The following is a 72,089-nucleotide window of genomic DNA, read 5'->3' as shown; positions in this document are numbered from 1 at the left end:
AATTTTAATTCTAGACAAATAAAAAGCCAATAAAAGCTGTGATATTTTATTAATTATATGATATAGCATGTTGAAATGAAATGTTATTGTTTTTATTACGGCTTTGGAAGATTGCATTCCTTGTAATATTGTCATATGCTTCATACTACTGTCCCTCCAGTGATACAGTGGGAGGTCTGCGGATTTATGACGCTAGAGAGCGGTTTACGATACACGTGGTGAGCAGATCACAGATAGTCGATTGTGTAGCTGTGTGCTTAATTCAAAACAACTATTACAGAACAGTAAATTCATAAACGAAAAAGTTTCAAATACTTGGTTCGATGTATAATGGTGATTTAGGCACGAGCACTAACATTATTAAAATGCCTAAATTGTTTTAGGTTATTTTATTGGTGATTGAAGGGAATTTAACCTCCCATCCCTCCATTAATGTCGTACATTTATTTTAGTGCCTACGCTTGTTTCCACATAGTTTACTTTTTTGCATGTGACATATATTGTTAACTCTGTATTGCTCACTTTCCGCCTGTTCTTGAAACTTGTAGCGAATTTTATAAAGTGAAAATCAACAATATTTGTTTGAAGAAGAGGCGTGTGAACAAAGTCGAAATTTCTAGAAACACGTGTGATTCTTATAAAATCAGTCGGTGAGATACAGTCAGTGTGCTACAGGCATAGGAAGCTATAACGTCTCTCTGGATGACGAGAAACCCACTTGAAATAAAATTGTATCTCAGAACGGCTGGTATTGGTATTAACACGTTTAATAAGCAGAGAACTTCTATTAATCGGAAAATTACAGAATTGAACCAGGAACGTTAATTGGTTTAGAGCGTACCAACGTTACAACTTCAAGCCTTATTATTTCTATGGGACATCAAATATCTTTGCCGAAAGAAACGAATTAGTAAAGGTATGAGACCAGTTAAGACAAACGGTAACAATATGAACACAGAATAAATTTGTTGTGCGTGGACTGGGATCGTCGATACACTATTCATTTCGAAACCGGATATACGACTCAGTATTCTCTGTAAGTTTGTAACACTGTTGTACATAAACCATCATTTGTAATAACTGTTAGTAATGACCGTAATTATAAATTGTATAATTTTGGTGTTTGTACATTAAAATATATTTACGTAAAGAAAATAAAAGCGGAAATTGTATGTATCAATCTTGTTGACAAATAAAGTTAATGCACATTAACTACTAATTTCAAATTGAGTTTGTGTTTTCTTACAGCAAAGACCACATCGGGCTATCTGCAGATCCTACCGAGGGGAATCGAACCCCCGATTTAAACGTAAATCCGAAGACATACCGCTGTACTAGCGGGGGCGATTTCAACTCGAGCTTCCTGTCATTTGAGAATGTAATATGAAACGTACATAATATAATAAATCGGAGAGGTTGGTTGGATGGTTGATTTGATGTTTTAAGGCGCAAAGCATCTAGGCTATCTGCGCAAAAGAACCTGTAAAAATTAAAAATTAAATTGTTAAAATTCGTAAAAACGAGTCATTTTAAAACAAAACAAAGTCTATTTTTTTAATTGAAATCTTAAATGGAGTTTAATCCAATTTTTTACAACTAGTTTACAGCAGTAAGAGAGAAAATAAAGTCATAAATTTTAAAAGACATTATGTAGCATAATTTTAATTATTATAACTTGCTAGGGTGACTAACAGATAGGTTCAAACATCAGTGTTACTCATCTGAATTTGGCCTTTCCAGTCCTGGTCGAGTTATTTGACGACACTGCCATTTTCTAATTTTGTATGTAACTAATTTTACTTTAATTCGTAAAACGAAATCATGTTAAAACAAAAGTCTAATTTTTGAATTAAATACTTAAAAACATTTGTAAGGTGGACAGTGTCACCATCGTCAATGTCACTTTCCGGCATCAGGGATAGACATGTCATCCGAAATAAAATTATGATACGTAAGAGTACAAACTCTGGCATTGTTTAATTTTCGTTGTTCTATCTACGTCACATTAGGTTTTCATAGATATATTGTTGTTTCATTTCAAAACGTTCCCTAGGTTTGTTTCTATCATGAATAAGAACGGTTACTCAGAGCGTCGCCGTGACTGAAAAATTTAATAAAAACGTTTTATTGTATATAAGAGGATTTACACATCAATGGAAGAAATAATAAAAAAATTAAGGTTATTTTAAATTTTTCACAAAATGTGAACCATTGGTTAATAAATACTTCCAGTTCAACAACCACCGCACGTGCAATATTATGTATCATAGCAACATAACGGAAATTCGAAAAGGAACACAATAATTCTAATTGTGAGAAACGTTTAAACGTCAAAAGTGTTAGCACAAGAAATTATCGATATTATATTAAGTGGAAGTAAACACAAAATAAACAAATCTGATTCATAATTGTTAATAATGAAGGTAAAAACAAAATTATTTTAAAGTTTTTCGTTAAATACAAAATGGGTGTTATCTAAGTTGTGATATAATTAAGCCACGAATAAGAGACTCCTCTTGAAAGAGCTTTTACAAACAAATATCGACAGTTTAATCCAATGGAATGTTTGTGAATAAATAACTTGTATCAAAACTAACCACTAAACATTCATTACAAGGATGTATGCCTTTAACAAATGAAAATGAATCCAGGACAGTTAATTCATTAAATGTTAATGGATTAAAAACTGTTACAAGGAATTTGGCTGTTTTATAACTATGAGTTCTGATTGCAGAAGGTATAGGGCGTAAGGGATGATTCTGTTTATGAACATTAGGGAGACCATACATTATACAAGATCGTGAGCCATTGGTTGAACGCAGTGTCTGTTATTTTTTTGTTCTTTTGTTTTTTTAGTCATTTTGGAAGCGTTAAAGTTAAAGATTAACATCAGTATATTTTTCTTGTTAGTAACTTTACAAAGCTTTATAATTTTTGTATTTTGTAAATACTCATGACAAGCAATTTTTCCATTCTTACATCTAAAAATTACACACTAAATGTATAAAGTTTAACCAGGTAACGATGTTCTTTTAATCGGTCTTTCTCCTGTTAAACTTTGGCGTGATACATTTTTGTCGTATCTTCTCGAGTCCTTCCAGCAAGCGTTTATAACACTTATTGTAATTTGTAATATTACAGTTTAAAATTAAGGGACTTGGTACAAAAGTTTTAGTTTTACAAGTTGGTAGAAGACATATCTACATCCACGTTCTAAAGTTTGAAGTCAGATTTCTTCAGTGAACGGAAAGAGAATCAATATACAACCCACAGATTTTCTGGTGGGAAAACGTAGTTTTATAAGAAAAATTACAATTCTTGTAACCACAAAAACTAATAATACTTCATTGTTTCTAACTTGTAAAATGTTCATCACAGAGCTATACACATGAGTATACATATATATAAAGACCATGCAACGTTTTCTTCTTGTATTTAGGTCGTCATGATCCTTTCAGTTTAATCTTTGGTAAAATTGGAAGAAAAATCTGTAACGTGTATGTAATCATTGACTTAAAATATCTGAACATTGTCCTTTTGACTTCATGATCTTATTACTATTAGGTTTGTTTAAAGTTTTAATTACTTTGAGGTGAAAGGTACCGGCAGTTTAGGCAATAATTTAAATATATTTATTGACAGATACATATCATACATGTTTTTGTAATGTGTTTCGTGTGCACATGTATGTACAAATACATTCCTTTATCAATAATATTAGCATGATATCCACAGAAGCAGTTAAACTTCAAAACTATTCCAAATACAAATCATAAAATTATCAAGTTACCAGAGAAATCCACATTTATTGTGGTGACACCTCATAATTTATTTTATACAAATATAAATCTCACAGATGTTTTCCTAACTTACATAGGATTACAGTACAACAAAAAGCACTGCGTATGAGAGGTCCTGCTTTTTAATATTGTGTACAAAAGACATCAGATGTATAAAAACTGTTTATGTATATCTAATGAAACGAAGACAAGTCACTAAGTGTTAACCTCCCGCTTATCGTTTCCCACATGATTAAAGTTGTAGATAATCTTTGGATTGTAATGAGGAGAATTCACTACTTAAATTATTTGAATATTTCTTCAAGACCCTGGTGTGTCTATTAAATGTATTTGTGTGGTTTATCGAATTATATATAAAAACTATTAAATAAAATAGTTATGTTGTAAATAATTACTTTCTGTAAGATATTTAGGTCATGCAAACCTATCTTAATTTTATACCAACGTATGTATGTCATATTAACAATAATTCTCAGCTATGAAATTTTCAAAACATTTCATCGTAATGATTTTAAGAAACAATTAAATGAACTTGTCTTTTGTTGTAGATTTTAAATACTGATTTTATTTTTTCCTAAATAGTTTTAAATCGTTTCGATGATTGTGTATTTTTAGAACTACAATTATTTTTTTGTTTTCATTCGAAAAACAAAGTACACATTTTGACTCTGCACTGTGCCATTCGGGGCATACAGGGTTTTGAGAAATGAAAGGCGTTGATGGCGAACTAAAACTTTGTATGGTCGAAAGTGAAATGACTTATCTAACAATACATCATCTTGTTCCATAAAAAAATATGTATTCTCCCATCATAATTTAGTCTCGTAATTCAAATTACAAACAAAATGATCAATCATTATTTTCAAAATTGAAGAAAAGTACTATAGTTGCTACAGAAATTGTTCACAAATATCTTGTTTTTAATATTGTATCATGGAGTGAGCTTGTACTTCTCAGTGTATACCTAAAATTATATCCTTACTGAAATAAAACTCTCTATGATTTGAACAGATAGAATGGAAAACTTACATGACGCGTTTCCATCAGCAGACTATGAAATTTGGAAGTTAAAGTATAGGCAATGGTTTTCATCACAACAACCGATTTTGGGAAACAGCGATTGGCTAAAAACGCTCTTTTACTCAAGTTACAAGAACAAATTGTTGCTATTTTATTTCAAACTATTCTGTTTTTCCTGCTCTGTGGCTGAGGGTGTCATACAAAACTCAGATAAATAAATAATGTACAAACATTAATAATTACGATGGAATTGTACCTTAAATCATAAGTAAAATAAAAATTCGTGACTTTCATTGAGATGTACAAAATGGAATAAAGTGAAAGAATTCAATAAATAAATATTAATATGAAGTTTTTCATGTTTGTAAATACAAATTAAAGTTTATTTTCCACGTTATTTTAATTCACTAGTACAATTTTCCCCTCGAGGCTGTTACTAGTTCTTAGGGCGTGAAAGAAATATATATTAATTTCTTATATGAGTATAAATTATACCTTCCAATGTTTACCAAACATGTACAAATAACGCCTTGAGAGGGTTCATTCCAGCTATTCATTAATACAGAAGTTCACGTGAGATATCTGCACATAAAGTTCAGTTTGTGAATACATGTTACAAAGGGCCTCTCGTGTTCATTTAAACGTGGACTGAATGTGTTGTCTTGGTGAAACCATACCTTGTTTGGCATGCAGTGCACACAGACATGGTAGTTACTTCTCATTGTTGCTGTAACTTTCAGCCATCATATATTACAAGAACATGGGTTTACGACTAGTATCAAACCTGAAACATATTAACGGCAATAGAATAATGAAATGTGTGAACTTTGCTGTCGATACATATTTTAATTTGGTATGTGTCACTTATTGTGGAACGTATAGCCCTTCCATTCGGTCACGCTAATTTTCTCGTTTTTGTGGACCTAAGACTGGGTCAATTTTTACGCCATTTTCACTTGCAACTCTCTACGTTTCAGTCGTTGATGCTTGAAAGTGAGAAAAGATGATCGGATATATAGACTGTTATCATGATTTTAAAATAAAAATCCTTTGTTTAAGGGCACTTAAACAACTAAGATTAAAATAATTTTCCATCACTCATGGAAATATTGAAAAAAAATCCAATATCCAAAGTTTATTCTTGTTAGCTTGGTACATTCTGAATGTTTAATGTCACGAAGCGTGTATGGTAGAGGTAAATAGTAAACATACTTAACACATTCAAAACAGGAGATAAGTACTTGTACATCACCAGGAGATCTACTCAACGTTGTTGTTGTTGTCGATACTGAACGAAGATTTCCAGCTACACGAGGGCTATCTGCGCTAGCCGTCCCTATTCTAGTCGTGTAAAACTAGTCATCACTTCCCACCGCCAACTCTTGGGCTACTCTTTTATCAACGAATAGTGGGATTGAAGGCCATATTATAACGCCCCCACGACTAAAAGGGCGAGCATGTTTGATGCGACTGGGATTCGAATCCGCGACCCTCGGATTACGACCCTTAATACTGGGTCCATGCATTTCTGTCTATATATCATCTGCAACAACGCTATTTGTTCCATTATAATGTTTATTTGTTTGTTTTTGAATTTCGCACAAAAATACTCGAAGGCTATCTGTGCTAGCCGTCCCTAATTTAGGAGTGTAAGACTAGAGGGAAGGCAGCTAGTCATCACCACCCACCGCCAACTCTTGGACTACTCTTTTACCAACGATTGATCGTCACATTATAAATACAACTATGATATACATTTTATATAATATTTAGTAACAGTTAAGTAAGCTTTTTAAAATACAACCTTGATATACATTTTATATAATATTCAGTAACAGTTAAGTTAGCTTTTAAAATACAACTATGATATACATTTTATATAATATTTAGTAACAGTTAAGTAAGCTTTTAAAATACAACTATGATATACATTTTATATAATATTCAGTAACAGTTAAGTTAGCTTTTAAAATACAACTATGATATACATTTTATATAATATTTAGTAACAGTTAAGTTAGCTTTTAAAATACAACTATGATATACATTTTATATAATATTCAGTAACAGTTAAGTTAGCTTTTAAAATACAACCATGATATACATTTTATATAATATTCAGTAACAGTTAAGTTAGCTTTTAAAATACAACCATGATATACATTTTATATAATATTCAGTAACAGTTAAGTTAGCTTTTAAAATACAACTATGATATACATTTTATATAATATTTAGTAACAGTTAAGAAAGTTTTTTTAAAATACAACTATGATATACATTTTATGTAATATTTAGAAACATTCAAGAAAGGTTTTTAAAATACAACTATGATATACATTTTATGTAATATTTAGTAATAGTTAAGTTAGCTTTTTAATATACAACTATGATATACATTTTATATAATATTTAAAAACATTCAAGAAAGCTTTTTAAAATACAACTATGATATACATTTTATATAATATTCAGTAACAGTTAAGTTAGCTTTTTAAAATACAACTATGATATACATTTTATATAATATTCAGTAACAGTTAAGTTAGCTTTTTAATATACAACTATGATATACATTTTATATAATATTTAGTAACATTCAAGAAAGCTTTTTAAAATACAACTATGATAGCCGATCGGTAACACAGTGCCACGGAAAAGTTAATTCGTTCTCAATAATGCCTAACTTCAACGCTAGATTTCAGAACCATACATGCATTTGACCTACTTACAAATTGTTTCACTTTCTATCCACAATAGCGTTACAAAAAAGTTACAAAATGAAGAAGCATTAGAGTTGTATTGTAGCAGCTGAAATACTTGGCAGTCAACAGGTTAATGTATATGAAAATTAATTATCTACCGAAATAATTTACTCATATTTATGTAGCCATACATATAGATGGATTTTCTTTCATAGTTTTTATCCAAATAGTCACAACCTTTATATATTATTTGAAATAGAAATATAATATGCATTCTTACTATATATTACACAGCCTCTTGTGTTGTTTTTTTTCATCGAATAACACATTAAACTGTTTCCGTAGTTAAAGTAGGAACTTTCAACTAGTTGATTTTCCACGAACACTCGTGTGTTATTGACAAGAAACATCAACAGGTCCATGCTTATCATAAAATTACCCAATAGTCTGAAATTTAGTGAAATTCTTGAATCAACAAGAAGCGCACGTTATCGTATGAACTCATCAAAACAGAATATTGAGTTATGACAGAAGTATGACATAGATGGCGATACGTACTATGATGCAAGGATTATGATAAATATTAAATAAAGAAGCATAGCGTACACGTAGCGCTTTTAATATCTAAAACATTAAAAGTAATTAAATATATCCAAGTCTGTTCATATTAGAAAAACCACAAACGTTTCAAGTAACTTACTTTGAAAAGGTCCAACTTTGACGCAAACCCTGTAAAATAAATGCACGTTAGTAATATTTTCAGTGGATAATATCATGGTAATGGTTCAACTAACAATGGATAAATATGAGTGGCATTGTTTTGCTCACTTACGTTAATTGCTACTTACAATAGATTAATTACCTAAACTTTTATTAAAACTGTCTCTAAATATAATCGAAATGCTTAAATAATGTGTATTTTTATTAAATACACAGGCTTGTGATGGTTTTATTCTTTTGACAGGTTTACACGTATTATGATATTTCCTGTGCGCTGAATCCGAAAATCACATCCATTTTTCTCTGTCACTTATAAATTTTTATTATCATAACATGTATTGTTCCGTAAGTGAGTCATTTTCATCGAAATTGCGTCGTATTTTATTATGCTTAAAATATTGACAACCATTGGCTACGTACACATTTCTTTGGCCAGGTGGTTAAGACACTCGACTCGTAACCCGAGGGTTGCAGGTTCGAATCCCCGTCGCACCAATATGTTCGCCCTTTCAGCCGTGGGGATGTTATGATGTTACGGCCAATCCTAGTATTCGTTGGTAAAAGAGTAGTCTCGGAATTGGTGGAGAATGGTGATGACTAGCTGCCTTCCCTCTAGTCTTACACTGCTAAATTAGGGACGACTAACGCAGATAGCCCTCGTGTACCTTTGCGTGAAATTTGAAATAAACCAAACAGGTTTCTTTAGATAAATCGCCAAGTGAAAGTCTCATTGGTCGTTTTACAACCCAACAGAAACACACCCTTAGTATATAAACGGTTAACAGGTCACAGAATATGTTTAAGGATGCACTTTGACATTAATATTTCTTTAGTGCCATCAGTGAAGAACAAAGGGAAGGTTTGATGAAAGCATCAGGGAGATGGAGAGGAGGTAACCGGAAAGGTGAAACATTAGCATGATGGCTAATTGCTATTAGTCATTTAAACGAGACGTTCCGGACACAATATATAAAAGAAAAACCACAACGCGTACTTCTAGACCAGAAGATGTGGAGTTCGTACAAAATTCAGAATAAATAAAGAAAGATATTTGTTTAACATCAATGTTTTTAAACGATATTTGTTTAACATCAATGTTTTTTCCCCTTTTCTATCGTTTGTTTGTATTTTTGTTAATAAACAAAACAATAACAAATGTTCATTGTGGTAAACGAAATAATAATTTGATTCAAGTAAGTTTTATTTCTTCTCTATTTGTAGAAAAAAATCCTTACATGATAGAAAAAAAAACAAGGATATTATTTTAAAAAATCTACGTAGCTGAATAAAGGAAAATCCGTTATTAAAACAAAAACAACTTTAATGAAGTTTAAATTCGCGGGCCTGTAATATTGATCGAACAAAAGCACGTGAACGAGATTCTCTGTTAAAAAGTCTGTCATGGCTCAATGGTCAACATACCATGATGTAAGAACCTGGGGTTCGAAACATGGTAAGATCACACAATTTTAAATATGAATGCGTTTTTAAAGTGGCAGCTAGTCTTGTTACTCAGTTAAAAGAACTGGATAAAACTTGTGGTGGCGTATGTTACTTGTTTGTTGCTAGCTTTCCTCTCTACCCAGGCACCAGGGGGTTTTCTAACTTGGTCATTTAACCCATGTGCTTACAAAGTATCCTTCAAGTTGTAGATTAAAATTTCAGTTCATCGTCAAAACACCTGAACGTATTAGGTACTGATGATGAGAAAGGTATATTAGTCTGTTTGTTTCAGAACATCCTTTTAAAGTTCACAAGGGTTATATGCGTGGCCATCAATAACTTTAAAACCATGAAATATTCTTGTCTGACCGAACGATTGTATTTAACCACCATTCCTCTACTGGTTACTGTATAGCGGGGCAACGGGACAGAAACCACGAATGGTCGTCCCATATTAATAAGTATAAAAAACTGTGCTTACGTAACGTTCCACAGCGTATCTCACAAACGTTCTTAAAACACACACAAACTGTGATTATGCATACCATCTACAATGATTTTCACCTACTGTACAGATCTAGGTAAACGTATTATTGTTATCGTATTAAAACGTATGTTTAAGGAACTAATTTATATTGGTCAGTTTTTTTCAAACTTTACCGAAAACATCCCAGTGTCTTTTGAAATTCCAGGAAGGTCAAACGTCCGAAGTAAAAATTACATTTGTGATTAACACAGACAAAGACAGATACCAAAACATGTGGATTCACTTACACGTCTCGAACCTGAGTTGCTCTGGACTGTTTCCTGTGAAGGTTCTGGAAACTCTGACTCGTTCTGCTTGTTCAACAACATTGATGACGACAAGATCATATCAAACGTAGACTTTCTGAAAATAATATATGTAGTGATTAATGTACATGATCCATATAATAATGTTAAAATCCTGGATTTGATCCCCACAGTAAGTAGCCCATTTTGCACCTTTGCGCTTAAACAAAGAAATATTTTTGACCAACAGCCGATCTAGTTCACTAACAACAAACAGTACAATTAATAAATTGGAGTTCCTTCAACAATCCATATGCTATATTATATATGTAAAAACGGCTGGTTTGGGTTGAGAAAATTTTTTATGTAAAGGAGCGAACAACGTCATCATTGATCATATACCACATTAAACTAACACAGGTTTATTGGCTACATTCACTGTATTACTGGTTGCTTATACAGGTTTGTTAGTTAAGTTCACTGTACTGTATGTTACTAATACAGTTTTGTTTGCTCCGTTCACTAAGCTACGGGTTTATGGATTGTATAACATCTAGTGCTCTATAATGGAAACTGACTCAAAGATTCTTTTAACTTTTACAATAAGTATTTTACTCATTAAAAGATATCTCAAAGTCTTATAGATCATTTCTTTTCAACTTACCCGTTCAGGTTGCACACAGTGACAGCAGGAAACTCCAACTCCAAATTGTTCTCCACGTCCAAATTGACAATGACGGGATACTCCAAATATGACGTCACGTAGTTGATGCTATGATAGATGCAAAATCCAATATACAAGCAGAAAACGAAGACCCAGATGCAACGACGACAAACAGTCGGTGACTTGGCAATTTGAGAAACCCTGAGAGTGAAGACTGCCCGAATAGGTATTTACATCCCAAACACCATTTTCGATGGCTACTGACGTAGGCTCTATCAGTTCGGCTCCTGAAGACATCTCAACTGCGGAATTCTTGATTGTCGAGTTTAAATTATTGTCCAGTTCATCCTCTGGGGACTCATTTATCACAGAAACATTATGTGAAGATTCTTCTTCCTCCAATCTTGTTACTGTTCCTAATGTGAAAAACGAATCAGCCCCTGAATCTCTATTCGTCTAATTGTGTTTAATAACTATTATTAAGTTCTGAGAAATCTTTTCTTCCGCGCATTATTATCACACGTGATAATTCTGGAAAATAAAGTTGGTTTGAATTTTGCACAAAGCTACACGATCTTCCCTAGACGATTCTAATTTAGCACTGTAAAACTAGAGAAAAGGCAGCTAGTCATTACTAACCACTATTGTGTTACTCTTTTACCTAAGAATAGTGGAATTGACCGTAACATTATAACGTCTCTACGGCTGAAAAGGTTGGCATGTTTTGTGTGGTCGAATATCAAACCCGTGACTCTCAGATTACGAATCGAGTGTCTTAACCATCTTGCCATGCCGGGCATGGACAATAAAATCTGTTGTTAAAATAGAAACATTTACGACAGTAATTATCTTCTACAATAAAACCTGTTGTTAAAATAGAAACATTTACGACAGTAATTATCTTCTACAATAAAACCTGTTGTTAAAATAGAAACATTAAATACATTAATTATCTTCTACAATAAAATCTGTTGTTAAAATGGAAACATTTACTATAGTAATTATCTTCTACAATAAAATCTGTTGTTAAAATAGAAACATTTACTACAGTAATTATCTTCTACAATAAAATCTGTTGTTAAAATAGTAACATTTACTACAGTCATTACCTTCTACAATAAAATATGTTGTTAAAATAGTAACATTTAATACAGTAATTATCTTCTACAATAAAATATCTGTTAAAATAGAAACATTTATTTCAGTCATTACTTTCTACAACAAAATATGTTGTTAAAATAGTAACATTTACTACAGTGATTATCTTCTATAATAAAATCTGTTTTTAAAATAAAAACATTTACTACAGTAATTATCTTTTACAATAAAATCTGTTGTTAAAATAGAAACATTTACTACAGTAATTATCTTTTGCAATATCTGTTGCTAAAATAAAAACATTTACTACAGTAATTATCTTCTACAATAAAATATGTTGCTAAAATAAAAACATTTACTACAGTAATTATCTTCTACCATAAAATATGTTGTTACAATAGTAACATTTAATACATTAATTATCTTCTGCAATAAAATCTGTTGTTAAAATAGAAACATTTACTACAGTAATTATCTTCTACAATAAAATATGTTGTTAAAATATGAACACTTACTATAGTAATTATCTTCTACATGTTTTCAGTGAAAATATGAACACTTACTATAGTAATTATCTTCTACATGTTTTCAGTGAAAATATGAAATTAAAGAAGCTGTTCTAAACCTAACTGTTTCAAGTACGTATCGCTGCTTTATTAAAACGTAAAGAAATAAGAAAAGGTTTTTATTGATATCAAACGAAACATAGTTCATATGTTTAGATGAAAATAGAACTACACAGAAACACGTTGGAACTGTAACACATACGTATATATCCAAGTGAATACCATATGACGTATGTCTAATGCGAGTTGGAAATCTGATTTGTTGCCCACTAGGCCACGCCAGATCCATTTATTTGTTTTATACTGATATATGATACGGAATGTTGAACCTTATTTAAGTTGGATTGGTGACCACTTTAATTTTGCAGTGTCCTGCAATACACATGGGATAGGGACATTTTGTTTTAAGTATTATTTAGGTAATCGGTCGATTATTTACTGAAACTGAAAAAAAAAGTGTATGTATTACATGATGTATTAGTGTATTTACCGAAGGGTACGTATAAGGCTTCTCAGTTGTGACGGCATGTTATATACACTGTGTGGTACATCTTATTACATTACATTACTCAGAAATACTGTTTTAATTTTTGGTTTATAATTATAAGTCTGAACGTAAAAGCAATATATATATATATCTATTTAGTATGAGAAGTTAAACGTACTTTATAACGATAATGGTGGCTTGGTTGACTGAGGTAAGAGGAATCTGTTTCGTGCCTTCAGTTATTTCGGATTAACTATTTCATTTATCAATTGTTTGATATTTCTTTTATAAAGAAATGAAAAGAATCAGAGGCTAGAATGTTGAAAATTTATGATTTGTGGATGACATAGCTCAGCGTCCTCTACATATTTACTCTATCTTATGTAAATATAATCTATTAGATGCGTTTCTTAAACATAAACAGCACGTGAAATAATCCTAAATTACGTTTTGTGATTTACGTATTATACATAACGGTTCAAATACACGACGATGGCCTGTAAATACTAAAACTAAACCCTAAACTAATTACCCATAATTCAACATCAAAGCAATAAACATACATAGGCTAGCATTAAAACTTTGGCCAAGTATATAATGTGAATTAACCTGATCTAAATTGTATTATACAACGTCACAAAATTAAAACTTTTAATTTAGGATGTATTGATTCCCAGTTGGGTTCCCTCGCTATTAACGACACTTTTGGTCATAATCCAAATATTACCTCACGAAATACGGCCAGAGAAGAAAGCATAGATTATTTTAAATACTTATACAATATTAACAACACAAAACAATCAACATTAAACCAAGTGCAGACAGAGCAACTTTTCTATCTGAAGAATATCATAGTGGATGGTCTTGTGGTGTCTTGAATATATGTGCAAATAACGTTTTTAGAAAGAACTTAACTCAGGAGAATAACCCACGCAATGCACAAGACTTAGAACTTTTTGATCTATTTCTTACGGTTTTTTTAACGTTACGCCAACATCATGGACATACGAGATCTGTTCAAAAAATACGCGGACTGTTTGAATTGCGCGGCTCCAGTTGGTTCCAGGGGAATCCGCTTGGTGTTGTTAGGTCTTCAGCAAGCTCCCTGACAGTCAGACGTCGATTTGCCCGCACCAGGGTGTTGATTTTGTCGACGTGTGGGTCGTCAGTTGACGTGGAAGGACGTTTAGGACGCTCATCATCTTCAATGAACTGTCGACCATCCTTAAAACGTTCATGCCACTTGAAACATGCCGTACGCTTCATAGCAACATCACCTTAAGCCGTTTTAAGCATTGCAAAAATATCAGTCGCAGATTTTCCAAGTTTAACACAAAATTTCACAGAAAGTCGTTGCTCCTTCAGGTCATTCATTCTGAAATCCGCCAAACGAAAAAGTCGCACTTTACTTGAAACCACGTAGCTAATACACAAATGAAGATATCTGCAATCGGGAAATGGCGTCGTAATCAGCTGATCTGTGCAAACCCAGATCCAGCGACACCAAGCGGATTTCCCTGGAACTAACTGGAGCCGCGCAATTCAAACAGTCCGCGTATTTTTTGAACAAACCTCGTATATAACACTGTGACTGAATTACGTGTGAAAATTTTAGAATAATTTTAGGTCTAAAGTAATTTGTGAATCATTAAGGTCAGGCGGTCTTTAGCTATAAATAGACTTATTTAATGTAAAGGTCGAGATCTGAAGATCCTATAGTGATGATAGATAAACTGTTAAATGAAATATTGTGACCTTTGTTTTAGAATGTGTACGAACGGTTGAGTAGTTGGGTTTTAGTAGTAGATGGTTAGTTCTGTTATATACTTCTAAATGTCCACAGACACTAGTTTTTAAGTGTCGTTTAGTTTTGCCAATGTACGTGATCTTACAGTCGCTATTCGGCCCGGCAAGGCCAAGCGCGTTTAGACATGCGACTCGTAATCTGAGGGTCGTGGGTTCGCATCCGCGTCGCGCCAAACATTCTCGCCCTCCCAGCCGTGGGGGCGTTATAATGTTACGGTCAATCCCACTATTCGTTGGTAAAAGAGTAGCTCAAGAGTTGGCGGTGGGTGGTGATGACCAGCTAAATTAGGGACGGCTAGCACAGATAGCCCTCGAGTAGCTTTGTGCGAAATTCTAAAACAAACAAAGAGTACAGTCGCTACACGTTCATTTATACATGAACCATGAATGTATAGGTTTAGGTATTTGATCTTTGTACTGAAATAGGTGTTTGATACAGAGATTAGGTCTGTATTATATTGTATCTAATTAGGTGTTTGATACTGAGATTAGGTCTGTATATAATTGTACTGAACTAGGTGTTTGATACGAAGGTTATGTCTGTATATTATTGTACTGAAATAGGTGTTTGATACGGAGGTTAGTTCTGTATTTTATTCTAAACTGAATTTGAGGGTAGAAGGTTTTGTTAGAGACGAGAGTTGTTTTTTTTAATTAAAGGAAGGGAGATAATAAGGAAACCTTTTATATTTTGATTATATATTTATTAATTATATATAAATATATTTATTATTCTGCAGCATAAAAAATTACGGAAAGAACTTCTTATGTTTCTCTTTTAATTTATTACGTTTTAACAAGCAAAGATGCTACATGTCTAAAAGAGAGAAAAACCCCAACAAAATACTCTTAATAAAGAGGAGAAGGTGTCAAAGGCAGTCACATTTGACATATATCAATCTACAGTATTTCACCCTTGGTATAAAGTGAAGTATCATTTCACTGTACTTCTCCCATGGTATAAAGTGAGGTCTCAACCTATGGTACTTTGCCTTTACTATAAACTGAGGTATTAACCTATGGTACTTTGCCTTTACTATAAACTGAGGTATCAACATATGGTACTTTGCTTTTACTATAAACTGAGGTATCAACTTACGCGATGGTTGGGATGCCTTCTCTCCAGTCTTACTCTGCTAAATTAGTCCTCGTGTAATTTTACGAGAAGTTCCAAAACAAACAAACTATCCTCAATAACGTTAAGTGTCCAGTTAAAGAAGAATAACAAACGTTGTGACACAGGGTGGTTTATTTCTAATGTTAACATGAATTTTCGTTCCATATATATATTTTGAACGCATTTTGTTTTAAATTTATGACTAAAGAAAGACCTCGATCTCCAAAGATTCCTTGGTGTGCTAATTTAGCGTGTACTATCTCATGGTAAAGCCACATCGGGCTATCTGCTGACTCCACTGACAAGAATGGAACCGATGATTGTAGCGTTGTAAATTTGTAGACTCACCGCTCTACCAGTGGAGGACGTTAATTTAGCGTTTGTAAAGATCACCTAAATGTTGCCCCCACCCCGTGATATCTGCAGACTTGTACTGCTAGAAACAAGGTTTTAATATCAGTGATGACGAGAAAACCAACTTGTAAAGAAAAATATATACGTAAAAATATCTGGTTTAAATTTTCGCAAACCAAACAAGCCATTTTCACATATATATATAATGTTTCAATATCCGTGTTGAGGAAAGCGCAGAAAGACCATTGTGTAGCTTTGTGCTTAATAACAACAACAACAAGTGAATGTTTAGTTTCACTGAGAAAGGATTGGTTTGGTTTGTTTTGAATTTCGCGCAAAGCTACTCGAGGACTACCTGCGCTCGCCATCTCTACTTTAACAGTGTAACATTAAAGGGAAGGCAGCTAGTCACCCCCCGCTAATTTCATGGGCTAATCTTTTACCAACGAATAGTAGGATTGACCGTGAGTTTATAACGCCCCCACAGATGAATGGGCGAGCATGTTTGAGTGACAGGTATTAGAACTCGAGACTCTCAGATTGCGACTCGAGCGTCCTAAACACCTCATCATTCAGAAGTGTGTGTAAAGTGAAACGTTGAATATCCAGTTAAAACAAACTTAGTGCTATAAGACTGTCACACCAAACATGCTCGCTCTTTCAACCGTGAGGGCGTTATTACGTAACATTTAATCCCACATTTCGTGGGTAAAAGAGTAGCCCAAGAGCTGGTGGTGGGTGGTGATGACTAGCTACTTTCCCTCCAGTCTTAGACTCCTAAATTAAGTACGGCTAGCGCAGATAGCCCTCATGTAGCTTTAGGCTAATTTCAGAAACCAACAATAAGATTGTTTGCTTCTATTATTAAAATGTTTAAATATACACTACATGAATTATTTAAAAATCTAATTTATTTTGAATATTAAGCGCTAATCTGAACTAGTCTGACAGGGTGATTTTCTTATTCACTTGGTTTCAGCCAATCAACAGTGAGAAGCCAATTTCAACTTAAGCATCTAAAAAGTAATGTTAACGTAAGTAATAACTTGTTGGTTTATGTTTTGCTGTGAACTTACTGTAAAGCTAAGTTGATTTAGATTTAATTTCTATGAATTATCTTGGTTAGTTCTACAGTGATGGTCAAATGTTATTTAAAATAAATAAAATTCTGTCATTTTATTATGAAAATTGGTTTGTTTTGAATTCCGCACAGAGCTACTCGAGGGCTATCTGTGCTAGCCGTCCCCAATTTAACAGTACAAGACTAGAGGAAACGCAGCTAGTCATCACCACCCACTGCTAACTCTTGGGCTACTCTTTTACATACGAATAATGGGATTGACCGTCACATTATAACGCTCCCAAAACTGAAAGGGCGAGTATGTTTGGTGATGGGGATTCAAACCCATCACCCTCGGATTGCAAATCAAGTACCTTAACCACCAGGCCATACCGGGCGTATTATGAGGATACATTGACCATCTGTGAGTAATCAGAGTAAAAAATATATTTAATATTATTTTACCTACTTATAAATGACTTAGTAAAGCACAACCAGTATAATGTACGTTATATACCTATATATATATATATATATACATAAATTATATTTTACGTAACGGTTAACTTCATTGAGGAGAAATTATAAATAATTTTTAAAAAGAGGGTAAAAATGAAAAAAATATAATATTTTATCACAAAATATAACTAAAAGTATTTAACATATAATATGAAAATATGTTAATTTGTTATTTTGTTTATGGGTCTTTATGTAGTTAAGCACATAACTATTCAATGGGCTATCTTTATTACGCCCACGCTGAATGTTAAAACCTGGTGTTAGAAAAATAAGCCTTCTGGCTTACCACTGAGACAGTGGGAGCTTTATTATTACTAGTACGGTATAAAACTTGACAATCCTTAATTAAAATAAGCCTTCTGGCTTAGTACAGTGGAGCTTTATTATTACTAGTACGGTATAAAACTTGACAATCCTTAATTAAAATAAGCCTTCTGGCTTACCACTGAGACAGTGGGAGCTTTATTATTACTAGTACGGTATAAAACTTGACAATCCTTAATTAAAATAAGCCTTCTGGCTTACCACTGAGACAGTGGGAGCTTTATTATTACTAGTACGGTATAAAACTTGACAATCCTTAATTAAAATAAGAACCCTGGTTCTTATCCTGTTGGTTAATAAATTCGTTTTGATTTCAGTCATGGATCTTGTATAAGAAAAAAATTCCAATGTTTAAATCAGTGAATATGTTCGTATTACATCTCAGTCTAACTAAAATAACCTTAAAAGTTGAATAAGGTTTGTCATATCTATCAGGAATTTGGTTAAGGCCAAGCACCCTACCTTCTGATTTTCATTTTTTTCTCTCAATACTCAGAAGTTACTCCAGAACAGCCATGATTAACCATTTAGATAGGACCTCACGAGAGAACAGAAGTTACTCATTTCTGATTCAAGACTAACAGACAACAAAATTTTCTTAACCTGGTTTCTGATCAGCCAGACGGTGGCGACTCTCTCAGGACAGTAAGTGACGTCTTCAGCTACACAGTAAACCATTTCTCTCTGTCCACAGAATCCCGGTTTATAGAGCTGTAAATTGATAAATCTATTACTGATCCACTGAGATATTGTTTCGCTTTAAAATTCAACCGATTTCACTTAGAATTCAACAGCGTTCTTAGTTCTTTCCAATATATCAACACGACCAAACTAACCAGAACGATCTATACAGATTAGCTCATAACGAGATTTCCATTTCAGTTGGTAAAGGAACATTTCTCGATCCATGTTTCATATTTTAAAAATATAAATAGCATTGAGTTTTTCCACATATTTTATGTGTTGCTAATTCCTATCAGGGCGTTAATAGAAACGTCCTATTAAGGTTATTAGCAACAGTAAACTCTAAAAGCACTTAAGAGAGGAAATGTGAGTTAAAATGAAATTTCGGTGGGATATTTACTTCCTTATTTTCTTTTGAATTTCGCATAAACCTACAAGAAAGCTATCTGCATTAACCGTTCCCAATTAGCAGCGTGAGAATAGAGGGAAAGCAGCTACCCATCCTTACCCATCGCCAAATCTTGGGCTACTCTTTTATCAATGAATAGTGGCATTGGCCGTCACATTATAACGCTCCCACGGCTGTAAAGGTGAGAACTTTCGGTGAAATGTGGATTAGAACACAAAACCCTCAGAGTACGAGTCAAACACCCTGACCATCTGGTCATGCCGGGCTGGACAATCACTACCCAACAATCATTCAGTTCTGGAACACCACCTACCCATTTCTCTCTTAACTATTCTTTGCAGTTTCTCACTGCCTGGTAGAAATAGAGGTTCATATCCTGTTGTATACAGACGTTTAATTCATGTGTGAATTAACAAAATACCAATTAGACACTTCCAGTCAGCTACGGTGGGCGTTACCCTAATGTTGCTGATAATAAATAAAACTATAGTATGGTGTCCTCAAAGCGTGTCCACCTGGTGTTATATTAAAGAACAAGACATAAATTGCATTAGATTGATTATAAATGAAGTTACATAACCAGATAACAATCTGTACGAAAGTACTGATGATGTGCAGTTGTTGTTACATGTAACTTATAAACGTTTTAGAACTGACACTAAGGTACCAATGATGTATGTCAGTTGTCGTTACATATCAGTTATAAAAGTGAATTTGTGGCACAAGGCATCAGTTGTATAGATTAGCTGTCGTTACATCCTAATTTCTGACACAATGCACCAATGGTGAATATTAGCTGTCGTTACATGTCGTTTGTGACACAAGGCGCCAATAATATAGTTCAGGTGTCGTTACACGTTAGTGTGTGACACAAGGCACCAGTATTATAGATTAACTGTTGTTACATGTCAGTTTGTGACACAAGGCACCAGTGGTGCTATATTTAATTGTTAGCCGAAGGTTTTTGGACATTTGTTCACCAAAACTCTCGTAAAATATGGTCTACTTTATTTAATGAGTGAAAAACTTTTCAAGTAGATTTTTAAAAATAATAAATAAAAGTTAGAAACATATTCCTTTTAGAAGATAAATATCTGGGATATTATCAAGTCCCTTTGACAAAAGTCTCCCAGTGAGTATACAGACTCGAAGGTCTAAAAACCCAAACCAAACCTTCCCATAGTGGGCCCTTACAAGGGGTTTTACCTGTTGTTGTTTCGCGAAAACGTAGTACACAACTGAATATAAAGCAAAAATAGCTGTTATTTCTTCAAAACTCAATAATTCTGTTCTTAACACCTATCGGCGATAACCTTAAAAACATTGTTGTTTCTTTGAGGCATCATAGGATACGTCTAGAAGGCGAGCATTGAGCTGCAAAGGTATTGTTTATCTGAGAATCAAGAATCATGTTGACAGGAGCGGGGACAACTCTAAAACTGTAAATATTATTGTAAATAATAAATGGAACTAGTGTATAATACTCAAGAGAATGTAAAGAGAGAGTAGGCGGGCCTCACCTACTTACAAGCGAAAAAAATGTTATTATATGATGAACTAATATCAAATTAACGGACAATTTAATATCATTCAGTTGTTAATAAACATTAATAGGTATATATATATATATATATATCACAACGTTTTCATCCAAATTTAACGAATTGCGTTGTTTGTTTCTATTTCGAAACAGTATGTCCCCCTAGTGGCTCATTGGCAAGAATAACTTTGGATTGTAATCGAATAATAGTCTCTAGTGGCTAAGCAGTATGTTTGAAAATTTATATTTCTAAAGTTTATAGTCGATTGTTGCGTCAGGGAGGGGGCGTATCACAAACAACTTATAAGGCATCTTCGCGTTTACGTCAGAACATTTAAAACATGTAACTAGCACACAATGCTCTCTGTTTGCTAACATTCACATTCGTGAAAACGAATGAATATTAGTATATTTTTATATTAATTTTTAATACTTCAATAACAATATAGTAATTCTGTACGTTATTGTCAATGAATAAAAAGGGCTATTTTAGACATTTTATCACATTCTTAGGTTATACTGGTGAACTAGAACAACTAAGCAGAGGTTCTTAGTGCTAAAATGTGTTAGATTACCTTCATTTCTTAGCATGGGCAAGCGTGTTAAGGCGTTCGACTGGTAATCCGAGGGTCGCGGGTTCGCATCTTCATCGCGCCAAACATGCTCGTCCTTTCCGCCGTGGGGCGTTATAATGTGCGATCAATCCCACTATTCGTTGGTAAAAGAGTAGCCCAAGAGTTGGCTGTGGGTGGTGATGAGTAGCTGCCTTCCTCTAGTCTTACGCTTCTTAATTAGGGACGGCTAGCGAAGATAGCCCTCGAATAGCTATGCGCGAAATTCTAAAACAAAACATATCAATAACCTCAAGAAGCTGGAATATTATTTTCATAACGTCCTTTGCTGGATCACGTAAATACGAGTCCATCCTGTTAGGCTCTGGTTTGCATTTAAGCACAAAGCTACACGATGAGCTATCTGTGCTCTGCCCACTACAGGCATCAAAATCTGGATTCTAGCGTTTAAGTCTGCAGACATACAGCTGTGTCACTGGGAGAGGCTTTGTTATATTATTCATGAAAATTATAATTTTCATTTATGGACAGGGAAACGTTTTAAAGTCACTTGATCGCAACTGCTTCGATTTGACTCTCCTAGTTTGAAGCAACACTGAAGGTAGTTGATTGTTTCGGAAATTCACGCAAAGCTACAAAAGAGTTGTTTTGAGCTAACGATCCCTAATTATGAAATGACAAACTAGAAGAATTGCTCTTCCCAGTTGGTGATTCTGAAGGTACGACTTAGATAGACTATTGTATGGCTTTCTGTTTAATAGCAAAAAAAAAACACAAAAATAATCTATGCTACTAAATTAAAGGCACCCATTGTTAACTCTTTGGTTCTTGTGCCAATTTAATAGAAGCTATATATACATAATTTTTAATTTGAAATTGCAAGTATTGAATTAGCGAATAAAATAAAAGTTATAAGTGTGATCAATTAGTTTTTTCTTTATCAGCTGAGGAACTTTGAGTTTTAATTCATAAATCACAGATTTCGAATCAGTCATACTTTTTGAAAACTAATATGTTAATAAAATTGAAAACTTTAATTTTTTCTACACCTTGAAGGAACGTACGGCATATTCGATACTCGATTTACTAATATATCGCTTATTCTTAGCTCCAATTTCCAGTGACATAGCAACAAGTCTGAAAACTTATAACGCTAAAAAGTGGATTTTGACACCAGTTGCGGGCACTGATCAGATAGTCAATTGTGTTGCTTTGTATTTGACTGTATATCTCGGCCTTTTGGCTCAGATCAAAATGTAGTACCGGATTTTTATATGCAAAAACGGCTCGTTTGGGCTGAGAAAACACTTTACATAGAAGAGCGAACAACGTTTCGACCTTCTTCGGTCATCGTCAGGTTCACAAAGAAAGAGGTAACTGACCGGAAGCTGACCACATGTTTGAAAGGGATTGTGTAACTGTGTGTCGAAATGTAGAGGGCGGTATTAGATGTTTGAATATATAATTTATACCTATATTAATATAATAAATAAAATTCCCTTTCAAACATGTGGTCAGCTTCCGGTCAGTTACCTCTTTCTTTGTGAACCTGACGATGACCGAAGAAGGTCGAAACGTTGTTCGCTCTTCTATGTAAAGTGTTTTCTCAGCCCAAACGAGCCGTTTTGCATATAAATTTCTCAACAAGTGGGTTTCTCGTCATCACTGATTATTGTTTCATCGCGGCGACTGTACGAGAAGTGTAAGTTTTTGTGTTTTTCTCAGTGTATTTGTACTTACCTGTTACCTGTTACCATTATGTCTGAACTAGCATACCGTACACCACTATTAACAGTACACGCTCACACGATCGTTAAGAAACTAAGGAATTTAAACCAACGAATTATTAATAGAAGAAATGACATTTATTTTATTCAACAATGTAGAAAAGAACAACTAACCCCTAATTTTGTAAAGGTAAAACTTTCAAAAAATTTTAATACATACACAAACATTATCCAAAATTTACAGAAAAAACTACTGAAAGCCATGTTGAACACAAAATACAAAGAACTACATGACTTACAAAAACAAAAAATGAATCTAGACCATCAACTGGCATGCTGCATTAAACCAGAGATTTACGGACTTATACAACGAAACATAAACCAAATCAATACTAAGAACGACAGAGACAAAAAGATCTGCCACAACAAAAAACTAGAAAACTAAGATGCAAACAACAGAAAAGACACCAAAACGACAAACCGTTGACTAACCTCATAATTAACAGATCCGACCGTCAATTAAACACAGACGAGATACATCTACTTAACAAAGGACTCAACTTCGCTATAGCACCTAGGTACATTCCAACCATAGAAATCAAAACATGTTTAGAGGACCTAGCCAGGAGACTTGTGATACTTTCTACAGAGAACAAAAAACAAGGAAACAACCAAAACAACCAACAGAAAGAAGACAACTTAGATAATTTTATTGACATCCAACAGCCAACCTTCCCAGGTAAAATTACAAATTTATATTTTCCAGAAACACCTAAAAACAACATCTTAAACGATTTTTTCAAAGAATTTTCTCACAAAACAGAAAACTGAAAAACAACCTTACAAAAATAGACATTAATTGCATAAAAAACCTAAAACAAGACAAAAACATAAAAATTCTAAAAGCAGATAAAGGTAACGCTATAGTCATAATGAACACGAATGAATACATCCAAAAAATGAATAACATCCTATCAGACACGAACAAATTTAAACCAATACACACAAATCCAACAAAGACACACGAGACGCAACTGAACAAATTACTACTACAAATGAAAAAAGCCAACACAATTTCACAAACACTTTATTCCTACCTACGTAAAACCGATTCACGCACACCACAAATATACGGCATCCCCAAACCTCATAAACCAGATTGTCCATTACGACCAATAATGTCCACATATGAATCGTTTAATTACAACCTTGGTAAATACATAGCATGGGCATTCTCCAAATATGTAACATCAGCCAGCTCATTTATCAAAGACTCTTTTAATTTCAAGTCTAATCTAAATCAACTTAATCATAAAGCCTTAATGGCCAGTTTCGATGTTATATCCCTCTTTACAGAAGTTCCAACCACTGAAGCCTGCAAGATAGCCTTAGAACTCTATATCCGAGACCCTAACCCAACTACAGAAATTCCCAGTAACCAGTTAGCAACCCTCATAGAATTCACCACGATAAAGACAAACTTCATGTTCAACAACCAAAACTATATACAAACAAACGGCCTAAGCATGGGCAACCCAGTATCACCAGTTCTAGCCAATATTTTTATGACACAAGTTGAAACACAAGCAATTAACACAGCATTACATCCACCACTATACTGGTATAGATATGTAGATGACACGGTTGCGGGATTCAAATCTACAGAATATATACTTAATTTTTTCAATCACATTAACTCTATACATCCCAACATCAACTTCACATGTGAACAGGAAGAAAACAATCAAATATCATTTCTTAACCTCAAAATTACAAGAACTGATACACAATTTCAAACAGAAATCCACCGAAAAATCACCCATACTGGACTATACATTCCTTGGGACTCAGCACATGAAACAAAACAAAAACTCAACATACTAAGAAACCAAATAAACACAGCCATAAAACTATGCTCACCAGATAAAATTAACGATGAATTAGACAAAATAAAACAATACTTCACCAACATCAATAAGTTTCCTCCACAAACCGTAGAAAACATTATACGCACACACCTAGACAGAAAGCAAAATCAACCAACTAAAGTAAATACAGCTCACGAATCAAAAAACCACGAAACCATATACTGCTGTATACCATATATTCCCGACATCAGCAAACAAATAACCAACATTTGGCAAAAATTAGTAACAAAATATGACATTCCAATTAATACCAAATTTATTCAAAAAACCCGGCACAAAACTGAGGTCTATACTATGTAAAAACTACACTGACAAACACCACACCAACATTATTTATAAAATACAATGTGATAACTGCCACGACTTCTATATTGGAGAAACAAGTAGAAAAATGGAAACCAGATTCAAAGAACATAAAAAGTCACCTTCACACGTTTTCGAACACTGCAAGTCAAATAAACACAACATAACCATAGAAAACACTCAAATACTAAATAAAGAAACAAACATAAACAAACGTAAAATTAAAGAAGCCTTACTTATACAACAACTTAAACCCAAAATAAACCAATATAAAGGAACGCCTTTATACCTATATTAATATAATAAATAAAATTATATATTCAAACATCTAATACCGCCCTCTACATTTCGACACACAGTTACACAATCCCTTTCAAACATGTGGTCAGCTTCCGGTCAGTTACCTCTTTCTTTGTGAACCTGACGATGACCGAAGAAGGTCGAAACGTTGTTCGCTCTTCTATGTAAAGTGTTTTCTCAGCCCAAACGAGCCGTTTTTGCATATAAATTTCTCAACAAGTGGGTTTCTCGTCATCACTGAGTAGTACCGGATTGTTGGTAAGATGTTGTTTTCATTATCGTCCAGTTAAATTTGTTCCTCGTGTTTTAAGTATTGCTCTTATTTTTTTACCTTAACGGTTTTTTTCACATTTAAGTGTATTTGTTAATGTACTATTGTAGTCGGAATGTCTACGATCATCCGCCCGTATTCTCCTAGGCCGTAGTTCATTCGTCTTGTGGGGCCCACGGCTTAGCATTCTTTGGAGGTGATACACGCTGTCGAGGCTAGCCATGTGAAATGTTTGTAACATTTTGGCAGCGGTCGATAAGTTGAGACACTGACGTCGGCCGCTCACGCCCGTCACCTGCTGGACCAAGGATACTTTCCCTTCGGCGATCAACGTGTGTTTGTGGAACCGGCTGGGATGAACATTAAGTGAATGACTATCTGGTTCACCCCCGTATAAGATGTCCCATGACGTCATCAAGGACGTGTTATTGAGGTATGGGATGGTACGAAAGATTGAACACGAGGCGCATCAAAAGTGGCCGTCTGTGTACACTGGGAACCGGCAAGTCTGTATGGACATGAAGAAGCCAATCCCAAACTTCATCGCCGTGAAAGGGTTCCGGCTGATGGTTAACTGCCCGGGAATGACACGACTGTGTCGCCGCTGTGGTCTCGAAGGTCACCTGTCAACTGCATGTCAGACCCTATGGTGCGGGATATGTCTTACCTTTGGACACACCGACAGTGACTGTACTGTCACGTGCAATGTTTGTAGTAGCGGCCACACGTCCTCGCAATGCCCGAGGCGTGTGGCAAGTTACGCTGCGGTGGCTGTGAGGCCGCCAACGGTTGTGCGACCCAAAGAGTTTCCTTCCTTGATAAGGATGAGGTTGGAGACGAATTGTTAGCCCTCGTCCAGGGGCTATGTTCTGTTGAGTCTGTCACTGAGTCTTGGTGGGTGAGTCTCAGAGTTGCGCTCCTTTTCCGAGTCCTGCCTCTCACGGTGGAGATTGTCCTGTGTCATGTACTGATCCCTGTTCCCAGTCATCTGGCCTTTTCCTTTCAATATACACTAACTATTGTTAAGTATGTCATATGGCTTGCTTGAAACAAGTTAGTTTACGAGCAAGCACCGGTGTCGTACTTTTCGATATTGGGAAGGGCCAGATATAGACTGTTACTCCGACTTCAGACGGACTATCATCGTTTGAGTCCAGGGATATTTTATCATCTGTGGCGACCGGACGTCTCGGCTCTTTGTGCTTTGGTAGGGGATCAGGTGGAGATTGGATTCTGAGCCATCCTGTTTCTGCCTTTGCTTTGTTTTAGTTAACTTTTATTTACCTTATTTTATTTTTGTACATTAAATTTTGTTTAACACGCTGTTTTTAACTTGTATAATTTTGCTGTGTTTTTACATTTTTTACTTTTGTACATCTTGTTGTACATTTTGCTATATTTAACTTGTGTTTTATTTTTAATTTCTGCTCACATTTTGTTCATTCTTCATGTTTATTAAAATTGTATCTTTTTTGTTTAACTTTAATCTACTTTGTTTAACTTTTGTACATTTTACTTTGCTTATTTTCCCTTGTATTTCTACTTTTTTGTATAATTTTGCTGTGTTTTATTTACTTTGTGTCTTTTTGTCATTTTTTTTTGTAATTTTTGTACATTTTTCTCACTGTCACCATTTTTGTCATTATTTCATTGTACATTTTGCTTTTTGTACAGTCCCTTGTTTTGGTTTTGTACTGTTCCTTGTTTTTTCAATAAACACAAATTGGGCTTTGTGTTTTAAATGTACATAAACAAAGCTTGATACGTTCTTTATTTTTAAGTATATAGTTAATTTCTTTTCAATAGATGTCGCCAAAAATGTGAACACTATGAAATTAGCTTAAATACTAACTGCTCAAGAGTTTAAGACCATAACAAAAATAAGTCCTAAACAGGGTAGGAAATGCCCAACAAGAGGTCTCAGTAGTGAGTTGCACGGCCCTCATTGCGTATAACTGCAAACATTCGCTTTGGCATGGTCGATAAAAGCGTTTGCAAAAAGGCTGGCTGGAATGTTATTCCAAGTGGTAAAGATGGCTTCACGAAAATCATGCACTGTTTGAAATTGATATCCATTTTTATAGACTTCCCTTGCCATCCAACCCCAAACATTTTGAATGGGGTTCAGTTCGAATGAACACGTTGGATGGTCCAAAAGTATCACGTTATTCGCCAAGAAAAATTCCTTTGTTCTGTGGGCATTGTAGATTGCAGCGTTGTACTGCTGAAAGATCCAGTCATTTCTACACAAGCGAGGACCTTCAGTCAATAAGGATGCTCTCTCCAACATGTCAATGTAGCCGACTGCTGTTTGACGCCCCTGTATAACTTGAAGCTCCATTGTTCCATGGAAGAAGAAAACACCCCAGATCATGGTGGAACCTCCTCTACTGTGTCGTGTAAAAATGTCTCTGGTGGGATATCCTTATCGTGCCAGTAATGTTGAAAGCCATCTGAACCATCCTGGTTAAATTTTGTCTCATCAGAGAACAAAACCTTCGTCCACTTTTCTATGTCTCATGTTTGGTGCTTCTCAGCAAAGTTTAACCGAGCTGTTTCGTGGTGTGAAAGGATACGTTTACGGTTTTCAACGCCCTTCTCTCGTCGATACCCTTTTATTGTTCTTCAGCTGCATTCTGCGTCCGTAAGTACCTTAATCTAATTCGACGATCGCCTGGTGTCTTGCCGGACAACCCGTCGAATCCTCCTGATCAACGCCGGCGAAACTTTCTTGGGCCGACCACTTGAAATTCTCGTTCCGTATTCTTCAGGAACCTTTAAGAAATTTGCAACAGCAGTTTTACTACGCCCAATTTTACCAGCGATGGCACGCTGAAAGAGATCTTGCTTTTGCAGCTCGACAATTCTGCTACGTTCAAATTTTGTCAACTTTTTTGCCTTTGCCATGTAACATAGGAAATGTCAGTGGGTGATGTTGATAACGATAATGCTTGAACACAAATGACTAAATTTCGTTACATGTTTACCGATTAACGCTTCGTTTCGGTATGATCTTGAAACTTTTAACTAGCAAGTATTTAGGCTAATTTCATAGTGTTCACATTTTCCATATTAAATGCTAAAAACGTTTTTTATTTTTATTTTCTCTTTTCTTATTTTCATCTTTCTAAGCTCTTCTCAAATAAGTGGTTGAGTCTAACAAAGAAAAATGCATTTTTTATGTTCATTGGCCTTAAGATTTTGGTAAGCAGAGTATGTGTAAAGAAACATGATCCAGTAAATCATGAATATTTGTCATAAAGAAACAGTCATATCTCTGTGTGATGACATGTGAGGTGAATTTGGTTGAAAATGTTCATACTCCAAACAACAAACATAGAATTTATTTGTTTTAACCAAAATCAGTTCAGCTGATCGTCACATCTTCGAGGAGAAAAAAAGTGAACGTAGTCGGCGATGTGTTTCGATCCTACAACATCAGACTTTAAGTATACAAGATTGATCTAAATATTTTCTCCATTTATTATAGTTATAACACAAAACAACCGTAAACTCGTTAGAATGTACGTTTTGTACAGGCTGTATAGTTCATTTTTATCTGTCCCGAAGCAGGTAGATATTTTGTTTGTTTGATTTTTGAATTTCGTTGAAAAATACAGGAGGGCTGTCTGCACTAGCCTTCCCTCATTTAGTAGTATGAGACTAGAAGAAAAGCAAGTAGTCTTCACTACCCAGCGCCAGTTCTTGGGCCACACTTTTATAAATGAATAGTGGGATTAACCGTCTTATTATAACGGACCCACGACGAGCTCGCGACACTCAGATTACCTCATGACCATACTGTGCCGGTAGACATACACTTCGTCAACAGTAACGAGACACTTCTCTTTCTTACATGACAGAATGCTTGGTGTGACCTGTATTACACTCAGATTACCTCATGACCATACTGTGCCGGTAGACATACACTTCGTCAACAGTAACGAGATACTTCTCTTTCTAACATGACAGAATGCTTGGTGTGACCTGTATTACACTCAGATTACCTCATGACCATACTGTGCCGGTAGACATACACTTCGTCAACAGTAACGAGATACTTCTCTTTCTAACATGACAGAATGCTTGGTGTGACCTGTATTACACTCAGATTACCTCATGACCATACTGTACCGGTAGACATACATTTCGTCAACAGTAACGAGACACATCTCTTTCTTACATGGCAGCATGCTTGGTGTGACCTGTATTACACTCAGATTACCTCATGACCACACTGTGCCGGTAGACATACACTTCGTCAACAGTAACGAGATACTTCTCTTTCTTACATGACAGAATGCTTGATGTGACCTGTATTACACTCAGATTACCTCATGACCATACTGTGCCGGTAGACATACACTTCGTCAACAGTAACGAGATACTTCTCTTTCTAACATGACAGAATGCTTGGTGTGACCTGTATTACACTCAGATTACCTCATGACCATACTGTGCCGGTAGACATACACTTCGTCAACAGTAACGAGATACTTCTCTTTCTTACATGACAGCATGCTTGGTGTGACCTGTATTACACTCAGATTACCTCATGACCATACTGTGCCGGTAGACATACACTTCGTCAACAGTAACGAGATACTTCTCTTTCTTACATGACAGAATGCTTGGTGTGACCTGTATTACACTCAGATTACCTCATGACCATACTGTGCCGGTAGACATACACTTCGTCAACAGTAACGAGATACTTCTCTTTCTTACATGGCAGAATGCTTGGTGTGACCTGTATTACACTCAGATTACCTCATGACCATACTGTGCCGGTAGACATACACTTCGTCAACAGTAACGAGATACTTCTCTTTCTAACATGGCAGAATGCTTGGTGTGACCTGTATTACACTCAGATTACCTCATGACCATACTGTGCCGGTAGACATACACTTCGTCAACAGTAACGAGATACTTCTCTTTCTTACATGGCAGAATGCTTGGTGTGACCTGTATTACACTCAGATTACCTCATGACCATACTGTGCCGGTAGACATACACTTCGTCAACAGTAACGAGATACTTCTCTTTCTTACATGACAGAATGCTTGGTGTGACCTGTATTACACTCAGATTACCTCATGACCATACTGTGCCGGTAGACATACACTTCGTCAACAGTAACGAGATACTTCTCTTTCTCACATGGCAGAAGACGTTTGAACCGATTCACATATTTAGATATTAAGAAACTTTCTTGTTCTAAGGTTTCTCAGAGAACCGAGTTTTGCTCGTGCTTTGTGAAAATGGAAAACAAAAATATTTTAATGGGTACAGCAACATCGATGTTTGTTTGAAGATTTATAAAAACAAATAAGATTGTAATATTTGTTGATTTGTTGGTTCTGAGTCGTAAAACTAGCAGACAACACAGCGACAGCGCACGTAAGAAAACACCACGAGCCTGTAGATCTAGTTCTAACGTCTTCTCCTGGAAACCGAATTCTCCGTCCAAGAAAAGACGATCACTACAAAGACCGATTTATTTGAAGTTATACACTATAGTACATAGGTTGTTAACAATATAACGTGATAAGAACATATTTAACATTAACAATATTTGATAGAACTGTTGAACATATAGTATAATGTCTGTCTGCTGATAAAACTAATGTAAAACATAAATTGTCTAGTTAACAGTGATGGCGAACCTATGGCACGCGTGCCAGAGGTGGCACGCAAGGCCACGATTGCTGGCACGTGATAGGATTCCCGCATCTTTGCTAAGAAGTATGTTGAATTTCAGGAAAACTATACTTGGAGTAATAAATTCTGTGCCCTGCGTAAAACACTTGAGAAAATAGAGTGTGGAGGGATCTTGGAAGAAAACGTTGCAAAGAGTTGTGAAAATGAAATTCTTAAAGTGTGGAATTCTTTGCCAATTAATTTTAAGTCAATGAAATTACTTGGAATAGCTCTTTTTACTTTGTTTGGATCATCTTACGCTTATGAGCAGCTGTTTTCAACTTTGAATTTCATCAAATCAGACAGAAGAAACAAGCTTACAGATGAACTGAGTGCTGCATGTGTTGCTCTCAAATCAACAAGTTATCCGAGTGTTCACAACCGCAGAGATCGCATTGATTTAACAAAATTCAAGACAAAATATACAAATTTTAAGTCAAGGCTATTTATTAGTTTCATTGAAACTTTTGTAATTCGACTTTTTTAAAATTAAAAATACTCGTCAAAAAGTCGGTTTTTTATTGGAAAGTAACTGTCATCTGTATGAAAATCCTGGCACATTCGAATAGGCAAAATAATTTTGGGTCACAATTGAGGCACGCAATCTCTAAAAGGTTCGCCATCACTGGTTTAGTACATGAAGCGTAATATTTTAATGGTAAATATTATAAGTGTTTACAGAGGGCGCTAGTGTAGACAATTACTGATAGTGTATAACAACCAAACAACATCTACTAAATCTTCAGCTCTACAAAGAGTATCAAATATTATTTATTTTTGATTAATAGTTTAACAATAAAATACATCAGAATATTAACAACAAACTATAATGTTTTAAGATAAATAAGCAACACTAGTTTATATGTGACTAAATAATAACATTAATTTTAAACATCTTAACTTACACTTATTATCAGACATTTTTACCGCGTGAGACATTCAATACCAATAATTGAAGTTGAACTATCAATAAAGATGAACCTTGAACTGTATATGTTTTAAAATGGACTCCTAACCTTGAAGTGTCTCGTTACTTAATAAAGTAGATATGTTGTTTGCGGTTAATCACTGCACTCTAACACTGCTATTCATTTTTTATCATTACTTACACAAAATAAGATACTAAACGACTTTCTGTTCTTTGTAATTTATATTTTGTTTACAGTTTCAACAGTTCAACTGTACAGGATTCTAGATAGACTAACACTAGAAAAAACATATTGTTATATCACAGTGTAAGAATATGTTTTGTATGTAATAACTGGTGTATAATAATACTGTAGATACTTCTGTATCAGAGATGTTTAATTAAATACCAAATGACTTCCTGTACTTGTTTCTTTGGTTTGTTTTGGAAATAAGCACAATGCTATACAATGGGCTATCTGTGCTACGCCCACCATGGGTATCGAATCTCGGTTTTAAGCGGTGCTTTTTGTACTTTAACACATTGGTTTTATTTTATGTTCCGGCATTAAGATAATCACATGCAACTTGCTATATAACCAAACTCAGAAACTTATTATCCGTATAATAATAACACATTAAACTTGCTACCCATTATAAGACATTACACTGTATTTGGTTCAGTAAATGAAAACTCACAAATCCTTTAAAATGTACTATTTCACACTTATGTATGTCGAATTATATAAATATGGTCAGTGTCTGAAGAAACGTTTCCATGTGTAATGTGTAAACTATTTTCAGTTCCTACTCTAGGTCCTCCAGCGATAAACTCCAAACAACAACGTTTGTTAAAAATCTGTTGGTTTTGTAAATACTTTATTAACTTCTAGAATCTACCATGTAAGCGTCGAAAGTTATTAGTGTTACGTTAAGTATTGTTCTTCAATCGCTCTCTTCCCAGTGGTAAGGAATTCAACATCAGCTTTAGTGTTTCTTCACATGATATGAATTGTTTTTTGTCTTCATCCAAACCTTTTTCATTCACAAGTCGTTAAGTGTCGCTGTTGTCGTTAAGAATAAACGATGGGTTCAATACACACGTTTTACTCCTACTATTTGTTTAATTCATGAAACTAAATTCTAAAACAGCTAACCCATCGTCTTCACATAGTCTCCTATGGCATAGCGGTAAGTTTATGTAGTTACAACGTTCAAATGCGGTGTATTATTCACAAGTGAACAAAGCAGATAGACCAGTGTGGCTTTGTTCTTGTAAAAAAAAACAACATATTTTTATCGTTATGTCATATCAGAAACATAAAACATTCTGTCGTTCAGCTTTAATTTCATGAAATAAGAAACTCTCTATTATTACAGTAAGTGGCGCTGCTTTTACAGTAGATGGCACTGCTTTAAATTATATTTATGAGTAAAGTTGACATTCAGTTTTCAGTATTATCATAATTATTGTAATTACGTGTTACAAAATATTGACTCCATAATGTTATATGAAATATAAATAAACATATTGATTCATAAAAATAATATATAAGTATTATGAAATCCTTTGTCATTGTGTTATAATAGCCTGGCATGGCCAAGCGCGTAAGGCGTGCGACTCGTAATCCGAGGGTCGCGGGTTTGCGCCCACGTCGCGCTAAACATGCTCACCCTCCTAGCCGTGGGGGCGTTATAATGTGACGGTCAACCCTACTATTCGTTGGTAAAAGAGTAGCCCAAGAGTTGGCGGTGGGTGGTGATGACTAGCTGCCTTCCCTCTAGTCTTACACTGCTAAATTAGGGACGGCCAGCACAGATAGCCCTCGAGTAGCTTTGTGCGAAATTCCAAAACAACAACAAATGTGTTATAATGAATTTTATTCGTCACTCTTTCTCCATTTGTGAACCTAGCTAATAAACATCACTTCAATAAAACTGTTAAAATTACTTCAGTATTCAGGTCAACCAACGATGTTACTGAACACATCACAAAATATAATATTATTTCACACTTTCGTTAGTTTTGAGTTTGTCAATAAAAACCTCCTTCTATTTGTTTCTAAACCAATCTTCTTTATTGTTTTCAGGATAACATATTATGTAAAATTCAGTTATATATTCTAATTCGATACCATTTGTCAAATTTAGTTATAACACTATGATTACATGTATACATTCCAGATAGTACATGAAAAACCTAACCATCAGAATGAAACACATTTAGACCAACTGTTGGATAAATATAACCAGGGTAATAATACAAGGACAGTTGTGTAACTTGGGTAATAATACAAGGACAGTTGTGTAACCTGGATAATAATACAAGGACAGTTGTGTAACCTGAGTAATAATACAAGGACATTTGTGAAACCTGGGTAATAATACAAGGACGGTTGTGTAACCTAGATAATAATACAAGGAAAGTTGTGTTACCTGGGTAATAATACAAGGACGGTTGTGTAACCTAGATAATAATACAAGGAAAGTTGTGTTACCTGGGTAATAATACAAGGAGAGTTGTGTAACTTGGGTAATAATACAAGGACAGTTGTGTAGAGATTTTCTTCCTTCATCGACATGTGATGGGTCTGTGAGAAAATATCCATTGAGGGAAAGATTTGTGCATTACATTAAATTTCCAGTCATCCCATCCTCCGTCTTTCCACATCTGAACACATTCACTGTCTACAAGCGGTATATTATTAATTCCTGTTTGAACTTTTATGTAACGATATATCCCATAGTATAACATGAACTTCCGTTGCTGATTGTTTCATATTTGATGAAGCCATACTATACCTGACAGTCAGTACTAACAGTACATTGGTGTCAGCTTTTAAGTATGTAGAGTTGAGGCTGGCATTTTCTTCTGTACTTAACTAAATCTGTAACTCGAATTAGTTAGAAATACCTTTGAGAAAACATCTTTGAAATGGTCTGTAGTAAATTTTAGTAGAATAAATAATGCTATTTATTAGTAGAAGTTTGAAACCAAACTGACCAATAGTTCTTCCATTTGTAAGCAACATCAATAGATTAAATGCCAGTACCTCTGAAAACAGAATACATTCAACATAATAGACAGAAATAGAATATCGTAAATCAGATAAACATTTAGGAATATTTAACACTAAACTACCAGTACCATTATTTCGAATATTCGTTTATCTGATTAGACATAATGCTCAAGGATTTAATTATTTTATTGATTTCAAAATAGAATTACGTTTAATTAGGAGTTATATTATAAATTTTGAATAAAAAAACCAATACTTATTGTATGTTACAACTTTATTTTGGTGTTAAAAAGCCTGAGATGGCTCATTCTATATAGTGGTTAAGGTAATCGACTCGTAATTTGAAGGTTGCGGGTTCGATTCCTTATCCCACCCATCATGCTCGCTCTTTCAGCCATGTTGGGCATTTTTCGTTGGTAAAAGAGTAGTCCAAGAGTTTTGAGTAATTATCTAGTCTTACGTTGCAAAATTGGGAATGACTAGTATAAATAGCCCTCGTGTAATTTTGCGCCAAAACCGAACTAATTAAACAGAAAATTTTCTTTGACAACAATTGTTTGTTGTAATAAGCGGTCGTTCTACAAAGTAGGATATTCTCTCTTAACCTGAAGATTACTAGGAAACGTTGTTCTTATCAATAAAAGTGTTGATATCCATAGTAGCCGTTCTGAGATACAAAGACAGGCATCATAGTGTTATTATCATTGACAAAAATTATTATTTCAAGAGTTGTCTTCCTACACACCAGACGGAAGCTAATTTTTGTGAAGAAATTTAACTCAACAAATATTGACTTCTTATATTTTAATCAAATACAGAATTGGTAAACACATTCAATATTATTAGATTTGTATTTTCAATAATCAGCTAAATTAACTTCGAGTGGGGGACCAAATGAACATCAGAATTAAAGTTTTGATGATTTGGAACATGTGAAATTTTTACCAAATTATTGGAAAGTTTCCAAAAATATTAACTGAAACATGTTAAAAACTTCCAGATAAAACTATCTTGATTTGACACGTTAAATTTCATTATTTGTGTAATTATTGATTTAATACCTTCCAACGTAAGTGGAAGACAACTAATATAAACTATTACATAACCGAACCAACAAACTAATTACAAATGTGTTACAAAATGTGATATTTCACCATTCTTAATATGTAATATGTCGTTTGAACACCGACATCTCATTCTTCTGGTTTATATTATTTTAATCTCTATTACTATTATTTTATTACTTTATGCGAGACTGGTGAATGCAGGATAAGAATGACAGATGTAAGGTTCCTCAGTCACCTCCAAAATATAGAGTACATTTTATATCCCACATTATAGTCTCTACACATTTTTTTCAATTTGTATATCATTTTTTACATCTGTCTTGGCTTGTTTTTGGTTATAACAGATAAATATCAGAGGTGTTGATTTCCTGTTTTTAACTCAGTCCTTAGTTTTGATTCATTTAACTTAACACATAGCTTATTAATAGAATACTGTTAATTAGAATATTAACAGTATTAATATTCTAGCCACACACCCACACTTTCCGTTGAGCAACTGGTAAGGTGGAGAACTTATATTACTAAATTCCGGGTTTCGATTCCCTGAGTGTTTTGAACTAAGATAGATCTTAGCTTTGTGTTTAACAACAAGCAAAAACAAGAATTATTTATTTTTATTGATAACAAAATTACATATGGATACTAAAATATCCTCAGAGTATATCGCTTCCTTCTACGCTTTAAACCATAGGGTTCCAGTTAGAGATTCCATGACCACCTCCACTTCCAAAAGCTCCATAACAACAATATGAAGGAGGAACATCACAATGAACAAAATATGTTGGACATGCGATGTCATCTCGGAAATTCCCCTCTAGTTCAGGTAGTAAACAAAGTAACGTCATTAGAATATATATTACCTATAACATTTTATAATGATTTTTTAATCGTCACTGTTTATCTACTTGTGAATCCTAGCTAATAAACATTATATTCATAAAACTGTTAAAATTACGTCAATATCAAGATCAACCGTTAATGTTACAGAACACGTCACAAAAAATAGTCATATTTAACAGTTACGTTATTTAACAAGTTTGTCAGTAAAATCTATTGTTAATCTTTAAACCAATCTACTTTGTTTCTAGAACAGTATCTTATATTAAATTTCAACTTTCCGTAGCGTCACTAAAAGTACGTAAAAATTATCTGCAAAAACACATTAAAGTGATTCTCCGTTGCTTACCTTATACACTAAATATTGTATTTTACGCCTCAGTTAGAGGCTACACCGTGGAAGACGAACCCTAATTTGTGACAGAGAATTCTAATAAAAAATTGACTTTACAACCAACACTTTAATATATCCTTGATTTTCTTCAATTTACTGAGTAAAGACATAATATATTCCACAGTATATCGACAATATTAGTTCAATTGTTTTATACTACTGAAGATACTTGTAGTTAGTAAGTAATGATATTATGATCTGTATAAGAGGCCGATTTGAGTAGATCCCAAGTTAACCTCTTGTCTTAACTCATCACCTTTGTCTTGAGACACTCATGAGAAATATAAACAAAAAAATGTGCGTATTACATTGTATAAAATACGGTATATTGTTCTCACGGTTGTGGATTGTATGTCATAACAAACACGACCACAGCACAAGATCAATCATATAAACAGCTGTCGTATTAATGTAATTATTATTTTGTACACTAGTTAATTAACAATTATCTGTTACTTTATTATCTATATTACTTACTATCAGTTTGATATTCAGTTGTAGCAACAAATGCAATTTAAATTAAAATATTTACTTCAAAAGTTATAAGAACAAATTTTATAAAAATGCACGGTTGTGTCACCCTGCGTTGCTGTTTCACACATGTAATCATTTTGAAATAATTTAATTTCTCACTTTAAATTGCTGTCAAATATATAGTCATCAAGAGAAGTATATTGTTTTTTACATTCTTTCATTATAGACAATATTCGAATTTTTAAGATACACGTCGTTGTTATAAACTTACCTTCATTAAATATTATGTTACAAACCTCCGTTAGTAACAAGAAATAAACATTGTGGCAGTTTCTTGAACGATACAGACAAACGTAACTTATAACAATTGATATTTCTATCATACCATTTAAACCGTTTGTATAAATTCAGTGTTAAAGAATTCATACTCTCACCTGGAGTTGATTCCAACAGTGTTGTAAACATCAAAAGTATAATAATTGTTGTAGTCTTCATTTCTCTGATCTGTTAAAATCAGTATTAATACAGTTAGAGAAATGTGACTTTTAACAAAGCCTAAAATAAAAGATCGAAACTTAGTACAGCCCATGAATTCTATATCTTACTAGCTTCAGATATATTAAAACAGAAGTACTTTTTTTATGAACGGAAGTAGAGTGTTACAGAAGAAACAAGTTCCCGATTTATCACAGGAACACTAAAACCATTACAATAACTGGACAACAACATCTAATGTAAGATTTCTATAGGATAAAAATTACATTTTGTAAATACCGTTTAACAACAAAAATAATTTTATACCGAATTTTTCTCTTTTCTTGGAGGTTACTCGAACTTAATAAAACATGAAAGTAGAAACTTCTTTATTAAAGAAAGTTTATATCTAAGAACAATACCAGATCGATCAACCAAAACACACAGAATTAAAGTTTAACAATGAATAGAAAAACGTTGAAGTTACCATGCCTGTGGTAAAATATCGACTTATAAAATGAAAACAAAATATTAGTTTGTGTTAACATGATAAAAATAATTATTCATATAAGTACTTAAGGTATATGCTTTGTTTAATATTCATTATAATTACTATTATAAAAAAATACTCTCAAACAAGATATAAAAATTATATTACCAAGGAGTGTTCAATTATTAGGTACTTCAACTACGTGTTATCAAAGTGTAAATATACAGTTAGACTAGGGTCCTGATACTCAGCTTATATAGTCGTATTTTTAATGAGATGCACAGTTCTGAGAACATCACAACCAATCAGAATGATTCCATTAACAGTTGACGTCAAGTGTCAAATTACAATATTATAGAGACATGTAGAGAGACAGATTGAACCAATAGGAAGCTGTGAGTGGTTATTTGTTACTTACATGTGATACATTTCTGTTAAAGTGGCTCATGTAGTGGTGGAAAGACTTTAAAACTGTAAGTGATAATGAAGTTGTGTGATTAGGGTAGAATGGATAGTAACACGTAAGTAGTTGTGTTTCATGGATATTCACAAATGGTTTATATATCAATAAATCGTGTGGAACACACGTAGCTATTGTAACATTAGAACAAACGAGCTTCGATGTGCAATATTATAGACAAAACGTAGTTATTTTAACTTTAGAACACACAGGTGTCTATAAAGACATTTATTTAACCATAAGTATACAGGCTAACTAAATGATTTTTGTATCCTAATCATGTTGACACGCTGTCTGTTTCTTTGTTTGACTTAAACTTCCCACAAATTTATACGAGAATTATCTGCGCTAGCCGTCCTTAAGTTACCTGTGTGAGATAAGAAGGAAGGCTAATAGCCATCACCATCCACCATCAACTGTTAGTTACTTTTTATTTACAAATTCTGGGATCAACCGTTACTTATAACGCCTCTTTGGCTGAATGGGCAAACAAGTTTCATGAGTGGGGGATTCATACTCGTTACCTTAAGAATTCGAGTCACTCACCACCTAGCCGTATCAGGACGGTATACATACACTTAGTTCAGTGTGACGACATACTCTTGTTTGTCACATGACAGAAGTCATTTGTACAGTTTTATGATACACTACAGTTCCAAACATGTGAAACTCTTATCTAATTATTTATTATGAGTCGAACGCCTTAACCACCTGTCCATGCCGGGCCTTTTTTTAATTCATGAAGCTAAATTCTAAAACGGCTGACTCAACACCAACACACAGCTCCCTAGAGTACAGCATAAGTTTAAGTAGTTACACAACAGAAACACCATGTGACTTTGTTCTTATAACAAACAAAGTGTTCAGATATTTATACTTTTCTGTCACAGTAACAAAACATTTTGTCGTATATCTTTATTGATACGAAACAAGAAAATCTTCACAAGCAGTGAATATTAAAAATATACAATAGTACTTATAATATGAACCATGATGAGCATCTAAATTTGACATTTACCAAAAATAAAACTTTCATAACACTTTTTGTTTCTACTGATAATTTAGTTTTAATAACTGATTGAATCCTGTCTTGCTTAGCTGTTAGCGCGATAATTTACCTCACACATCACATGCCACTTGTTATTTCTGTTTACACTTAATGATAAAAATTCCGAATAAAATATTTTACTAGAAATTGCTTTTGAAATGTTTTATAGAAATATAACAATTGTTGTAAATATTGTATAAGCCTCTAGAATTTATCATCTTGGAAACTTAAAGCGTTAAAACTTCTCAGGTTAACTTCAAAAATTGCTTTTTAAAAGGTAGAGGGCAGTATGAAAATTGAAGTGTCATTCGATTATTTAAAAACCTTAAACAAGAAAAAAACGATACATTATTAATTACTGTTTTTGTTTCTATAATTGCGCCATCTGTAAGAGTCTTAGTGCACTAATATGTTTTTGTTTTTTTTTTTGCATTTGTTAATTTCCTACGAAGCTAGCTGTCTCTACTTTTGAAATCTTAGACAGCTTGTAAAAAACCACCTTCCTTCCTAATTGTCGGAATATACCGGGTTTAGTCCAACTGTCAGATATTCATAACCTGAGGTAATGATACAAGAACAAAGGTGTAGACTTTTCTTCCACCACCTACAAAATTACACCTAATGGGTCTGTGAGTGGGTGTGTGTTTTCTAAAGATCGGGTTACCTTCTGAGCCCACCAAGGATAATCGAACCTCTGATGTTAACGTTATAAATCGGTAAACATACCGCTATATTAGCGGGGGGCAATATATTATCTGCGCTACACACTCTGCGGGGGGAAATTTCCATTAAAGGAATGTTTTGTACATTAAATTTCTAGACCTCCCCCTTCATGTTTCTCTACACATTTGTCAAACACCATTAATGTCTGTTTACAAGGAATTCAGAGAGACATCATGAGAAATCAAAGTATAAGGAAGTCCGAAAAGTTGCATCCAGTGTCTATGAAGAGTATATTATTAATTCCTTTTTGAACTTTTACATCACGATATAGCAGACAGGATAACACAGACGTTTGTAGCTGAAGGTATTATATGGTGTTTAACAGACAGGATAACACAGATGTTTGTAGCTGAAGGTATTATATGGTGTTTAATAGACAGGATAACACAGACGTTTGAAGCTGAAGGTATTATATGGTGTTTAACAGACAGGATAACACAGACGTTTGCAGCTGAAGGTATTATATGTTGTTTAACAGACAGGGTAACACAGACGTTTGTAGCTGAAGGTATTATATGGTGTTTAACAGACAGGATAACACAGACGTTTGTAGCTGAAGGTATGATATGGTGTTTAACAGACAGGATAACACAGACGTTTGTAGCTGAAGGTATAATATGTTGTTTAACAGACAGGATAACACAGACGTTTGTAGCTGAAGGTATCATATGGTGTTTAACAGACAGGATAACACAGACGTTTGTAGCTGAATGTATCATATGGTGTTTAATAGACAGGATAACACAGATGTTTGAAGCTGAAGGTATTATATGGTGTTTAACAGACAGGATAACACAGACGTTTGCAGCTGAAGGTATTATATGGTGTTTAACAGACAGGATAACACAGACGTTTGTAGCTGAAGGTATTATATGGTGTTTATCAGACAGGATAACACAGACGCATGTAGCTGAAGGTATTATATGGTGTTTAATAGACAGGATAACACAGACGTTTGAAGCTGAAGGTATTATATGGTGTTTAACAGACAGGATAACACAGACGTTTGCAGCTGAAGGTATTATATGTTGTTTAACAGACAGGGTAACACAGACGTTTGTAGCTGAAGGTATTATATGGTGTTTAACAGACAGGATAACACAGACGTTTGTAGCTGAAGGTATGATATGGTGTTTAACAGACAGGATAACACAGACGTTTGTAGCTGAAGGTATTATATGGTGTTTAGCAGACAGGATAACACAGACGTTTGCAGCTGAAGGTATTATATGGTGTTTAACAGACAGGATAACACAGACGTTTGTAGCTGAAGGTATGATATGGTGTTTCACAGACAGGATAACACAGACGTTTGTAGCTGAAAGTATTATATGGTGTTTAACAGACAGGATAAAACAGACGTCTGTAGCTGAAGGTATTATATGGTGTTTAACAGACAGGATAACACAGACGTTTGTAGCTGAAGGTATGATATGGTGTTTAACAGACAGTATAACACAGACGTTTGTAGCTGAAGGTATTATATGATGTTTATCAGACAAGATAACACAGACGTTTGTAGCTGAAGGTATTATATGGTGTTTAACAGACAGGATAACACAGACGTTTGTACCTGAAGGTATTATATGGTGTTTAACAGACAGAATAATACAGACGTTTGTAGCTGAAGGTATTATATGGTGTTTAACAGACAGGATAACACAGACGTTTGCAGCTGAAGGTATTATATGGTGTTTAACAGACAGGATAACACAGACGTTTGTAGCTGAAGGTATGATATGGTGTTTAACAGACAGGATAACACAGACGTTTGTAGCTGAAGGTATTATATGGTGTTTAACAGACAGGATAACACAGACGTTTGTAGCTGAAGGTATTATATGGTGTTTAACAGACAGAATAATACAGACGTTTGTAGCTGAAGGTATTATATGGTGTTTAACAGACAGGATAAAACAGACGTTTGTAGCTGAAGGTATTATATGGTGTTTAACAGACAGGATAACACAGACGTTTGCAGCTGAAGGTATTATATGGTGTTTAACAGACAGGATAACACAGACGTTTGTAGCTGAAGGTATTATATGGTGTTTATCAGACAGGATAACACAGACGCATGTAGCTGAAGGTATTATATGGTGTTTAATAGACAGGATAACACAGACGTTTGAAGCTGAAGGTATTATATGTTGTTTAACAGACAGGGTAACACAGACGTTTGTAGCTGAAGGTATTATATGGTGTTTAACAGACAGGATAACACAGACGTTTGTAGCTGAAGGTATGATATGGTGTTTAACAGACAGGATAACACAGACGTTTGTAGCTGAAGGTATTATATGGTGTTTAACAGACAGGATAACACAGACGTTTGCAGCTGAAGGTATTATATGGTGTTTAACAGACAGGATAACACAGACGTTTGTAGCTGAAGGTATGATATGGTGTTTCACAGACAGGATAACACAGACGTTTGTAGCTGAAAGTATTATATGGTGTTTAACAGACAGGATAACACAGACGTTTGTAGCTGAAGGTATGATATGGTGTTTAACAGACAGGATAACACAGACGTTTGTAGCTGAAGGTATTATATGATGTTTATCAGACAAGATAACACAGACGTTTGTAGCTGAAGGTATTATATGGTGTTTAACAGACAGGATAACACAGACGTTTGTAGCTGAAGGTATTATATGGTGTTTAACAGACAGAATAATACAGACGTTTGTAGCTGAAGGTATTATATGGTGTTTAACAGACAGGATAACACAGACGTTTGTAGCTGAAAGTATTATATGGTGTTTAACAGACAGGATAAAACAGACGTCTGTAGCTGAAGGTATTATATGGTGTTTAACAGACAGGATAACACAGACGTTTGTAGCTGAAGGTATGATATGGTGTTTAACAGACAGGATAACACAGACGTTTGTAGCTGAAGGTATTATATGATGTTTATCAGACAAGATAACACAGACGTTTGTAGCTGAAGGTATTATATGGTGTTTAACAGACAGGATAACACAGACGTTTGTACCTGAAGGTATTATATGGTGTTTAACAGACAGAATAATACAGACGTTTGTAGCTGAAGGTATTATATGGTGTTTAACAGACAGGATAACACAGACGTTTGCAGCTGAAGGTATTATATGGTGTTTAACAGACAGGATAACACAGACGTTTGTAGCTGAAGGTATGATATGGTGTTTAACAGACAGGATAACACAGACGTTTGTAGCTGAAGGTATTATATGGTGTTTAACAGACAGGATAACACAGACGTTTGTAGCTGAAGGTATTATATGGTGTTTAACAGACAGAATAATACAGACGTTTGTAGCTGAAGGTATTATATGGTGTTTAACAGACAGGATAAAACAGACGTTTGTAGCTGAAGGTATTATATGGTGTTTAACAGACAGGATAACACAGACGTTTGTAGCTGAAGGTATATATGGTGTTTAACAGACAGGATAACACAGACGTTTGCAGCTGAAGGTATTATATGGTGTTTAACAGACAGGATAACACAGACGTTTGTAGCTGAAGGTATTATATGGTGTTTATCAGACAGGATAAACACAGACGCATGTAGCTGAAGGTATTATATGGTGTTTAATAGACAGGATAACACAGACGTTTGAAGCTGAAGGTATTATATGTTGTTTAACAGACAGGATAACACAGACGTTTGTAGCTGAAGGTATTATATGGTGTTTAACAGACAGGATAACACAGACGTTTGTAGCTGAAGGTATTATATGGTGTTTAACAGACAGGATAACACAGACGTTTGTAGCTGAAGGTATTATATGGTGTTTAACAGACAGGATAACACAGACGTTTGTAGCTGAAGGTATTATATGGTGTTTAACAGACAGGATAACACAGACGTTTGTAGCTGAAGGTATGATATGGTGTTTTCACAGACAGGATAACACAGACGTTTGTAGCTGAAGGTATTATATGGTGTTTAACAGACAGGATAACACAGACGTTTGTAGCTGAAGGTATGATATGGTGTTTAACAGACAGGATAACACAGACGTTTGTAGCTGAAGGTATTATATGATGTTTATCAGACAAGATAACACAGACGTTTGTAGCTGAAGGTATTATATGGTGTTTAACAGACAGGATAACACAGACGTTTGTAGCTGAAGGTATTATATGGTGTTTAACAGACAGAATAACACAGACGTTTGTAGCTGAAGGTATTATATGGTGTTTAACAGACAGGATAACACAGACGTTTGTAGCTGAAGGTATTATATGGTGTTTAACAGACAGGATAACACAGACGTTTGTAGCTGAAGGTATGATATGGTGTTTAATAGACAGGATAACACAGACGTTTGTAGCTGAAGGTATTATATGGTGTTTAACAGACAGGATAACACAGAAGTTTGTAGCTGAAGGTATTATATGGTGTTTAACAGACAGAATAATACAGACGTTTGTAGCTGAAGGTATTATATGGTGTTTAACAGACAGGATAAAACAGACGTTTGTAGCTGAAGGTATTATATGGTGTTTAACAGACAGGATAACACAGACGTTTGCAGCTGAAGGTATTATATGGTGTTTAACAGACAGGATAACACAGACGTTTGTAGCTGAAGGTATGATATGGTGTTTAATAGACAGGATAACACAGACGTTTGTAGCTGAAGGTATTATATGGTGTTTAACAGACAGGATAACACAGACGTTTGTAGCTGAAGGTATTATATGGTGTTTAACAGACAGGATAAAACAGACGTTTGTAGCTGAAGGTATTGTATGGTGTTTAACAGACAGGATAACACAGACGTTTGCAGCTGAAGGTATTATATGGTGTGTAATAGACAGGATAACACAGACGCATGTAGCTGAAGGTATTATATGGTGTTTAACAGACAGGATAACACAGACGTTTATAGCTGAAGGTATTATATGGTGTTTAACAGACAGGATAACACAGACGTTTGAAGCTGAAGGTATTATATGGCGAAAGTATAGCGCTCCACAGATGAATACATGTTTTGAAAATATGGCGTTTCAGAACAACAGATTAACTAATTCTAATATTATTAAACCAGTCACAAGTAGTATTTAAGACATTTTTCTTTTATTTAAACTCAAAATTTGATGTTGTTTTTTGTACAACAAATAGTTGATACACTAATTTCTTTACATTAGTTTAAAAAGTCTGGTGTAACAGTTTTCACTCATAATCTTCCTTCCTTTTCTTTAATGTTTGATTTTAAAGTTTTTATTTTTATTTAAAACATTTTTTTCATTCAACCCAAATTCAGAGATTTAAAGGAATTTTTATCCAAGGAATACACTTCTCCAACACCAGCAACTTTGGTTTGAAATCCACTTTTTGGAATCAGTTCCTTTCCTCCAAATTCAATTCCTTCATTATATAATAAAACAACATCTAATGTTTATATTCGTTATATGTCGTGCGTTACTTCACATTTATTGTACTTTGACCTGCTCTGTTCTTCTTGTCTTTAACACATTTGTCATTATGTTGTTGTTCTTCAACTTGATATTTTAAAATCATTTGAAATTAGTCTTTAACTTTAGGCTGTAACCTCTAAACTCTTTCTTATTTAATAAAGACTGTTACCAAAAATAAAAATATCTTCACCATTCGTCCAGGAAGTTTACATTGGTCATTCTCACCTTTTCCAAGGGTTATAATTATTCTTACATATTTACATGAGTTGATATGTTCACCAGTTGCTCCAGGGGAGAAAAGCGTTATATGTTCGGCTGAAGTTAACACTGGCAATAAGTGCAAGAGACCATAGTGAACAAATAGATGATGAAACAATTTGTTACAACAATATCTAAAGAGACATGTCTACTTCTGTAAAATACCTGGTTTGTACACTCTGGTGGACATATTATTCACTATAATATAATAAATTTTTATTCATTAAATAAAGGTAAGAATTCATGTAAACACATGAAAAAATCTCCTTCTCACTGCCCAACAGGGTCAAAATATTGTGTTAAAGCTTAGAGGGCAGTACAATCGCATAATCCACTGTTGTCTTGAATTGGCAGTCAATGTGTTAACTAACCATCATTTTTTTCAATTTTAATTTGTTATATACAATTTTAAATAGACTAATAAGTTTCATGATTTCTCGTGTTAGTCCAAATAATGTATATAAACATTCATATAATTCGTACGATTCAACTGTTTTATGTTACTTATTCAGCATAATTACCCCATGTCTGTACTTCCTGACACATATTTAGAACACGCGTGTTTCAGCCCTTGGCTGTACACTATCACACTTTGACTTAGTTTCATTGGAAGTTTACCAGAACTGTCTTCATTGTTTCAAACATATTTTACACTTTTCGTATTACAAATATCTTTATATATTAACTGCTTTACACATCTTTGTTTTCATAATTTACAAATGGGAAACATTCCATATCCAGCATATTAAAAATACAAATTTGGTTTTATATTTTGTGATGATAATACCATTACAAGTGAATACTCAAGTATCATCAGCGTTAATCGTTTTATTTAACATTTTGAACCACCAGCTTCCTCCATTTCCTCCACGTCCAGTGAAACAATAATAGGTAAGAGGAACATAACAGCAAACAAAATTTTCTGTACATTCGATAACATTTCGGTAAGTCCCCACAGTTTCAGTCAAGGACAAAATAACATTATAACAAGACATTCCGCTATTTTTAATATTCTATACTTTAAAATTTATAAGTACAGATCTTACAAAAAACCATGCGTAGGTTCTCAATGTCCGAGAGGATCAAGCGATCCATCGGCCTGCCACGGAGCAAGGCAGCCAAGATGTCCTGAGTGTCTCGTAAGGCCAGGCGGCGCATGCCAGCTTGCCTCAACAAGGAGGCTTCAGACCTGCTCCCAGGGCCCAGTGACAGACTTGAGAGAGCAAAGCCTCCAGACAAGGACAATCAATTTGTCTCCAACCTCATCCTCAGCAAGGAGGGAGACGTTGAGCTTCCACACATCAGGATCCCGAAAAACGGGGACAAAATCCCAGAATGAGGTGAGAAGTGCCCGATGGTCGGACACGTTAAACGAGACATCCCCAACCTGGTGAACTGCAGCTCCACTGAGGCTCTGCCGATGGCCAGGTGTTACATATAACCTGTCAAGACGACAAGAAACGCCCTGACCAGTCCAAGTTGCCACAAAAGCAGACCCCACACAGCACACGCCAAACATCGGGAAAGTCGAAATCCGACAGCACTGCACACAGAGACCACGTACACCGAACACCAGAAAGAGGATCACTCTTGATCTTGTTGAGATGAGACCCCAAGACGCAGTTGAAGTCGCCACCAAGGACGATATCGGCCTGTGTAACCATGAACCTTTCAAGCCCGAGAAGAAAACCTCCCGCTCCCCAGACTGTGCAAGCGCCTAGACATTGACGAGACGAATCTTACGACCCATAGCAAAAACATCAACGCACAAAACCCGCCTCTCAGCATCACTATGTAACGCAAGGATGGTGCCATTAAAATGCTGGTGAAAGAGGATTCCCCACACCCCGTGCAAGCGTCGTGCCAAACGACCAGAAGGAACGGACAGGATAGCGAGAGGAAAACGAAAAGTGGACCCTCTGAGAGGCAAAAAAGGGCTCCTGCAAAAATATTATATCAACCACAAAGTGGAGGGATAATGTGTAAAATTGTTTAACAATCTCAAATATTTCTGGATGTTTAAAGTAATGCAGAACAAACCCACAAACGAATCAGAGAAGAGGAATCAGTGACGTTGTTGCTTTTACTGGACAGATTGAGGTAGGGGGGCGAGTGGCTCTTGAGGCCACCCGACACCACCCCCTCTTTGCAGCTGCACCCACTGGCATCCAACCACCGCCGCTACCCAACAGAAACATCCAGACTGAAGTCTAGAAAAGACTCGGGGCTGCAGAGCGCTCGCTCACCCTAATTCTCCTCTCCCAGTCCAGAGAGAGACTGAGAAAGTCAGCCAAACAGTCGAAAGAGTCAGGTGATGGGTACTCGGGGTCGGAGCTAACACGGCATCATGGGAAAGGACCATAATACCCACTACGCCCAGGAAGGAATAGGTGACGCCCCAACCTGTTTGTCCTTCTCTACGCGCGGCGGCCCTGCAGCCACTGCAGCATACGTCGCCACACGTTTCGGGCAACCCAAAGGCGTGTGACCATCACGACAAACATCACACCGAACATCACAGACACTGTTTTCGTGTACAAAGGCCAGACAAATCTCTCATCGCGGCATCTGACAAGTATGAAACATGTTGCTTTCGAGATCACAACGTTGACACAGCCGTTCACTGAAATGAAGTTGGGAACCAGCTTCTTCATGTCCAGACAGACACGACAGTTCTCGGTACACACATTTGGGCGCGTCTGGTGCGCCTCATGTTTGATTTTTCGAACTGACCCACACGCCGACAATACGTCCTTGATGACATCGTGGGACAGTTCAAAAGGGGTCGACTGAAGAGTTACCCATTTCGTGTTTTGTGCAGCAGGCTCCACAGACACTCACTGGTCCTCAAAGAAAAAGTCTTTGTCCAGCAGGATCCGGGCATATGTGTTGTAGACACTCTACATGGCGACTCCACACGGCAGTGTTTAAGGTGTCAACTATCGCCGAGGATAGCGAGGCCGCGGGCACCACCAAACGGATGGACTGCGGCTGAACAGAGTAAAGCCGGATGGTCGTAGCCACACCGACCTACAGTGTTGTGGCACACACACACACAAATGGAACACTACAGTGAACAAACAACACGCAAACACCAGTATTGGGCAGAGGGAATGACGGCAAGAAAATAACGAACCATTGGCACGCCCTCTGCTGGATTATCGAGTCGGACTCAAAGTGCCTTCACATGAAATACGACGAGGAGGAGATATTGAATTTATTTACAACAATAAACTGTACAAAGTGTCATGAAATAACAACAATAAACTGTACAAAGTGTCATGAAATATATATAAGTAAAATACACTAATCAAATACAAAACAAAATTAGAAATGTATACAATACAAAACTTTAAATATATACAAAGTTTTAAAGAAATGCAAAACAAGACATTAAAGACATACAAATCATAACTGGATAACAAAACTTTAAAGGCATACAGAACAAAACCGTAAAGAGATACAAAACAGAATTCTAAATATAAACAAAACAAGACGTTAAATGGAAACAAACAGTAATGATCTACAAAATATAAGGAAATAGAAAACTCGAAATATAAACAAAACGTTAAATATATACAAAATATTAAATATATACAAAACATGAAATATATAAAAACATTAAATATGTACAAAATAATAAATACGAATTTTATACTAAAATATAGAAAGACAAATGGGGAGTGGAGACACGGCGGCTCAGAATCCGATATCCACCCGAACCCTGACCAACGCATTAAGAGGCGAGACGTCCAGCCGCCAGAGATGGTAAAATGTCCCGGAACCCAGTCGCTGATAGTAACAGCCTATATTTGGCTCTTCCCAGCATCAAAACGTACGACACTGGCGTCTGGTCGAAAACCAATTTGTTTCGAGGAAGCCAAATGACGAACTTAAAGATGGTTAAGGCATACTGAAAGGAAAAGGCCATGTGGCCGGGAACAGAGACTGGTACATGGTACAGTATGATCTCCGCCGACGTTGGACAGAGGACCAACCTGTGCACAATTAGCACAAATCTATACATTGGAGAAGCTGCGCTCTGCCCCCTATGGGTATCGAAACCCGATTTTTAGCGGTGCTTCCTGAACTTTAATACGTTGGTTCTATTTCAGGTTTCGACGTTTAGGCAATTACATGTAACATGCTATATAATCAAACTAATAAACTAATTATCCGTCCAGTAATAATACAGTATACAGGCTAACAACTATCAGACGTAACACTATCTTTGTTACAGTAAATTAAAACTTCCTAATTTTTCAGCTATAAATCTCCTACTTTCAACAGTTTATTGAGTACTGTTTCATTAACCATGTTCCTCCCACTTCCTAATTATCTTAGTCGAGGTTGTCCGTGTTTGTACAAGAAATATTTACATGTCTTGATATGTTCACCAGCTGTTCCAGGGAAGAAAAGGTTATATGTTTAGATGAAGTAAGTACTGGGACACTGCTAATAAGTGACCATAGTGAACACACTGATGATGAAACAATATGTTACAACAATATCAAGAAAGAAATAGTTATTTCTGTAAAATACCTGGTTTACATTCTGGTGGACATGTTATTCACTATAATATAGTAACTTGCGATTAATTTTTAATAAAATAAAAATATGTGTACATGTAAACACATTTAAAAATCTCCTACTTACTGTCCAACATCTGTTCCTTCATCCACATAATACTTTATACAATACGTAGAGATTGTTTCTTGCTCTTTGTGTTTATACATAATGATACATCATTCGGTGTTTAATAATTTTATTCCTCATAATTTAATTTTTTTTCGATAAAACTTAATAAAAACTCAGTTTCTGATTTTACCATTTTGTCACTTATTGGATCACAGTATTGTTTTAAAGCGTAGAGGGCAGTACAATTGCATAAGCTTTACGGTAAAGTGTGTGATTTTCTAATAGCAAAGCCAAATCGGGCTATCTGCTGAGTTCACCAAGAGGAACTGGACCCCTTATTTCAGCGTTGTAAATCCGTAATAAATCATGGTGGGATGGGTTGACCAGTGCATACAGCAATGTTATCCGACGATAGACCCAATTCATACAACAGCGTTTATATACAAAGGCCAAAAGGAGCTAATGCAGATCTGAAAAGGATGGCCCACCAACGAAGAAAAACACAACCCTAGGTACATGCTCTACACTGGAGAAGTGTGGAAAGGTCCGGAGCAGAGCTGAAGTCCCTTATGATGAATAGGGTTTTTCATCTTCAAGGCCGAGGTCCTTGCAGAGCCATAGACCAGTGACTTATAGTCCAGCTTTGATCGAATAAGAGCACGATATATCTATAACATAGAACATTGACCTGCATCACAAGTGGAGGAAGAGAGGACATGAAGGATGTTCGATGCTCTGGTACATTCGTTTCGTAGCTGCTTGATGTGTTGTATAAAGGTCAGCTTACAGTAAAAATTAAGCCTAAAGAACATTGTCTCACAAATCACGGGTACTAAAGAACATTGTCTCACAAATCACGGGTACTAAGGAACATTGTCTCACAAATCACGGGTACTAAAGAACATTGTCTCCACAAATCACGGGTACTAAAGAACATTATCTCACAAATCACGGGTACTAAAGAACATTGTCTCACAAATCACGGGTACTAAAGAACATTATCTCACAAATCACGGGTACTAAAGAACATTGTCTCACAAATCACGGGTAGCACAAATTCAGTGATAAGGAGTTCAGAATCGGAGAGAATATCTCATTGGCAGCAAAAATGCATGTAAACGAGTTTAGAGAAAGAGAAGTTAAAATGAGTTTAGAGAAAGAGAAGTTAAAACCGTTTTATCTGGTTCACTTCAGTAAACGCTTGAGGGCAGTCTGTACCTGACGCCTGACGCTCATGCTCGACGACAGACATAAGATATGAAAATCGTCGACATAGATCTCACTTGAGGGAGTTTATCAGTGATGGTCTTAATGTTGATACTGAGAAGTGAGACACTCAAAACGCAGCTTTGAGGGACTCCAAGTTACTGTAGAAAGGAACAGAAAAGTGTCGAACCTACACCAACGTGGAATTGTCTCTTTATTAAAAATGTTTGATAAAAATTGGCAAATGACCACATAACCCATGTATGTGGAGGTCTTGCAAAATGCCATTCCTCCATGTGTTGTCATAAGCATTCTGAAGGTCAAAGAATGTTGATACAAGATGTTGTCATTCGAGAAAGGCTTCTTTGATTGACGTTTCAAGTCGAATCAGGTCCACAGATAACACACAGTTTGGAGAAAACATTTATACTTGTCTTTATTTTATTAAAAATTAAACATAAAACACATTCCCTGTTACAATGTCAACTATAACTATAGATTATGACAATGAATCAAATATCAACCAGTCAAACCAGGTATTTTACAGAAAAGTAGCCATTTCTCTCTACGTACTGTTTCAATACGTGGCTGTTCATTGTGGTCTTTTCTACAGGCAGTCTCTCCTTCATCATTTCTTCAACTGTATTTATGTTTTACTTCTGATAGTAGATAGTATACAACATTATTTCGTGAACGTGATATAAATTTTATCTGTTTTCCTGAGAAACATGACATGTATAACTGTCTTTCTTTATTCTAACTATTAGATGTATGCTACTCTCGTACCTTGGACCCCTACCTTACGTTTGTGTCAAATAGGTTGCCATAATTACTTGACAACCAATTTTAGAAAATAGAGTTTAGAGATGTATTTAGTGTTGAATGAAAAAACTTCATTACGAGTTACAAACGATAAAAGAGCGTCACCTAGTGTAATAATTTAGTAAATAGAAAATTATTTCTTTTTTGTTATTAAGTATTTTTTTGTATTTGCTGTCATTATTAATATTTCCTCTCTCATTCATCAACTAGTTATTAAATCTTTTTACTAGCAAATTTAGGTAGCGTTGATTAATTGGAATCTTTTTCCTTTTACAAATAAAACCAAAGTATAACCATATATGTTACATAAAATTAAGGACATCTAGTTTTCTATAATTATAACCAATATCTTTAAATCATGTCGTGATCTTTCTAATATTCACTGGTTCTGAAGAGTTTCATCAGAATAAAGATGAACAACAGAATGTTTTATTTCTCTGACATGACGGAACTGTATAAATATCTGAAGACTTTATTTGTTTGTTGTAAGAACAAAGCCACACTGGTCTGTCTGTCTTGGGAATAATACACACATTTTAAATGTTCTAACAACTTAAACTTACCGCTGTGTGCTTTGTGCGAAATTCCAAAAACAAACAAACAATTTCGCACAAAGCTACTCGAGGGCTATCTGTGCTAGCCGTCCCTAATTTAGCAGTGTAAGACTAGAGGGAAGGCAGCTAGTTATCACCACCCACCGCCAACTCTTGGACTACTCTTTTACCAACGAATAGTGGGATTGACCGTCATATTATAACGTCTCCACGGCTGGGAGAGCGAGCATGTTTAGCGCGACGCGGGCTCGAACCCCGACCCTCGGATTACGAGTCGCACGCCTTACGCGCTAGGCCATGCCGGGCCTGTGCGAAATTCAAAAACAAACAAATAAATGCTTTACCTCTAAAACTATTACACCAGTTATTTAGATGTTTTAGACGTAATGAGGTTTTATATAACAGCCAGAAAGGAAATGTTGCTGTAACGATTGTTCTCCATTAAATCATTCGAAACTACTGTTTGATTTATTTCATCGTTGTGGATATGATATTGGAAGTTGTACAACTATATAATTATTGTCATCATCACGGCATGTAGATTAATTAAGTTAAAGGTTGAAATGGAACTCAGGTTCAGTTTGCTTTCGTAAAGATAAACCAACTGCTTCGTTTTGGCAAAAACACCTGACTTTGTTTCATGCTTGAAAAGAAATAAGAGGTCTAGTTCTTAAAAAATAGAAGTTAAGGCGTTGAAAAAAATGTATTGATATGAAATAATTATTTGAAGATTTATTTTCCCCGATTTTGAATTAAAATTGCTTGAGAAACCTTTATTATGGATGTTTTGTCGAAGGGAAGTAACTGAAGTTGGGATGGGTTTTAATTCCACACTTTGAATACTTGTTTTGAAGTTTTGCAATTGACGTAAATATGATAAAAGTGACGAAGAAGCGGTCTACAGACAAAATAAATAATGTGGATTTTTTTTTCACTGAACTATTAAAAGATTTTGCCTGTTCTCTTAATACTAGACAATTGAGAAATAGAAATATTTTACATTTTTCTTTGAAGCTTTTATGCACATAATCCAAGTTTTTAGGCTTGTCGCTAGCCATTGGTTTTATTTGATCCCAGTAAAACAAATATATATATATTTCAACAAAACTTTGTTTGTCTAAAGTTAAGCCAAATCTGCACCTTTTTTCATAATAATGTTAAAATTGCAGTATTTGAAAAACCTTGTTTGATGTATAATATTTCCTATAATATTGTCTCCAAAACACAAACTGTCAATCAATTCGAAGTTGTATTGTGTCTCGGTGAAAAAGAAATTTAAATTCGTTGCTAGCTTTTTGTTATCGTCTCATGGAAAATATACTTGCAAAAACACTTAACATACATGTTTCAGTAAAAGTTTTAAGTTAAGATAATTCCAAAGAGAAAAATTCAACTACAAAAGAACAGATTGAACAAGAGAGTAAAAAATACTGCGGAAATTGTAATCAAAAACTATAAGTCAAACTGTCAAGAAACAATCCGAAAGAGATAGATATTGTCAAACAATTACGGAATGCTAAATTAGAGACGGCTAGAGCAGATAGCCCTCGTTTAGCTTTGCGCAAAATTAATAAAACAAACAAACAAACAAGTCATAAGGCCCCGATACTTTCTGCAATCAGAACGCTCAGATATAAAACGGCCAAATTATTTATAATTATTCTCAGATTATTGACATTTAATGAATTTACTGTCCTCGACTCACTTTCTTATATTAAATAATTAAAGATCTTCATCCTCATAATGGATGTTTAGTTGGTAGCTTTGACGTAAGTTATTTATTCACAAACAATCCTTTGGGTTCGACCATTGACATTGGAAAAACTCTTTCCAGAGAAGTCATTTGTTCATGGCTTATCTAAATAACAACTTAGATCTATAATAATTCATTATTTAGATAACAACCATTCTTTTATTTAATGGAAACATTTAAAGCATTTGTCGAGATTATCGGAAGAATACGATGATAAGGTTATTTTGCATTAATTCATTATCTTAGTTGTTTTACGCCTTTTAAACTTAAACGAAATCAGTAATTGCTTACAAAATCTAAGGTATATTTTTACCAGCTAATTCCCTCTAAAGAATTTAGTGAAATATAAATCAATTTTTTTACCTTGTTTTGTTTATATTAATAATTCTTGATTAGTTTTTTTTTTTGTGTTTTGTTCAACTTATTTATACGGATAATTGCTTCTTCTAACACTTTTGCAGCTATATTCCTAAACTCCACTCTCTATTCGAATTTTTGTGTTCCTTTTTTTGAATATCCGTTAAATTGCTTCGATACGGTGACGTTTAAGAAGTATTAGTTTTTGCACGTGAGGTGGTTCTCCAATTAGATGTATTTGTGTATGTATTTATTCACCAGTTACTTAACTTTTATAAGAATTTTAGAATAACCTATATATATTTTCTTATCTTTTTATTATTAATCTTTCATTGAAATGTAAATCTTCTATTGTATGTTTAATATATTTTAATACTTTTTTCAGTCACCTGGTGATGCTCCTAGTAACTGCTATTTTTCGAGCCAGAAATAATCCTAATAGTTAACGTGAAACACTAAGGAACATTTTGAAATGAAACAATATATAAAAACAGAATGTAACGTAGTTAGAGCAACGAGAAATACAAATTCTCGTTGTTTGTGTACATACAGATTCTTCTACCAAAGGTAAATTTGAAATGATAACCCATGACGGAGAAGCCTAATGTTTTGCTAGATTGACCATATCCACTGCTGTAGGCCGCAGTTTCGTCTGTTATAGCTTTATTTGCAATCTCTAACATATGGTTTCAATTGTCTGTAAACATTGTGAGGCATCCTTATATATTTTAAATTTCTCACATAATCGTATGTAGTAAGGAGAGTGCAAAAGCCTACATCTCTGCTTAATTATGTAATTCGATTGGTAAGTACACGAGAATCACAAGAACAAACACAATTTGTAGACTTGTGGAACAATAAAACAATTCAACAGACCAACCTGTAAGGGCGGATGATTGTATGCACCATACCCCCCACCTAAAATGAAGGGGATGTATACCCCATCCCCAGAATCTACGCCCCTGATGAAGATGACTCAAGAGCAACATGTAAAGAAACTTTCAGCTGTATGTTTAGATAGACCACAACAAGGTGACTATAAAAGTAAAAGGATTATGCCCTCTTGGACGCTGCATTAATTAAACAGAACCGGGAAGAATCTTTGACAGCTTGAAGATGCCACAAGTATGTCCTGAAGCTGCAGATGACTTGATTTTCCCTGAAAACCAAGATGGCACTTAGATCAAATATCGATAACAAGAATATGAGATTAGCTACAAGAGAAGAGTGATGATTCACTATATCTAGTTGTGACCAATGGATAATCAGAGTAGTTTTTGTTGTAAGTTCTTGCCCACGATCAAAAAGATTTGACCAGTTAAGTATTGTAACTGCTTGTGGGTATTTGTACCCATTATTTGGTAGATGAGGAAAATACTAAGGTAAATTTGAATAACACCTCATGATACAGCCAAAAAGTAGCCAGTCTCTCCTGAGAACGAAGTTGTCCCTAAATTGGATGCAAGTTCATAGAGTAATGAGACAACCAACTGTTTCTCACCTGAACTTTCTGTATGTATTCTGATCCCATTATACCTAAGCATTGGTTATCACATTACTTAGTACAGAGGTAAATGAATATTTAGTTAAAATGTTAAAGTAAAAAGGTTAATCTCTTTGAGAAGATGCATGTTGGATGTAACCAACAAATATATGAAAAAGTTAATAAAAGAAGTAGTCTCAAACTGCTCTGCTTAAAGATTATTTATGAAGTCATTTCATGTCATATTCATAGAATAATTATTGGTAAAAATCAGTTAAATTAACATATTACAGTATATAGAAAAGCTAGTGCATTTAGGTCACATAATACTTAATCAATGACTTGTGTCATGTTGCTAAGTAACAAAAGAAAACTACAGACTTTCTGCTGTGCAGTAGGTGCACTTATAAGGTGCTAAATATATTTGCATATTGGAAGTTTTCATTATATTCCTAATTTGCCTGTGTATAATACATGGAATTGTCATTGTAACCATTCTAGTCAACCACTTACAAAACTTTATGACCAAAGTCTAAACTATTAGTGTTTTATTTTCTGTCACACAACATTGTATCTACTTGTGGTTAGTTATATTCATGGCATCACAGAAAACATATTTGGTACAAGAAACTTCATGATCATTCCACAGTAAACAGTACAGTACCTATGATAATAGACAACTGTTTTCTGTAATGTATCACAGTAATATACAGATCATTAAGGTGACTGTGTAAAACAATGTAATGACAAATAATACAAATATTCAAAGAAAGGCATCTTATTTTTTTCTGTAAAAGCAGAAAATGTGCAAAGCAGATATTTTTGAACAACATCAAAATCCAAACAACATCTAAAACCAATCCTGAACTTTGCATTAATTTCAAAAGTGAATGATATGTTTATGAGGAAAAACAATTACATTTACTTTGGACATATAGTAAAGAAGTTAAGAAACAAGAGTCTTAAGGGTCTTTGAATAGTTTGCAAGATGGTTGATCTGAAATTAAGCTCACCGTCTTTCTAAGGAACCAATTACAGTGGAAAAACATTATGTTGTGTGAGGGTCTTATCATGGCCATTAGGCTGGACAAACGTCCATATAATTCAAAGTAAAATATTTATATACATAGAAATAAGTTCTTGAAAAGCAACAGATATTACAATAAAAATGATGTAATATTTATTGCTCATAATTATCATATTCAGAAACATATAAAGTGTCTCTTTTCTGATACATTTCACAATACAGAAACTTTAGCAGACAAACCAGAAACTGAACTCTGAAAACAGCATAGGCATAATCGTTTACTTTATCATAGAAATATCACATCTCATCATGATAGAAGGTACTTTAAAATCAAACTTAAATGAAACAATTTTTTGCAACATACACTTTAAGCACCCGATTAAACAACACTCCACATCTTCAGCAACACTTATGTAGTTGATTCTTGGTGTCGAGAATCTTCTACAAACTTAGAGAACAGATGATACTTTGTCAATACACATCCAACAGAAAACGTTATCTTTGTAAGGAAAACCTACACGGAAACATTTCACTGAAATTTGTGCGAACTTATAGAGTCAGAATATGACTTAGACTAGTCTGATTAAAAGTATTTTTATGTCAGGATTAAAATTGGTTTTCATCTTTCATCACAATTCATTTGCATTACCTTTAGGAGTTCTTACATGAATGTCAGAAGTTTTTTTTTGCATAGAACGTTATATTTTTGTTATTTTATTTACCCTAACACTGTACAGGGGTCATTTAGTTAACTGACCTTGCAATTACCACACAAAATGCAAAATAAATATAAATTATCCTTTTTTTCTTTCGAGAATGATGCATAAAATTACAGTTATCACAAACAGCCTCAGGCTTGTAACACGTTGCATCTTATTTTCTTTCATTTTATTATTTTACTGCTGTTTGAACTATATGTAACCAATAAACCCGTGTAACAAGCTAGAAATCACCTAGTTAGTATATATAGTTCATATTATGGTGCAGAATAGCTTCTTGCTTGCATTCTTCTTGCATAAATTAATCAGTTATTTTTTCATTATTTTTTTTCATTGATATTCCTGTATTCAAACAGTTTTATAATTTTTTTACATTTTAGTCACTCTTACAACAACAAGTAAAAAATACAGAAGAAATTAAGTAATTTACAATTTGTGGATCTTGTACATTTTGCAGTCAAACTTGAAGTGTCTTTAAAAGTTGACCATAATTTTTGATAGGGCTGTTTTTAGTACTTTCCTGAATGTATATTTTAAATAAAAGAAGGCGTTGTGTGTAGGTTAGACTTATTTATATCTGAGTAAAACAAGGTAATTGCTGGCTATAAAATTATATTGTCTTAGCAGTATTTATAATAAAAGTTTGTAATTGCATTAAAAGTATTAAAACTGAAGAGTTGAAATAGGGTTAAAAAGATTATCTGATTTGTGAAATTTGGAGCAAAAAAGTGTTATAAAGAAAAGTGAAGATTGACAATTAATTTAAATATTTCATTTTGAAATTAAGAAATTAAAGCTTATGTTAAAATATCATTTGTTGACCATTGTTTTCAAATAGCTACATGTAATTCCTGCCACCATTGTATAATACCATATGTACAGTATTGCCAAAGAAGGATTATGAGCTCCTTATGCTGAGGGTGAACCTTATACATGATAGACTGATTTGCCATAAAGAATATACTTTTGGTTATGTAATTACCCTTTATGACGGAAGTCTTCTATACCCCAACAGTTTTGCACACCTTCAGAACATGAGGTGGTCATGTGACTACCCTTACCAATGGTACTGCACCATCTGTGTTAGAACAACTAGCTCACTCTATTGTTCTAGCACAACTTACACTTTCTTGATCAGCATTCTACAGGGTGGCCTGTAAGTCCCTACCCATCCATATATCTTATGTATCTATGTGCTGTCCCTCATTCTTGCTGCACTCACGTACCGATGTATTTGTCACAATACGCTCTTCAAGTGTAAATGGGCTTACATCGACCATATATCTCTAAAAAAAAAGAAACAAATTTATAACACATGCATAATTGAATATAACATAATAACATATGGATGGGTAGGGACTTACAGGCCACCCTGTAGTGTACAGATGTGTTTTTAATTTGTACATGTGACTACAAAATTTAGATTATGCTTAATCACTAATTTTTATCAGTTTTAACTTCCTGTGTTTAATTTCTGCTGTTTTTACTCATTTGTTTTAGAAACAATTCCATTTTCCAAACTCTAATTTTTCATATAAATATGACATTTATAATGGCAGGTGATGAATTTCCATCCATAGTAGCCATGGTTTTGACACAATCTCCAGTTCTCAGGGTTGATGATGTCTGTTGGGGAAACACAGGCTTTGATTTTTGTAGGAAGGTTCTAACTACTGTGTGGAGATTTTTTTCTGTTGTACTTTTTATATACTTTCATGTAATCTCTTGGGTAAGGTATTGTTATTCTTCGTAGAAGGTCTGTGGTAAGTTTTACTCCCTCCCAGTAGGTGTATACACATTTAGAAAGTCATTTTAGCTTTTGGATTGGTCTAATTTTCCCACTCTTTTAGTTTCCTCTTTTATGTTTCATATGTTCAGCATTTTATATGCAAAAATGGCTTGTTTGGGTTGAGAAAATATTTTACATAGAAGAGCGAACGTTTTGACCTTTTTCGGTCATCGTCAGGTTCACAAAGAAAGAGGTAACTGACCGGAAGCTGACCACATGTTTGAAAGGGGTTGTGTAACTGAGTGTCGCAATGTAGAGGGTGGTGTTAGATGTTTGAATATATAATTTTATTTATTTTATTATATTAATATAGGTATAATGGTGTTCCTTTATATTGGTTTATTTTGGGTTTAAGTTGTTGTATAAGTAAGGCTTCTTTAATTTTGCGTTTGTTTATGATTGTTTCTTTATTTAGTATTTGAGTGTTTTCTGTGGTTATGTTGTGTTTATTTGACTTGCAGTGTTCGAAAACGTGTGAAGGTGACTTTTTATGTTCTTTGAATCTGGTTTCCATTTTTCTACTTGTTTCTCCAATATAGAAGTCGGGGCAGTTATCACATTGTATTTTATAAATAATGTTGGTGTGGTGTTTGTCAGTGTAGTTCTTAGATAGTATAGACCTCAGTTTTGTGCCTGGTTTTTGAATAAATTTAGTATTAACTGGAATGTCATATTTTGTGACTAGTTTTTGCCAAATGTTGGTTATTTGTTTGCTGATGTCAGGAATATATGGTATACAGCAGTATATGGTTTCGTGATTTTTTGATTCGTGAGATGTATTTACTCTTGTTGGTTGATTTTGCTTTTTGACTAGGTGTGTACGTATAATGTTTTCTACGGTTTGTGGGGGAAACTTATTGATGTTCATGAAGTATTGTTTTATTTTGTCTAATTCATCGTTAATTTTATCTGGTGAGCATAGTTTTATGGATGTGTTTATTTGGTTTCTTAGTATGTTGAGTTTTTGTTTTGTTTCATATGCTGAGTCCCAAGGAATGTATAGTCCAGTATGGGTGATTTTTCAGTGGATTTCTGTTTTGAATTGTGTGTTGGTTCTTATAATTTTGAGGTTAAGAAATGATATTTGATTGCTTTCTTCCTGTTCACATGTGAAGTTAATGTTGGGATGTATAGAGTTAATGTGATTGAAAAAATTAAGTATGTGTTCTGTAGATTTGAATCCTGCAACCGTGTCATCTACATATCTGTACCAGTATAGTGGTGGATGTAATGCTGTGTTAATTGCTTGTGTTTCAACTTGTGTCATAAAAATATTGGCTAGAACTGGTGATACTGGGTTGCCCATGCTTAGGCCATTTGTTTGTATATAGTTTTGGTTGTTGAACATGAAGTTTGTCTCTATCGTGGTGAATTCTATGAGGGTTGCTAACTGGTTACTGGGAATGTCTATAGTTGGGTCTTGGATATAGAGTTCTAAGGCTATCTTGCAGGCTTCAGTAGTTGGAACTTCTGTAAAGAGGGATATAACATTGAAACTGGCCATTAAGGCTTTATGATTAAGTTGATTTAGATTAGATTTGAAATTAAAAGAGTCTTTGATGAATGAGCTGGCTGATGTTACATATTTGGAGAATGCCTATGCTATGTATTTACCAATATTGTAATTAAACGATTTATATGTTAACATTATTGGTCGTAATGGACAATCTGGTTTATGAGGTTTGGGGATGCCGTATATTTGAGGTGTGCGTGAGTTGGTTTTACGTAGGTAGGAATAAAGTGTTGGTGAAATTGTGTTGGCTTTTTTCATTTGTAGTAGTAATTTGTTCAGTTGCGTCTCGTGTGTCTTTGTTGGATTTGTGTGTATTGGTTTAAATTCGTTCGTGTCTGAGAGAATGTTATTCATTTTTTGTATGCATTCATCCGTGTTCATTATTACTATAGCATTACCTTTATCTGCTTTTAGAATTTTTATGTTTTTGTCTTGTTTTAGGTTTTAATGGAATTAATGTCTCTTTTGTAAGGTTGTTTTTAGTTTTACCTTTGTGAAATTATGTTGATGGTTTTGTAAGAAAATTTTTTGAAAAAATCGTTTAAGATGTTGTTTTTAGGTGTTTCTGGAAAATATAAATTTGTAATTTTACCTGGGAAGTTTGACTGTTGGATGTCAATAAAATTACATTGCGACACTCAGTTACACAACTCCTTCCAAACATGTGGTCAGCTTCCGGTCAGTTACCTCTTTCTTTGTGAACCTGACGATGACCGAAGAAGGTCGAAACGTTGTTCGCTCTTCTATGTAAAATATTTTCTCAACCCAAATGAGCCGTTTTTGCATATAAAATTCTCAACAAGTGGGTTTCTCGACATCACTGATGTTCAGTATTTGTTAAGTTAGATTATTATAGTTCTTTTACCATCTCAGATACTTTAGTTTCAATTTGCTTTGTCTCATTTTTACATTGTTTTTGTTTAATTTTCTATACATGTCTAAGTTATGCAGGATCATTACTGTTTGGGTAATTATAACTTTGGCTACTTTTGTGGGTGTGTTGGCTCATTATTTGTACTTCCTTTAACTGTTTATGTTTCCAAGTTGCTTTTTCTTTACTACCAGTCACGTCTAATTTGTGATTGGATTTGAGTTTTAAAAATAATTATTATTAACTTCTCATGTTCTTCAGGGTAGGTTTTACTTTTGTGTTCTTTGTATTTTTTGAGTGGACTAACAAGTTTGATGTTTATTTATCTTTTTCCTTCTAAGTTCATTTAGTGGTTTTGTACTTTAGGTGTTGCTTATTATTTTTTTGTTTTAAGTCCATTTTCCTAGTTAATAGGTTTGTTATTTTTCTGGACAACTGTGGTCTGTTGAGTAAAGCAAATAAGGATTTTTGCCTATCCTTACTGACTCCTGCCTTCTATAATCAGGGTATTTCTGCATAGGGAATTGCACACACCCATAGCACTGTATCTGCTGTGTCATTCCTCTGGACTCCCCAACATGTATTTTATTCCCTTTTCTTCTAGTGGAGTAGAGGAGTCCTTTCCACTTCCATTTACCAGTTGTTGGAGTGGTGGACCAAGGAAGATTCCTCCTGAGTAGTTTTTGTACAATAAACTAAAATTGAATTTCTAGATTATGTGTACCCACTCAACAACAAGAGGGCAAGCATTGTTATTCTTACTGTGATACTTAACAATGATACACTGAAATATAACAATCAAGATCCAAGGAAACTTCCCCTGAACATTTTTGCTCAGGCTGACTGTACTTGTTGCTCACAAAATTCTTATGAAAGGTGTTTCCACAGGATATTTTCTGTCCATATGGACTGCACTTGACATAATGTCTTAACCCAAGACACTTCATCTGCATGTTTTTATACCAGCACTTGACCAGATTATATTTATACCAAAGGTGCTACCTTTTGGTTGTTACTAGGGGAGACCACTCTTGTTCATCAAATAGTTCTCATGCATGGTCCTTCCACTGGATGTTTTTTGTCTGGATGGACTGTCATTATCTAACATATCCTAAAATGCTTTCTCTAGATGTTTTTCCTGGTAGATTACTCTTGACCATAATATTTTATCTTGAAGACAATTCCCCTGGGTGTTTTCTGCCTGAAAATACTGCACTTGTTGATCTTGCAAACTCATGTAAAGTTCTTCCACTGGATGTTTTTGTCCAGATGTACTTCACTTAGCATTATTTGTTGTATTCCAAGACACTTCCCCTGGACGTTTTCTGCCTGGGCAGACTCTACTTGGTCTGTTCATGTACCCTTCATGGTCCTTTACTCATAGCCTCTCTTGTACCTTTATATGTTTCACTGTCATATGTTTAGTACTTTGGTTTGCTGCATAAGTAACATAAGTGGGATATGTATGCTGACAATGAGCTAGTTATGATAGTTCTCTTGATCACGCTCATATATACATGTATTTATATTTATATGTATCCTCATAACACAGTTGACCATCAAAGGTATTTTCTCTGGCTGTTTAGCCTGGATGGACTGCAATTATTGCTCACTATATCTGATACAAAGCATTTTGACTAGATAAGCTGCACTTGTTGCTCACAGTGTCTCATATGAGGTGTTTCAACTGGATAGATTGCACTTGTCATAATTCAGTGTAACCTGAAGATGTACAATTGGCACTTATATGAGTTGCTATCACGTCCACATAAGATTTTTCAACTTTGTCATGGTATCCAAGTCTTGTTCTTCAACACTTATACTGATTTGGTACGATATGTCTTTCCCCAATGCAAGTGTTCCTTACTAGGTAAAAAACATACCCATTTGAGAAATAGTTCAAAACCACACAGATGTAACTTCTGTTTTTTAATCTTGCACACCAGTTCTTTCAGTGTTGTTATTTTCTGCTTGATTTTGTTTTTGCATGTTCATCTAGCCCTCTAGTTTTTCAAAGTGGGGTGAGAAGAAGTAAGACCATTTCATAAGTTAACATTTTCTAATCCTGACAATGCATTTTGATACCTACTTGCCTCACTTCAACCACTTTCTTCCTCAATGATTTGCCAGCGTTTCTGATTTGAATATGACAGTTCTTGAAAGTGAGGATTATGCTAGAATAATAGACTGTGCTAGTACAGTAGGAATGTTGGAAGGTAGTTGCATGATCAATACATGTTTTGAAAGACTGATGAGCTAGGTGAAATGTTTTTTTTTGGCAATGTTTAGAGAGCAAATCAAGATTGAAACAGCTTTGAGGTGAGAAGAGGTAAATACCTATCTGAAATGTGGTTTCAGTATAAAAATGTTAACTTTTATTTGAACAAGTTATACGATTCATAAAAGTAATTTTGAAGTTTGAAACTACTTCATCCAGTAGTTGCCTTTTTGCAATAAAATAGGACAAACCATTAAATAAATGTATTCAGTTTTCATAGTTTACTATGTTAGAATTATGCTTAAAATTCCATAATTAAAATAAAAATATACAGAAAAACTATTTGTACATTTAAAAACTGAATTACTAAGTTTGGGGATTAGGCTCACTTTCAAACCTTGAACATGGACGAGAAATAACTATTAGTAACATTCGGTTATTTGTAAAATATGTATGCATTAACCTGATGTTATCGTAAATACAATTAAATTAGAAACTGATCAGGATATCACAAGAAATTGGTATAGAATTAATTTCAACTTATGATCAAAGCAAGTCTTTTACATAGATCAGAAATAAAAACATTCCACGATATGAGCACAGGTAACTAAATATGTGTTCAGACCATATTACTTTTATGATTATTGATTAAATATCTTTTGTATTCAATAAATACAACTATGCATTTACAAAAATTAAAAACACTATTTGATGTGTGCCAATCAATGAATTAAACTGACACTGCTTCATTTTTTTCACCATTTATTTTGCAATAATGAATATTTATAACTTGATATTTAATGAAAAATATACATTTCACAACCAAATTCCTAAAGATAGAAAGATTATTGTTCTTTACAAATCATATTTACTCCTGTTATATCTTGTTTTACTTAAAACATTTTATCAATCTAATGTTATGTTTTTTTTTAAGGTAACTTTAGCATTAAAATTTCAGAAACACTATATTATTCACTGCAATGAGCAATAAATTGCTTAAACCAATCTTTGTAACTTGCTTTGAACAAAATAACAAAAGGTAAAACATAAAGTTCAATAGAATGTGTTTTTTTTAACTATTAACAAAAAATGTTCAGCTATAGGTAGGTAAGTAATAAATAAATGAAGAGCAGACATCTACTAGTGGTATAGATCATACCTGTGGTAAAGCATTAGCACTTAGTAAAACAATCTTGAAATTATCTTCAAGAAGAATCTGGGAGACACAAGTCACTGTCAATGTTCAGTTACACACACTACAGTTAAGTTTCAGACATTATAACTTCATAAGATTTCTACTTATTACACATTGGTTACTCCACATCCAATTCTTCATCAGATAGGTTTTCAATGATTGGTACAGCTTCTCCATCTACTGTAGCAGCAAGATGATCTTCTCAACCAGCTGCTTCAGGAAGCTTCCCCTCCTCTCCTACAAATTCATTTAATAAAACAATCATAATGAACACCATGTTAGTACAAAATACCACTAACAACAATGATACCAACAATTACTGATGTAATTATCTACATGATATTTAATCAACATAATCTGTCCTGATTTTTCTCAATACATTTTGAAACATTGACAATAAGTAACAAAGCAAATATATAATTTTTACATATATCAATACATTTATCATTCTTATTAGCTATAACCTTCATTCAGGCTTTTTAGTATCTGTACAAAAATTTGCAAACTACCTTTCATAGACAGACCTTTCTTTTAACATTTTCAATGTCAGTTTTTTCTGAAAATGAAATATTTGTGTTTTCATTAAATAAGTCTAAACATCTTTTTTTTTAATTAATAACCATTAAATACAAATTAATTATTATTACAGTTAATAATAATGGTTTTAACAATATCTTACTTTAACAGCTAATTTATATTATGCTCTAAACATTTTTTTTAATTAATAACCATTAAATACAAATTAATTATTATTACAGTTAATAATAATGGTTTTAACAATATTTTACTTTAACAGCTAATTTATATTATGCTCTAACTTCATATTATTATAACATACTTTTTCAAATTTTGTCAACAATTCTCTTATTAAAATTGATACTTCACATTAAATCTTAACTATAACTTTCCAACTTCAACAGACACTTGAATTAAATTTAAGGCACAACTCCCTACTATAATAGTTACTTCTTAATGCAGTACATACTTGACACTGAGTTCATCTCCTTACCATATAGGTTTGCTTTTCTTCTGTCCACTTCATGAAGATTAGTTAATGTTAATCCTACATTTGCTTGCAGGATAAGGGTCTCAGCTGTTAGGTCCACATATGAATCACAGTTCTGCAATTGCAAAGAAAGTTTACAAAGATTAAATTTTTATATGTTCCAATGCCCTCAAATTTTATGATAAATATATTTCATACACATAAGCATTGACATAGACAAAATTTAAAAATAACATTTCTATATATTAATTTTTCAATTATATTTCTTAACAGAGCTAGCACTGGTGGGAGGAGGCTAAAATAGTTCTCTAACCCTAAAGCTACTACTGTCCACAAATTTAGTTTTACCATAATTTCAGATTTAATCCCAGCATATGTCTCACTGCCCCCTTTCCAGTTAAGAAAAATCTGGAACTGGGACTGATTCTTCATAAGTAATTGACTTTTCTAGAACTTGACTTAAAACTTCACATTCAATGAAGAAAGTTCGCCATTTACAATGATTGTAAACCGACTCATTAAACACCTAATGTCCTTTCTTTAATACAATATCCATAGGCAGTTTTGTTCATTATTTCATTCACTTTTCATAAAATATTTTGAATGAGATATTTATTTCATGTTTTTAACCATGAAAGCAAATTAATGTGTGTATTTTTAAACTTCTGGTTTGAGTTTAAATGTGCATTTTATTTCCTCCAAAACTATAAAAGCCTTTTAAAATCAATTTTCAATTTCCCAGCTACAAAAACTGTTCACTGATGTGTCAACACTAACAATCAAGTTTGCTGGTATTAATCAAAAAAGAGAGAGATGAAAATTATGTCTTTTTTGGATAAAGAGAATCCTTCCAACATCCTTGTGATACCACAGCCTGTAATGTGGAGACAGAAATAAAATATATAAATGTTACACTGTACAACTTTTTTTCTCTTTGAATAAACAAACTATGATATCAAATGATATTAATGAACTGGATAAAACACGTACTGTTTAATTAAGCAAAATTCCTTAACATTTCCAAAAAAATCCTTAAGAGATAAAATAGCATGCAAACAAGACCTCATGCTTTGATAATAAATGAAATATTAATACCTCACTATCTTCTCCAGGAAATATATCACATGCTGCCTCATCTTCACCCATCTATCCTTCTTCAGGCAAGTCTGGGCTGAATGTAAACATCTCTCGTCCACTGAGCTGTTTGAAGACTCATAACGATGAAGATTCTAGATTACTCTTCAGATCAACATACATAACAGTGAAAAGAATAAACTTGACAAGTTTAAATATGCACTGTGACCACATTCATTAATAATGTATTTTGTACCATATAATATTAAAATTCTCCATCAAGTTGTCTTGCTATTTTTAAGGTTAGCTTACCTCTTCTAAAGCAAAGTACAAGCTATGTTGAAAATAAATATATTATTATTTATATCACAGTGATGATCAGTAATTTCAAGAATGATTTTACAAATTGTTGATCCCTTACTTCTTATGTCAATTAAACAATATCAATATTTACAATAGATACACTATGATGATAACATGCAGTTATATTTCATTGAATTAAGGGATGACCAGTAGAGTTCATCTATTACAATTACACCAAGATGATGGTCAACAAACTTTAACTTACTAATAATACTCATCATATGATGACAGTCACACAGTTTTACAATACTTATACCAATGTGACGACCAGCTTTAAACTCTAGTTTTTTCCTGTCCTGTTCCACTTGAGCTTTTTCCTTCTTCTCTGCTATCTACAAAACCAAAATAATGTTGTTGTTTTTTGTTGATACTATGCTTACAAAATATATTTTAATTAAATATTGAACATACATGACAGAAATAAAAATTTTTGTACATGATGTCTTTTATACTTTATATATATGTATGTACTTATTTCCCAAATTTATATATTAATTGTTACACTTCACACACGTTTTCGTTAAAAGAATGTAATAAAGATCTAAATTGTTACCAGTCAATAAAGTCTAGTGTATAAAGAATCTAAATAACTTAAAACAATGATACCAACTTATGTACATTTATATGAAAATATTTTAAAAGTATACCATCCTTCATAAACATGAAAAAGAAGAAGACAAGAGTACAAAATATGAAATTCAATAAGTGAACGTGTATTGAAGTGTGGATAGACAGAAAATAAAACACTTTTTTCTTTTTCCAGGCCAAAAATGTTTAAAATGAAATTCTTGTCAAGTTAGACCTAAGAGCTGCTCTCTTGAAGTACACAGAATGTAATGACACAATTGTAAAAAATTAGATATAATATTATAAAAGCACACAGAGAACACAATTTTATAAATTACAGAGAACAAGATGTAATGTTATGAATGCATACAGATAACGATTTATATGCAGGAAATATAACTTTATAAAATTATGATATTATTCAATAATAATGTAATAACAAAGTATTCAGAGAAAACTTGTGCCTAATCTTTACACCAACTTGAATATAAGACTGTTTAGTGCAGGTAGTGTTACTAATTAATTTACTTTCTAACTCACTGATGTTGAGACTATTGAACACTGTGTTTGAAATCCAGTGATGTCAAGACTGTGATACATGTATAAATAACTACAACTAGATGAATGAAAAAAAGAGTAAAAGTCACATGAGAGAGAACTTCTGCCACAGAAAAGCTAGACTTTGTAAAGTTAACTGTTGTGGGAGTGAATGGTTGGTAGGTTAGGGTGAAATTTAAAGTTTGAAAGAGATAAGGAGAATAATGTCTCATAAAAGGGTGTTCTAAACCAATTGAACCCACATATGTGGACTTCAACAAAAGAGAGATGATAATTGGATACAAAAAACAGAATAATACTGAAAGTTAAGGATACAACCATAGTCGCTCATGTGATATCATGACACTACTGTGAATAAAAGAAATAAAAGTTTAGCTTGTTAACTGAATTCTAAAACAATTGAATTGGCTTAAGTGTACTTTGGACAATAAAAAGAAAACTGTATAGTGTCTAAGATACAGATATTATTTCCATAGTGCAAATAATTTTGTACATACATTTAACTTGTTTCAAACATATATTATTTTAAAAAACAAGTGGAGTGCATGTTGTTCATTTTTTGTCAGTTTTGCTGCCAGCAAGTCAGAGATATCAACTGTAGAAAATTTGTAGCCCAACACACCTATAAATTTACATTACTATTAAGTAAGTGTATAACATTTGGTAAACCACAGCCATGATAACACAGTGGTAAGTTGTGGAAGAAGAAAATGTGAAGGACAGTGGAAATAAATAGACCAATATGTGCACAACTATAGTAAAAGTGCAAATAGCATGGAAATTACATGATATATAACCATGTCAAATTTTGATAAAAGAATGGAAAAGAAGAGATATCTTCATGGATAGACCAGGAATGATAGGCCTTGTTCAACACAACAACATGGCATCCAACTAAAGTGAAGCCCTTTCAGA

The 72,089-nt window shown here is 34.1% G+C and overlaps 2 long non-coding RNA genes across 5 annotated transcripts; both read right to left on the bottom strand.

Moving 5' to 3' along the window:
* Positions 1–37,483: 37,483 nt before the first annotated feature.
* On the bottom strand, positions 37,484–39,808 carry LOC143249971 (uncharacterized). Its single transcript, XR_013028068.1, has 3 exons — positions 39,723–39,808; positions 39,025–39,094; positions 37,484–37,699 (listed from the first exon to the last, which is right to left on the bottom strand). It is a non-coding gene; the product is annotated as an uncharacterized LOC143249971 (long non-coding RNA).
* A 27,542-nt stretch (positions 39,809–67,350) lies between these two features.
* On the bottom strand, positions 67,351–70,486 carry LOC143248416 (uncharacterized). Of its 4 annotated transcripts, XR_013026978.1 has the most exons (4): positions 69,708–70,484; positions 68,616–68,727; positions 68,116–68,162; positions 67,351–67,843 (listed from the first exon to the last, which is right to left on the bottom strand). It is a non-coding gene; the product is annotated as an uncharacterized LOC143248416 (long non-coding RNA). The 4 variants fall into 4 exon arrangements; XR_013026979.1 differs by lacking the exon at positions 68,116–68,162 and having other exon boundaries at positions 69,708–70,486; XR_013026976.1 differs by lacking the exons at positions 67,351–67,843; positions 68,116–68,162 and having other exon boundaries at positions 68,403–68,727; positions 69,708–69,823; positions 70,255–70,486.
* Positions 70,487–72,089: the final 1,603 nt, after the last annotated feature.

This window comes from Tachypleus tridentatus, chromosome 4 (assembly GCF_004210375.1).
Source record: "Tachypleus tridentatus isolate NWPU-2018 chromosome 4, ASM421037v1, whole genome shotgun sequence".
In the NCBI taxonomy this organism is placed as follows: Eukaryota; Metazoa; Arthropoda; class Merostomata; order Xiphosura; family Limulidae; genus Tachypleus; species Tachypleus tridentatus.
The sequence above is the reverse complement of the archived record's forward strand: the minus strand, read 5'-3'. Positions and strand labels throughout refer to the sequence as shown.